Here is a 72,089-nt window from a genome sequence, read left to right as displayed (position 1 = left end):
AGTGAGAGCAGATGCCTTGGTATCCTATTCTGTTAGGTTCCTTTGTGAACACTTTAGAAAAGCCCTGTCAAGTAAGTGAAGTCCAGAAAACTTAAATATACCTGAGAGATAAATTTAGCATCCTTAAATCAATCCCTACCATTAATTCTATTGAAAGCTTGTCACGTGAGGATTATCTTCTATTCATTTTATTTGCTGCTTATTTACTATTTTTACCATTTCTTATTACCTCGACATTACACTATTTTCAACATTAAACATTTGTTATTGCCACTGCATTTCCATTCACTACACCATCATACCATCACTCCATATCCACCTTTATACACTTTTCATTTGCCGTGACATTTGTATATATTAAGACTAACTATACATAGATATATTAGTGCTTTGCTTTGGTTAGACTTTTGTAATTTCACTCAATCCCTGTGGAGACGATACTCACTCATCACTGTATTACTTGAGCGATTGTGTATACTTGCACATTATTTGCATAATTTTATAGTACTCACAACACGCAACAAGTTTTTGGCGCCGTTTTCGGGGATTGGCAGCCTGAAGTTATTTAGTTTTGCCAGAGCATTTTATTTTTGCATTTTTATTTATGTATAGTTTACTTTATATTTTTTGTTTTATTATTTTTCAGGTTTATTTAGTGTATGCCTAGAAGACATTCTGAAGAGCCTTTGGAACCGATAAAACCTGAGATTGAAAGACTCTTTAGACAAATAAGACGTGCTCAACGTGCTAGAGGAAATATGTATCAGATTGGAAACCAAGGCATTGGTCAGGATGACGGAAATCAGAATACTGTGGCATTAGATAATGCTAAACTTGTTGGTAGGCCACGTGTTATTCGTGATCACTTAAATCCGATGCTGGATGATCTGAATCATGGGATTGTGGAACCCAAAATTCAAGCTGCACATTTCGAGTTGAAACCAGTCATGTTCAACATGTTGAATTCTATTGGGCAGTTTGGGTGTATGCCAAATGAAGATGCCATGCAGCACATTCGAAATTTTCTGGAAGTTTGTGATTCTTTTTCGCCAAGAAGGAGTGCATGAGGATTTTTCTGAAATTAAAGTTGTTTCCATATTCATTACGTGACCGAGTAAAGGCTTGGTTGAGTGGTGTACCTTCCGGTTCAATGGAATCGTGGGCTGATCTTTGCAAGAGTTTCTTATTAAGGTATAACCCACCGAACATGAATACGCAGCTAAGGAATGACATATCATCTTTTCGCCAGGGCGACGATGAATCCATGTATGAGTGTTGGGACCGTTACAAGAGTTTGCTTCGAAAGTGTTCAAATCATGGTTTTCAAGACTGGACTCAAGTAGTCATGTTCTATAATAGAGTCAATGCACCCATAAGGATGTTACTGGATGCCTCGGTAAGTGGGACATTACTAGATAAATCACCTACTGAGGCGTTTGCTATCTTGGACAGAATTGCTAACAATGATTATCAATTTCCTTCCTCAAGACTTGGGTGTGGGAGGGGATCACCTGGAGCATTTGAGTTAGATACCAAAGATTTGGTGTCCGCTCAACTCTCATTTATCACCAATATGTTGAAAATTTTACAACGTTCTATTGAGGTGAAGGAAGTGAAAGCAACTAGCTTGGCATGTCTGTTATGCCAAGGCAATCATCACGAGAGCGAATGCCCGACCAACCATGAGTCCATCAACTTTGTAGGCAATTACAATCGAGGCAACAACAATCCTTACTCTAACACTTATAATACTGGATGGCATCAGCACCCCAATTTCTCATGGGGAAATCAAGGAGCCCACAATGCTAGTCATCTTACTCTGTAGCAGAATCACAATGAGCCTCAAGGTTACCAGAATGTTATGCCATGGCATAATACCAACAAAGGAGCTTCAACTTCAGCAAGCATGAGTTCCTTGGAAGCTACAATTCAAGAATTCATATCTACTGGAGCTTTACTTCATAGTCAAGGCGCCTTACTTCAAAGCCATAGCTCGTCTCTAAGAGCTTTGGAAGGTCAAGTTGGTCAGATTGCTACGGCATTGCAAGAGCGTCAGCAAGGACATTTGCCAAGTGATACTGAAGTCACTAAAGGGCATGAAAAAGAGCATTGCAATGTGTTAACTCTTAGGAGTTGAACACAAATCAATCAACAAGTAAAAGCTAGTGGGGCACAATATGATGACTCTATTCCCACTAATAACAATAGTGAAGCTGAATTGCATGATGATAGCATTACTGAGAAGGACAAGGAGGAGGATTCTGTTAAGGCACCAGATTCTGATGCCAAGGCAAAAGCAATTCCTACTACTGCAGTTAAGGAAGCTAGACCTCCACCACCCTTCCCACAAAGATTGAAGAAGCATAGTGATGAAGTTCAATTCAAGAAGTTCGCAGACATTCTTGATCAGATCCATATCAATGTACCTCTCTTGGAATCTATTGAACAGATGTCGGTGTATACCAAATTTCAGAAGGAAATTTGTACCAAGAAGATGAAAGTAGAGACTGTTGCCACGATAACAGAATTTTATTCTTCATTGAGTAAGTTGCCGCCAAAGCAAAATGATCCGGGCAGCTTCATAATTCCTTGTTCGATTGGAGCTAATTTCGTTGGAAATACAGTATGTGATCTTGGTTCAAGTGTCAACTTAATTCCGAAGTCGATATTATTGAAGCTTGGCATAGGAGATGCAAGACCCACTTCATTTATTTTACAACTTGCCCACAGATCCCATGTGAAACCTGAAGGGAGAGTCGAGGATGTTATAGTATGGGTGGATAAGTTTGTGTTTCTAGTCGACTTCTTAATTCTGGACTGCGAAGTTGATGCCAAGGCACCAATTATTTTGGGAAGACCTTTCCTAGCCACTGAACGTATACTGATAGACTATGAAAAAGGTGAACTCACCATGAGAGTGGTTGATCAATGTGTGACTGTCAATGTGTTTCGAACGCTCAAATATGTTGATGACACTGAAGAATACCAAGGCATTTCTGAATTGAACTCAGTGATTGAAGAAGAGACTGAACATCTTTGCTAGAACAATTTCATTCAGCTAGCAGAAAATGATTATTAGGTGGATGAAGAAAGCTTAATGGAGTCCGAAAACTTTTCAATTTTGGAGGAGCAATCTAGCTTACTACAAGTTAGATCATGTATGAATTTTGAACCTCTAAATTTTGATGAATTTATTCCTCCTAAGCCTTCATTATTGCATGCACATACTTTAGAGCTTAAGACTTTACCAGAGCATCTTAAATATGCTTACTTTGGTAGCGATGAGACTTTACCAGTGATTATTTCCGCTAACCTTACTGCTAATCAAGAGTAAAGTTTGTTAAGTGTTTTGATGCAACATAAGAAAGCAATTGGTTGGATGATGGCCGACTTGAAAGGCATTAGTCCCACGATCTGCATGCACAAGATTCTACTTAAAGATTGCCACAGTAATTCAAACGAACCACAAAGAAGACTCAACCATTATAAAGAAAGTGGTGATAAAAGAAATTTTGAAATGGATTAATTTTGGAGTGATTTACCCTATCTCGAATAGCTCATGGGTGAGCCCTGTCCAATGTGTTCCGAAGAAAGGAGGCACGACGGTGGTTACTAATGAGAAGAATGAGCTATTACCCACTCACACTGTTACCGGATGGAGGATATGCATGGACTATCGAATACTCAACAAAGCTACAAAGAAAGACCATTTTCCTCTACCTTTCATCGACCAAATGTTGGATCGATTGGCCGGCAAAACATTATATTGCTTTTTGGATGGGTATTCGGGGTACAATCAAGTTGCCATCGCACCTGAGGACCAACAAAATACTACATTTACTTGTCCCTATGACACATTTGCCTTTAGGAGGATGCCTTTTGGACTCTGTAATGCCTCGACAACATTTTAGCGATGTATGCAAGCTATATTTTCATACATGGTTGGGGATTTTCTGGAGATTTTCATGGATGACTTTTCTGTTTGTGGGGACAATTTTGAACGATGCCTCGGCAATTTAGCGAAAGTTCTCAAAAAATTCTAAGAGCCTAAGTTGGTCTTAAATTGGAAAAAATGTCACTTCATGGTGACTGAAGACATTTTATTAGGCCACAAAATTTCTCACAAGGGTATTGAGGTGGACAAGGCGAAAATTGAAATGATTGAAAAGTTGCCACCACCAACTTCGGTCAAGGGTATGAGAAGTTTTCTTGGACATGCCAGATTCTATAGAAGGTTTATCAAAGACTTCTCCAAGATTTCTAAGCCCTTGTGCACATTGCTTCAACAAAAGTAACCCTTTGTGTTTGACGAGTTATGCCTCGGCGCATTCACGGAGCTGAAACGATAACTGATCTCGGCGCCCATTGTAGTTCATCCCGATTGGACATCACCATTTGAGCTGATGTGTGATGCAAGCGATTATGCCGAATGAGCTATTTTGGGGCAACGTCGTGGTAAAATTTTTCATGTTATTTATTACTCTAGCCGCACTTTAAATGAAGCACAATTGAACTACACCACCACTGAGAAAAAGAATACTTGTCGTGGTATTTGCTTTTGAAAAATTTAGGCCTTACCTAATAGGCACTAAAGTCATTGTTCACACTGATCATTCGGCTATAAAATACTTAGTGAACAAAAAGGATGACAAGCCTATACTTATTAGGTGGATCTTACTTTTGCAAGAATTCGACTTAGAGGTGGTAGATAGAAAATGGACTAAAAATCAAGTTGTTGATCACTTATCTAGGCTAGAGAACAATTCTGAATGCCATGACACTGTAGATATTCAAGGGGAATTTCCTGATGAGAAAATTTTATATGCTGCGGTAATCCCGTGGTACGCTGACCTTGTTAATTTTCTTGTTAGTGGAATTTTGTCTTCTGATTTAGAAAGTCAGGCTAAAAAGAAATTAAAGCATGATGCAAGGCACTATTTTTGGGATGAGCCATATTTATTCAAGCATTGTGCCGATCAACTCATTAGACAATGTGTACTCGAAGAAGAACAGCGCGACTTTTTGTACCATTGTCATTCAGCCCCATATGGAGGCCATTTCGATGGAGCAAGGACTGCTGCTAAGGTCTTGCAATCAGGATTTTATTGGCTGACTCTGTTTCGAGATGCCCAAGCATTTTATAAAGCTTGTGATCGATGTCAGTGTACTGGAAACATCTCAAGACGTCAAGAAATACCACTGCAAAATTTTTTGGAGATTAAGTTGTTTGTGTGTGAGGCATCGATTTCATGGGACCATTCCTATCTTCTGGAGGAAATCTATATATCCTGCTTGTTGTGGATTATGTATCGAAGTAGGTAGAAGCAATAGCAACATCAAGGAATGACTCTAAGACCATGCTCAAGTTTCTGCACAAGTATATTTTCACTCGGTTTGGAGTACCTCGAGCTATCATAAGTGATGAGAGAACCCACTTTGATAACAAGTTGATTGCCAAGACATTGAAGAGATATGGAGTTCGATATAAGATTGCCACGGCATATCATCCGCAGACAAATGGCCAAGCTGAGATATCTAATCGCGAGATCAAGCAGATTTTAGAGAAAGTGGTGAACCCAAGGCGTAAGGATTGGTCGCCAAAGTTGGATGAAGCACTTTGGGCGTATAGGACAACATTCAAAACTCCTTTAGGAATGTCACCCTTCAAGCTAGTATATGGGAAAGCTTGTCACCTCCCGGTTGAACTTGAATATAAAGCTTATTGGGCCATCAAGCAATTGAATTTTGATGCTCAACTAGATGGGGAGCAGAGACTACTGGAACTTAATGAAATGGAAGAGTTTAGAGCATAAGCATATGAGAATGCTCGGATTTACAAGGAGAAAACCAAAGAAGTGGCATGACCAGAAATTGATGCCACGACATTTTCATGTGGGCCAACAAGTCTTTCTCTATAACTCCAGACTTAAACTTTTTTCATGGAAAGCTCAAAGCTCGAATGTCAGGGCAATTTGAGGTGCATTATGTCTATCCCCATAGAGCTGTGGACATTAAAAATACAGATGGGACGATCTTTAAAGTTAATGGTTAGTGTCTCAAAGCCTATACTGGAGTTCCACCACTGCACAACAAGGAAGTGTTGCGTCTGCACGATACTGAAGCGTGCCCAGAGGAGAACCAAAATTCGATGCCACTGCATTGAATTTGTGTCTGTGCATAAATAAAAATTTAAAATTTAATCTTTTCTTTTATTTAAATTTTTGTTCTTCTTTTATTTCGTAAATAATTTTTTATTTGATTTGTAGGGACCACAGTGGTGCAAACCGTGCAAGGAGCGGTTACCAAATGGAGGAAAGAACAATACATTAATTGGAGAAATATTCTTTTGATTTGTTTCTTTTTAATTTATTTTCTGACATTTCTTTTTCTCTTTCCTCAGGTTTGTCCTATCATCATCATTACCTTTTGGCAGTTTTTCCTTCCCCATACACACATAACCCCCAACCCACTAATTCCTTTTTTAACTGTCCTATCACATTTTTTCCCTATCAAATTTTTAACTTTTTCTTTCCTCTTTCATCCTTAATTTTTTTTCTCTTTAACTTTTATTTTCTCTCTCAATTCTTCATATTCTTCGCTCTTTCTCTCCATAGCCGAAACTCCCCAAAGCTTTCAAAAGCTAATTCCTTTTCCATTTTTCTTACTTCACAAACGTTGAAAATGATGCGCACAAGACCGGCTGCACCCGAAGGTTCCAATTTCCAACAGTTTGAGAGAACGAGGAAACCAAGGCTCGATTTCAAAACTTCAAAAACCGAAAACTCTTCTTTGAGTTGGGTTTCATTTTTACTAAGGAGATTGATGGTGGTTTTGGTCCCGACATGTTGGGCATCGTCACGCCACTCAAATGGGAGAAATTTGCACGCCATCCGGGTTCAGTGAATGCCTCGTTGGTTAAGGAGTTTTATGCAAATATTTTTAAGCCAAACCAATATTCCATTTTTGTGCGAGGTAAACAAATTCGATTTACACCCTCTGCGATTAATCGGTATTATTATTTGAAGGATGTGGAGGACCGATATGCCGCGTTTGAAATTAAGGCCGATAACACCACTTACGATGGGATTCTTGAGGACTTATGCTTTGAAAACACTGAGTTGAATGGCCGTCAAACCAGTGGATATTCAGTCAACCGGGAACGTCTTCAGCCGCTCGCCAAGTTATGGAACCACTTCCTTAAGCATAAACTCATGCCTACTTCCCACAATACGACGGTATCACTTTCTCGCTTACTGCTTTTACACTCGATAATAGTATCCCATACTATTGATGTTGGTCATATTATTGTTCATTAAGTTCATGACTTTTTGGGTAAAAAGGCAAGTGCTTTAGTGTTTCCTAACTTAATTACTGCTTTGTGTCGTAAGAAAAAGGTCAATGAAAATGCTTTTGATGAAATTTTACCTGGATTATCGGGCATTACTAGGGCTAGGTTACCACTGCTATTGGGAATTGAAAATCCCAAGTCTAAATACCCTGTTCATGAGCAATCTGCAGGTACTACACAATCAAATGTCGAGGCAAGATTGCTTGCTCTCGAGGAAGTTGTGATGTAGACTCAGACTCACCTGCATGCTTTACACGGTGACATCCGTAATTTCTTTGGATATGAGAAGCATAGAGATGTTGTGGTGGAATTGATGTTTCAAGAAATTATTCCCTACGGTCAACGGAATTTCCCTAGCGTACTACACAATCAAATGTCGAGCAGATGCTTGCTCTCGAGGAAGTTGTGATGTAGACTCAGACTCACCTGCATGCTTTACACGGTGACATCCGTAATTTCTTTGGATATGAGAAGCATAGAGATGTTGTGGTGGAATTGATGTTTCAAGAAATTATTCCCTACGGTCAACGGAATTTCCCTAGCTTTCCAGACAAAATTCTGTTGGCATTTAATGCCGATGCATCTCTAGATCCCAAGCAAGATGCCCCCGATCCTCCACTTGATGACCCGACTCCTGATCAGCATCGTTCTGAGACTCTTGATCTGCACCATTCTGAGACCCCTGAATATCTGCCTACTGTCCCTGTTGAAGAAACGCCAAGTCCCGTTCTTACACCACGTAGTGGTCGCCGCACCAAAACCACGGCTGGAAGTAAGAATATTGCGCATTATTACTTTATTTCTTCAGAGTCCAACCCAGCACCCCTACGCAAGTGCACCAGATGAGGAGTTGTCAGTAGCTCCAAGGCAACACCACCACGCAAATCCTGAAGTACCTCAGTTGCATTAATTTTCATTTAGTTTGCATTTCATTGTATGACATTTAGTTTTTATTTAGTTTAGTTTTCTTTAAGCATTGAGGACAATGTTTCCCTTAAGTTTGGGGGAGGTAGTGTTCTTGGTAGGTCATATGCATGATAGCATTAGCGTAGTATTATGCCATGGCATCAGTAAATGGTAGGACAATTAGATAGAATGTTTTGAGGATACCCGATGATGATGATTTTGTTAGGCTAGAATTGGAATGTAAATGACTGTTGAGAATGATAGAACTCACTCTAGGGCTTGATGCTTTGTGAAAAAAAATTTACATGATTTGTATGTTCTCTATACTTAGAAAATTTTGAAAAATTTTGAAAAATTTTATGAATGAACTCTAGTTAGTTTTGGCATTGAAATCTAGTATTGTGCTTAAATGAAAAATAAAAAACAACTCCCTTATATATGAAACTATGAATAAATGCTTAGGTATAAATGTAGAGGGACACTCCTCTTTGTCGTGGCATTGCCTGGAATTCTCTTTAATAAATGGCAGCCTTGTGCATATGATTGAATGAAAGAAGTCATGGGATGACTCTACTTAACTAGCTCGGGGGTAGAAGGTATGCTCCCTTTCACCTAGAGTGTGGAAGAGTATGTGTAATGAGCTGACTCCCTTCGTAACAGCAGATAAAAAATAGTTAAGTAAAAAGGGAGTAAAAATGTTCTTAATGAATAAGTAAATGCCTTGACAAAAACTAGGTGACTTGAGTAGAAATTGTCTAAATTTGCTAAGTATAGATTGCATACAATCACGCACACACATGACCATAAAGGATTTTGACCTAGGGAAAGGTACTTGATTTATTGATATGTCTAGCATGTTGAAGCCTATTTTTCTAAGGGTTAAAATTCAATTTTGTCCTACTGTTCTATTGTTGAAAATTGCCATGACATTCTACTTATGTAATTGCTATCAATTGCTTGAGGACAAGCAATAGCTTAAGTTTGGGGGTGTGTTGACTTCCTAAAAAGGTTATTTTTAAGGCCTTTTCCACTTAAGTTATTATTTGTTTAAAAGCCCATACTAGTCATTTTAGGATCATATAGTTACATTTGTGGTGGTAGTGTTGTTTTATTTCTTAATGGTGTTGTATAAGAGGAAGGTACAGTTGTTTGTGGTGTGCAGGGAATAGGAGACAAAAGGACACTTTGGGAAGTAATGTCGCGGCATCACACGTTGCTAAAGTAGATCGAAATGTCTTGGCATTTTCGACGCAGAAAACGACAAAAAGATACAGCTTTACGAGGACAGCTGGCGCTGTACGTGAAATGATTGTTATAACCGCATGCTAGAGGACCATTGCCACCTGGAGGATAAAGTTCACGCTTATGGTGTGATTCTACGGGTATGAGGGGTATTTTGCACTCAACAACCTAATCATTACCCCTAGATATTTTTATTTTTTATAACACCTCAAGGAAGAGAAGGGATAGGACGCAAGAGACATACGCTTAGAGCAGAAAAATCATATTTTTATTCTTTTTTTTCCCTTCTTCTTCCTTGGGTTTTCCTCTATTGATAAAGCTTCAAGGAGTGCTGAGCTAAGCGCCGAGCGAAGCTAGTGAGCTAAGGTGGTTCGTGGTGGCTGAGGAGAACTCCAGTGGCGCGCATCGAAGGCTTCTTCTCACTTTCCTTTGCTGCTATTTTTTTCTATTTATTTGTGGGTTGTTGGAACGAATATTTTCATGACTTTGTGTTTGGATATTTCGAACCCCACCATGAACTAACTTATTTGGTGGTGGCTAGTTTTATGATTGTTTAAACTTTATTTTAATGGTATATTTATGTTTATCTTGGTTATTTGCTTTTGAATACTTTACCATTTAAGCTTGTAAGAGCCATGAGAGTGTCCATTTCTTAGATGAAGGTCGAGAGAAACCTAAGCTAAAAATACTTGTAGTATTCCAGAGAAACGCAAGACAAGATCCTCATAAATAATAGGCTATAGTATTTTCAAGGGGCTTTGAGCCGGCCTAGGAATACTATAACCTAATCTCTTAGATCTTGAGAGAAACTAGGATAGGATTTCAACGACTAAAAAGGGTGTCTTTATCAATAGGGTAGGTTGGCCAACATCGTTGAGTGAGAGCAGATTCCTTGGCATCCTATTCTGTTAGGTTCCTTTGCAAACACTTTAGGAAAGCCCTGTCGAGTAAGTGAAGTCCAGAAAACTTAAATATACCTGAGAGATAAATTTAGCATCCTTAAATCAATCCCTACCATTTATTCCATGGAAGCTTGTCACGTGAGGATTATCTTCTATTTATTTTATTTGCTGCTTATTTACTATTTTTATCATTTCTTATTGCCTCGACATTACACCATTTTCTACATTAAACATTTGTTCTTGCCACTACATTTCCATTCACTACACCATCAGATCATCACTCCATATCCACCTTCATATACTTTTCATTTGCCGTGACATTTGTATATATTAAGACTAATTATACATAGATAGATTAGTGCTTTGCTTTGGTCAGACTTTTGTAATTTCACCCAATCCCTGTGAAGACGATACTCACTCATCACTGTATTACTTGAGCGATTGTGTATACTTGCACATTATTTGCGTATAATTTTATAGTACTCATTAACACGCAATAGTACCCTCCAGGTTTTACACCACGAGTAGATCGTCAAAAAGCTCAAGTAATTGAAGAACCTCTGTATCCCCCAGATCTTGCAACATCTTATATTAAGGCCCAGTCAAGAGTAATTACTCAGTCAGGAAGAGTAAACATAAACTTACCCAGTGCTTCAATAAGCCAACAACAAATTGAAAATGTTCTAAATTTTGATCAAGAAGAAAAGACAGAATCAAATAAACAATATGAACAACTAATAGAAGAAGTTAGGGTCATAAAAGAGGGCTCTAGCATATATGGAATTGAAGCAAAAGAATTGAGTTTGGTGCCTGATTTGGTATTACCATCTAAGTTCAAGATTCCAAAATTTGAAAAATTTGATGGTATGAAATTTCATTCTGCTCATATCACAATGTTTTGCCGGAAAATGACAGGTCATATAAGGAATGATCAACTACTGATTCATTGTTTCCAAGAAAGCTTAACAGGTTCAGCCATTCAATAGTACAACCAATTAAGTACAACTCATATTAAATATTGGAAAGATTTGGCTAAATCTTTTCTTGAAAATTATAAGCATGTGAATGATATAAGACCCAATCGAATGGTGCTACAAAACATAGAAAAGAAATTCAATAAAAGTTTCAGGCATTATGCCCAGAGATGGAGGGACATAACTATACAGGTACATCCATCCATGGAAGAACATGAGACAAATGTGCTCTTTATAAACACCTTAAAACCTCCTTTCTTTACTCACCTCATAGGTAGTTCCTTTAAGAGCTTCGCTGACATAGTCACATCAGGTGAAATGATTGAAATGGCAGTTAAAAGTGGGAAACTTGAGAGTAGTGAATCTAGCAAGAAACCATCAATGAAAAAGAAAGAAAACGAGGCAAATAATGTGAGAAAATATGAATCAAATAATATCACGGTGTCTCGACCTTAGGATATTGGATCCTCTACACAAAACTCTACCAAGCAAGGGGTAAGAGAACCGAGATAAGAGAGAAAAAAACTCCAGTTTGACCCAATTCCTATGACGTACAAATATTTATTCCATATATTATATGAAAAACATATAGTGTCACCCTATCATGTATCACCTGTACAACCTTCATATCCTAAGTTATACGATGATAGTTTGCAATGCGAATATCATATAGGGGCTCGTGGACATTCTATTGAAAACTGAATCGCATTCAAAAGAATCGTCCAAAGCCTTGGAACAAAGAATGTCATAAATTTTGGTGATAATGAGCAACTGTTGGTAAAAACCCATTGCCAAACTACGCAGGAATAGAAATCAATGTAGTTGTAGAGGAAAATTGAAAGCAGGTTATAATGCAGTCAATGAGGTGAAATCACATATGTTTTGTGGTACAAATGACCAAAGTTGGTCTATTGAGGCCTAATCCATTATCAGAACGATTAAATTGTGGAAATGTATGCCATTACCATTGCTGCGAATGACACATTATACAACAATGTCCAGATTGTTGGGTTTTGGTACAAAAAATGATGGATGAAAAGGAAATGCAATTTTTCAAGGAAGTACCAGAAGAGGAGGAAATAAATATTTGTGCCTCTGAATGATCATTTAGAGAGGTCTAAAACTCTAATTATCCTCTAATTATTACACCAAGGTCGTATATCATATAAAATAGCTCTAAAGGTGGTCATCACTTCACCTTCCCCGTTTCCCTATAAAGATGACAAGCAAGTTCCATAGAATTATGACTGGAAAATGAAGGAAACAATGGGAGAAAATGAAGAAATATATATGAGGTTGAACATTTTACTAGAAGTGGAAGGTGTTATTCTAAAGATCCTGAGAAGCAAGCTACAATTGATAAATGAAAGAATGTTGAATTACAAATGAGAGAAGATGAAATTGTTATCAATGAAACAGTAACTGAAAATAAAGCTGTGGAATTCTTGAAGTTTCTCAAACACAGTGAATACAATATTGTTGAACAGTTACATAAATTGCCAACTCGTATATCAGTCTTAGCACTTTTATTAAGCTCTGAAGCACATCGAAATGCCTTACTAAAAGTGTTAAATCAAACTTTTGTGCCAAACGAATTGCCTGTAATCAAATTGGATAGGTTGATTACAAACATACAGGCTGACAATTTCCTTTCTTTTTCTGAAGATGAACTCCCTTCTAAGATGAGTGGTAGCCCTGCACATCACGATTAAGTGCAAAGGACAAATTCTATCCCGAGAGTTAGTCGATAATGGTTCAGATTTAAATATAATGCCATTAGTAACTCTAAAGAAATTACCAGTCGACAGTACACTCATGAGAAATAGTAAGAGTATTGTCTGAGCTTTTGATGGAACCAAAAAAGAGGTATTGGGAAAATCGACATTCCTTTAACTATTGGTCCAACTACATATGAGGTGGAATTCCTTGTAATGGATATTATACCCACTTATAATTGCTTACTAGGGCCTTGGATTCACCAGGCAGGGGCAGTTCCATCCACACTACACCAGAAGTTAAAATTTGTAATAGATGGAAGACTGATATGTCTTAATGCTGAAGAAGATATCATTGCTTCAGTCTCTACCACTACTCTATATATTGAATTGGATGAAGAAGCTATTTAGTGCTCTTTTAGATCGTTGGAATTTGTTAACGCCACATTTTTGGACGAAGGCAAAAGAATGCCTGAACCCCAAATTCTGAATTATACAAAAATAGGGCTCAAATTGACCCTAGAAAAGGGAGCAAAAGCTGGAAAAAGTGTTAGGAAGTTATTTGCAAGGACCAGTTAATCCAGTTTTTCCTATCTCTAAGAAAGATCGATTTGGTTTGAGATATCAACTGATTGTAAGGGAGAAACATAGGGGCATTAGAAAGAATCAAGAACTGAAGAAGGCAAAGTTAGCTGGAGAATATCTCATATGAGAACCAATGACTTTTCCACCATTGATTAATAATTTTGTGTCTGGAGGACATATTGTCCAATAAGATCAGCAAAACAAAGGGTTGATTGTTGAGAATACTTTAAAAGAGATGAGTATCAATGTCATATCATATGAGGAATCTGTAGAAAAGAGATCTATGGGCATCTATCCCGCACCATCAGACTTTGAGTTAAATAATTGGACTCCGGAAGAATTACATGTAGTTTTCAAGTCTTTTTTAAAGTAATACACAAGAACTTTCTCTATTGCTTATACCCTGGGGAAATAGTTTGATTTTTTGTAAAGGGTTAAACTATGTGTTTTTTTTTCTCTTCAGTAATAGATGCATTAAATCTAAATGGAAAACATTTTTACGATTATATGTATATATTCTTGTTCATTTTCTTTTCAGGAATTCAAAAATCAATCAAATAAATGCTGATGATACTGACCCGGAAATTGACTTTGAGCAGCCCATGTGTCCTGAGGAAGTTGAGGGTTGTGATAATAGTGAGGAATGTGACTTACCTTCTGAGCTATTAAAAATGTTGGAAAAAGAGGACAAGCATATTCTTCCTCATGAGGAATATATTTAAATTTTAAATTTAGGGTCTAATGTGGATAAGAAAGAGGTGAAAATTGGCATTACTTTATCTGATAAAGGACGACAGAATTTGATTGAGTTGCTGCAAGAATACGGGGACGTATTTGCTTGGTCATATGAAGACATGCCAGGATTGGAGACAGAATTGGTAGTACACAAGTTACCTATAAAGCCAGAAAGTAAACCTGTACAACAAAAGTTGAGAAGAATGAAACCCGAAATGCTACTCAAAGTTAAGGAATAAGAACAAAAAGTAATTTGATGCTAGGTTTCTTAAAGTTGCCAAATACCCTGAATGGGTAAAAAATATTAGCCCTATATCAAAGAAAGATGGTTAGGTCTGTATGTGTGTTGATTATCGAGATCTCAATAGAGTCAGTCCGAAGGATAATTTTCCTTTGCCACACATAGATACATTGGTGGACAGCACTACTAAGAATTCTGTATTCTCATTTATGGATGGTTTCTCTGGCTATAATCAAATCAGAATGCACCCTGATGATATGGAAAAAAAACAAAGTTTGTCACTATATAGAGAACGTTTTGTTATAAAGTGATGCCATTTGGACTAAAGAATGCAGGGGTAACATATCAAAGGGCTATGGTAATATTATTTCACGACATGATGCATAAAGAAATAGAATTTTATGTTGATGACATGATTGTAAAAGCCAAGTCAGAAGATGAACATGTCGAGAATTTGAAAAAACTTTTCCAAAGATTAAGGAAATGTCAGTTAAAGTTTAACTCAAATAAGTGTACATTTGGGGTGACATTTGGCTCTTGGGATTTGTTGTAAGCCAAAAAGGAATTGAAATAGATACAGATAAAGTTAAAGTTATTCAATATTTATCACCCCCATAAACACAAAAAAGAGGTTCGAGGATTTTTGAGGAGACTGAATTATATAGCTCGATTTATATCGCAGCTAACTGAGAAATGTGATCCTATTTTTCACCTCTTTAGAAAGAGTAATTTTGGGGTATGAAACGAAGAATGTCAAGAATATTTTAAGATGATTAAGACGTATGTGTCAAGTACCTCAATCTTGGCACCACCCATCTCAGGCAAACCATTAATTCTTTATTTATCGATCTGGGAAAATTTAATGGGATGTGTATTAGGACAACATGATCAAACTGAGAAAAAAGAGAGAGTTGTTTACTATCATAGCAAGAAGTTCACTGAATGTGAAACTAGATACTCTCCAATCAAAAAATTATGTTGCGCTTTGGTATGGACTACAAAAAGGCTTAGGCAATACATGTTATATCACACCACATGGCTTATATCCATATTTGATCCCTTAAAATATCTAATGGGTGTACCCGTATTATCTGGAAGGTTAGCTCATTGGCAGATTTTGTTGTCAGAATTTGACATCCAATAAGTCAGTCAAAAAGCAGTAAAAATGAGTGCAATAGCTGAATTTATTGCAAGTAGGGCTTCTCAAGAATATGAGCCAATAAATTTTGATTTCCCATATGAGGATTTAATGGCAATTTCAATGGAAATTTCAATTGCATCCACCAATGAATATTGGAAGTTGATTTTTGATGGTGCTTCGAATGCCTTGGGGCAATCTTAGTCTTACCAAATGGGGAACATTATCCGTTTACCAGTCGACTTAATTGTGACTGCACAAATAATATGGGGATTCAGCTCTAGTAAAAATACTCAAGGTATATGGGGATTCAGCTCTAGTAATTTACCAAATTATAGGAGAATGGAAGACAAAAGATTCCAAGCTTGTAGAATACCATAAATTGGTTCTGGAACTCATCAAATAATTTGAAGAAGTAGCTTTCAATGATCTCCCCAGAGAAGAAAAGAAAATGGCAGATACCTTGGCAACTTTGGCAGCCACATTTAAGGTAGATGAGCATTCGATCATGATGCCTATTGAAATTTAGGCCTATGAATATCCAGCTCATTGTTTTAACATTGATGATGAAGAAGAGGTGAAGAAGAGGTGAGACCTTGGTACTATGATATATTACAATACATCATGTATCAGAGTTATCCTGAACAGGCAACCGAGAATGATAAAAGAACTATAAGAAGAATGGCATTAGGGTATGTACTCAAATGTGAAATCCCGTACAAAAGAGCCAGGATCAAATCCTATTGAGAAGTATGGACACCAAAGAAGACAAAACAATTCTCGAAGAAGTACATGAAGGAGTATGCGGAACTCATACTAATGGGCATACAATGGCTAGACAAATTATGAGATTTGAATATTATTGGTCAACTATGAAAATTGATTGTATTAATTATGCCTGAAAAATGTCACAAGTGTCAAATTTATGGAGACATTATGTACACTCCTCCTCATCCATTGCATGTAATGACAGCTCCTTAGACATTCTCTATGTGGGGCATAGATGTTATTGGACAAATTTTTCCCAAAGCTTCAAATGGTCATCGCTTCATTTTGGTAGCAATAGATTATTTTATCAAATGGGTAGAAAGAGCCTCTTATGCTAACATCACTCGGTCCACAGTTTGTAAGTTATTAAAAAAAGGAAATCATTTGTTGATATGGTCTGCCAGAAAGGATTATTACTGACAATGCTTTGACTTTAAACAACAAATTAATGAAATCAGTCTGTGAACAGTTCTAGATAAAGCATCATAATTCCACCACTTATCGCCCAAAGATGAATGGAGCGGTCGAGGAAGCTAATAAGAATATCAAGAGGCTTATAGAGAAAATGAATTAAACTTATAAGGATTGGCATGAGAAACTACCATTTGCTCTATAAGCTTATCGAACTTCAGTATGAACATCGACTGGGTAACTCTGTTTTGTTAACTTGTGGGATGAAAGCAGTCCTACCTATTGAGGTAGAAATTCCTTCATTAAGAGTTTTATCATAAGTAAAGCTAGATGAGATAGACTGGGTACAAGCTAGATATGACCAGTTGAATTTAATTGAAGAAAAGAGAATGAAAGTTATTTGTCATGGTCAGATGTACTAGAAGAGGATGATACGAGCACATGATAAGAAAGTTCATCTCCGAGAATTTTATGAAGGATATATCATACTCAGAAGGATTTTACCTTTTCAAAAGGACTTCCGAGGGAAATGGATGCCAAATTGGGAATGACCTTAAAGGTTTTTTTATGGAGGAGCTTTAGTTCTAGCTGAAATGGATGGACCTGAATTACCTTACCCAGTAAATTTTGACGTAGTTAAAAGGTATTTTGCATGAAAGAAATGGAGGATTCAAGATCTAAAAAGGATATCTTGGAACTAAAGAAGATTGCAAGGTGAAAATTCACAAAAGGAGGCTTGAGTATTATAATCCAGGATTCATGTTTCATTGACTTGGATTCATTGCATAAATTGAGAGATTCATGTATGTAATAACAACATCAAGTGTTGTTCATCGTTATGACTGAAGATGAGTTTCAGTACTGGAAATTTGGTGGTATAAAAAGGAACTCCACACTTTTATCACAATCTCGTGGTCCTTTTGACAAAGACTACACTAGAATCACTTTGCGGCGTGCCAGTTCAAAAGCATTTGTGCTATTGATGTTTGAAGATGCCTACTTTTTCTTTTACAAATTTTCAATAAAAGTTTGTCATGTAGTTACTTAAAAACTCTTTGTATAAATAAAAAGAGACATTTCCTTGTTAATTTTATTGTTAATTCTTCTTTTTACAAGCATCTTGCTTTGAAAATTTAAAACATGTAGTTTAATTTGAAGTACATGAAATCATGGTGTATTATTGTATAAAAAATTCTTAAAAATACAGGTATTTTGAGGCTAACAATGATTTTAACATATCATGACATGATACATGAAGCATGAAGCATTGAAGTACATGGAAAGTTTCAAACATTTGAAGACGATCCGAATTTTTTTCGCTGATTGAATGGTTTGTCATTTGTGCTGGTAAAATTCAAGTAGAATGGAAATTAAGATTGTGATTTACCAAAGAATATAAGATCAAGATGTTCAGATGGGATAAAACGGTCATGTTTTTGTACCCAAAATGAGATTGAGTCAAAAAATGGACAACAAAAGAGAGTCCTTATTCGAGAAAGAAAATACCCTAAAATTTTGTCATTGCACACATTTTAGGCATAAATAAGATCATGACATTCATAAATGCATCATACCTATAGGTTTCTCAAAAGGAAGCTGAAGGTTGAAGATATTGAAATTCCAAGATATGAGTAATAAACTCAAAATCCCTAAAAAGAGGGATATCCAAATATTTTATGAGTCTAGTATCCACGAAAGAGTAGTGGAACAAGTTCTTTCCAACATTGCAGATTTGGTCTCCACAAAAGAGTAGTAGAAACAAATCAACCTCGAATTTGATCTTCACGGAAGAGTAGTGAAACATATTCTTCTCAATTCAATTCAACCTTCACAAAAGAGTAGTGAAGCAATGCAACCCAACCTATACAACATAGTAGTAAAGTAATTCAAATCCAGCCTCCACGGAAGAGTAGTGGAAGCAAATCAACTCCGAATTTGATCTTCACGGAAGAGTAGTGAAACAGATTCTTCTCAAGCAAATCCAGCCTTCACGAAAGAGTAGTGAAGCAAAAACATATCAAAAATTTGATCTCTACGAAAGAGTAGTGGAACAGATTTTTATCAAAATATGAATCCAATTGGACGAAAACTTCTGGTCTTTTTATCTTTGCTCTTTTCTTGTTAAGACAAAAATAAACAAATAGGAGCAATTGTCGACAATCGTTTTCGTCCGAGTTTTATTTTGTTATAAGTATATTATTATTATATTAATATTATAATTTCTAATTATAATTTTGTTACATGCCCAACAATAGAATTTGGATCCCATTTACAAATTAAACCCGGAGCCCATGTTACAACCAAACCCGATCCAGACCCGACCGAAGGCCCAACAGACCCGACTCATCTAGGGTTTTCACACATCTCAGCTTCAGTCGCCGCAGATCACAACTGTTGCATCTAGAGAGATCCAACGGTCCAAATGAAGTTTTCAAAAACCCTATGGTTTTCATTACAACCCTAGGGCTATTCCGGCCGCCGCCATAGTGTGATGATGAACCCACCGTTGCGTCCAAATGCTCCAGTCAATAGTAGCCACGTAGCCACCACATCACCGCAGGATCCGAGAGATCAAGGTGCATTTAATGCATCCAGCCTACCAATAAATAGGGTCGATCTTGCAACAACAAAGAACACAGAGAGAGCAAGCAACAACCAAGCAAGAAACGAAGCAACAATTCCACAAAAATCAGTAAAATATAAAAAAGAGAGTGAGAGAAGTCTTACCATCGTCGAAGCTTCCAAGTGTCACCGGAGAAGTCGAAACATCGAAGGTAAAACTTCATATATGCTTTTATTTAGAGTTTTTTAGGGTAAGTGGTTTTCGATTTAGGCTTTAGGGGAAATAGAGGAGCATTTTGATGTATTTTGGTAATTTCTGGCCACCGTGAGTGGTGGCCGGTGGCGACTGTCAGTTATGGCACATGGTGGTCGGTCGGTGGACAGTTTTCCCTCTGGCGAGAGAAACCTAGAGAGAATGGAAAGCTTCTCCCTCTAGGAGAGAGAAGCAATTTGAGAAAAATGAGAGGTTTAGGCCCAAATGGCCGATTAGTGGGCTATTTATACCCCTCCTCGAACGATGTCGTTTTGGGGATGGGCCTTTGTGTAAATTCGGGCATGGTTAAATTATACCCGAGGTCCCTATAACTTTGTAATTGTTCAATTTAGTCATTGAAAGCATGTTTATGTAAATCCTAATTTGGTTTTCAAGTTTTATTTGTTTTTATTTTAATCATTAATCATATATATAAGTATTTAGGGTAAAATATCAGTTTTAATCCCTTAGGTTTTAATAGTTTTTTAATCCTAATTGGTAATTAAGGTTAAATAACATGATTAATACCTACATTTCGTGATATTTTTAGGGATGTTAATATGAATTTTTTTGTAATTTAATCCTTGATCTTTAATATTTTTAATACATGATTATTTACACCTATAATATTAATAAATAATATATTAAGTAATAATTTAGATTTTTTATTTGTACGATTTAAATGAAATTAAAATATAAATTTATAAATTCTATTGCAAAGACAATTAATTGATAAACATAGGTACTAATTTTGGGCGTTGTGGGGTTGTTAATCCTTCACCACACGTAATCGACTCCCGAACTCATTCTCTGGTAAGCAGACCCTTGTTGTGTTATTTTAATATTATTCTCAGGAATTTTATTAAAATAACAAACATTTTGGTGACCAATCACACCTCATTAAATGATTGGTGGTGACTCCTCAAATTTGTGTTTAATTTGATTCAAAGAAGAAAAACATTTACTTTCTCGAGACAGTTACACTTCTGTGTACACATTTGTTTTTTCGTCGCCGACAAATAAACGTCTAGACAGACATGCTTCTGCTGTTGAATTTAACTAATAATGTAGTGTCATGAGTTTGAAATTACATATGTGAAGATCATTTACACAATGCTGTGACTAACTAAAGCATGCCAATCACAAGTAGAGACACCATAATTTGACTCTAGCACTTGTTTCAATCAAGAAGATTCTTCAACAACCTTGTGTAGCTTTACTAATATTCTGACAACTGATGTTTGGTGTGATCATTTATGAAAATCCTAGCCGATGTCTTGGACAAGACTGTTAAAAAAAATAAAAAATTTAAAATGCTAGCTATATGATATGATGATAAAATGCAGAAATTGTTTTATATTAATTTGATCATGAAGGAATTTGAATACTCTTAAAGATTGATAATAAATTAGTACTTGGAACTGCCAAAAATTTAGGGAATAACAAGAACATGTTGAGAGTTTGAAACCTTAGTTAACTACATCTTACCAAGGCTTTAGTTTGTGCATATTATAACATTAAACTGTCACCACAAGATAAACAATATTGCAAGCCTCCATACTGAATTAGAATCGCAACGTTCCTAAGTTGAATTTTTCTTTTTGGTAGATGAAAAAGATCTCCTATATCATGAACAAGAATAAGATGATGACTAGCCTAACATTTAAGGTTAGTACAGCAAACATTATTTCAATAATTCATCAGATTCAAGTAGTAGAGATGAGACCAAGTTAAGCAAAAACAAGGCCTTTTGTGCATTCGGATATAGTTAAAAAAAACAGTTTACATATACTAGGCAGTAAAGGCATAGCCGCAATGACAAAAGCTGCAATAAGTAAAAGTAATTTTCAAGGGTTAAAAGATTAAACAACAGGCAAAACCATTTATCTGACCTTTGAATCATTTGCAACAATATAAAGTAAAAAGGTTTTATATCAGAACGCAGAAAAAATTATGATCATAAACAACAACAAAACTGAAGTAACCGCCAATATTAATTGCAAAATATATTCTTTGGAGAACGCAAGCTTGTACAGCAGGTAGGTGCCATTTCAATGAGACAATGACATCTAATTAAGGGCATAAACACAATTTCCAAAACAAGCTTCTGAGGTCACAGTCCATCATGAAAATAATACATTAATCTGAAAGCTTCAGGATACTAAAAGAGCCACGTTACCAGCAATGGTGCTACTAAATTTCAAGTAAAACCAGTGGAGTGAGCATCGAAAGAGGATGATACCAGATTACACCAATAGATGTGTTCACAATATACTTCATAGATCCTGAAGTGAGAAAACAACAAGTCCACATCTCATGAGGTGATTTCTCTTACCAGCCTTTCCATCATAGGGAATGCAAAGTACATTACCAAGAAAGAAGGGATGGCAAAGACAACCTTCACCAGCAAATAGAGTAATAGGATAACAGCACTCCCTGGTATTGCAAAGAAGACGACCAGGAGGAGAATGATGACCAAAGGGAACTTGGATGTAAAGTGAATGAAGAAATCCAATGATTTATGAAGTGAGAAATGATGCCTTTCCGCAATATTTCTGACTCAATTATCTAGAGACCTAATTTGTTCAGAACGATTCGCAGCTGACCCTGTCCTAACAACACCATGATTAGCTTGATTTCCAAACATTAAATTACATCTCGGAGAGCCCAGCAGCTGACTGTTCCCAGACAGATTTCTCCTGGCAATGCCATACCTATCCCCATTTAAGCTCTCAATCATCCACAAAATGAAGAAATTCTTGCGAGGGAGCTTGAGGTTCCCCTTATAAACCAGTCGTAGCGATAGCAAGTGGCACCATGGGCAAGAAATGAACACGGGAATCTTGATTTGCTGAGTGTGGAGTTTCATAAGAGCAGGTTGGAGACCCATGACACAATTTTGACAAAGGGTGTGACCACACCATAAGACGTAAGGCACATTCTCAACAATGTTGAAAGATTCCCAACAAATTGGACACTCTAATCCTTCATCACTACTACCATTTGAACACACCTCATCGTCTGAACACTCGGAACAAGCTTGACTCGCCTCTTTCGAACTCTTAAACCCAATGCTTCCAATGGTATTACAAGAAAAATTCCACATCTTGACAGAATAATAAAAATAATAATAATAACAATAATTAAAACTGCAATTAGCTCTTAAGTATTAACTACTTACACCATAAATCTAACAAACCTGAAAATCAATGTAAAAAGGAAAAAGATTTTAGAAGATTGAAGACAATTATTCAAAATTCAAATATATTTGAATCCCTTTTTCTTTCAGTTTCAGAATCGGCATAAACATGCAATAATTATACCCAAAAAATACGAACTAAATCTCAGTGAATGTGAAAAGAGAGAACTTGGAGAGACCCAACGAGAAAGAAACAAAAGTTATTTTAGATTTTTCTTTTCTTCCTCTCTTTCGTAGAAACTGTTTAAATGAAAACCAGAACTAGGCAACCTTGTCTGCCAGAAAACGTCGTCGCTTTGCACTCCCCCTTCACTCCAACTGAATAACTGATTTTTTTTGGGTAAACTACAAATTATTTATCACTCAGCATTTACCAACATGTGTTTTGGTCATTAAATTTTAAGTTCTTTTAATTTGATCACTCAATTTTAGAAATTTAATTTTTTTTTGCCATCCCATCGTGATATCTCTAACTTTGTGTTATCATGATTTTTTTATTAATTTTATGAACCGCATAAGTTCCAACTAATATTTTATTAAATATTATTTTACATTCTTCGTCAATCATTTCATCTTTCCGTTTGACTTTAATCTTCTCAAACTCAAGGGTAACATTTTAATGCAATACTATTCTACTACCATACTTTCCAAAGCTCATTCTTCTTGTTTGACATCCTATTTTTTTCCATCAATCTCCTCTTTACCCACTTTTTTATTATTTTTTATAAATTCGGAGTGAATACAATGTAGTATATATTCAAAGACTTTCAATTCTTTGGCAATGATCGCTTATACCCTTGTATATGCGGTGCTTAAACCTAAAACCTCAAAAGATAACAATAAATCCCTTAATTATTGAGGTCGCTTGGTTCGTACTAACCTTGAATAATTATAGATTATCATTAATTTTTTATTTAAAATTCCATAAATAGATCTGTTTACATTTTTTGTGTTTGTGTATTGAATGGATGTTTTCATTTTTGTTCTCCTTAGGTTTAGAAATCATATCACAGGTCCTTCCTACCACCTAGAACATGGGTACAACTAATAAAAATAATACATGTCATTAAAATAGTTCATTTTTTTATTTAGAGAATTATAGTCAATAATTTATGACGGTTTTGTAAACAATCAATATAGGTCGGTTAAAAATACTAAATATAAAAAGATGAATATCAAACTAGAAGACAAAGATCATCTTTTCATTTTAATCTTAGTTTAGCTCAGTTGGTAGAGCACAAGGCTCTTATCTTTGGGTCGTGGGATCGAGTCCCACGGAGAGCATTTCATAATTCGGAGGTCTCCTACAAAAGTTGCTCCCAATGGGAGCAGCCTACTATCCTACCTCCCCCTTATCCCATTATATATGGGAATAAGGGTCGGCTAATTTTTATTTGATGTGAATATTAATTCTAGGTTCATGATGGCTACTTGTGAACTGACAGACTGGATGAATATAATTATTCGACAATAGATTTAGTATTGACTTATCACATGAGTCTGTCAACTTGTGAACTGACAGACTGGATGAATATAATTATTCGACAATAGATTTAGTATTGACTTATCACATGAGTCTGTCATTAATCATATCAAGAACATATAATTAGATGAATGATGTAGGATGTCACATAGTTAATTCGGGGTAATATGAAAACTGAGATAATCTTCATAAATTATGAAATAAGTTCGAATGAGATATAATAAGAATATACATATTATTTTTCCTATCAATATAGTGTGATTACAATAATAATATATATTTTAAAGATTTTCAATCATTTTACAATAAAAGTTCCAACACAATTGCAGTCTTTGGTGTTTGAACTAGAAATCTTTAAAAGATAACAACCATCTCTTTAATCATTGAGGTAATTTAGTTCGTGTAAGAATATACATATCATAAATTATGGTAATTTCTTCAACTCTGATAACAACGCCGATCACACAGATTGGGATTATTGTAGTAAGTAGTAATTTATTAATACTGCATATTACACATATATATGCGTAAGACAACACTCAGGGACATCCAACAAAGTCTAATAAGTTGTATACATAATTTTATTTGCCTAAGAAACCTTGAGCCATCTTCATGTAATCCGCACCTCCAACACCACATGCTGCAGCACTTCCAGCAGACTCTTTTCCTTTTTCACCTTCATGTGACTCCGGCTTGGCGGCCGGGGCGGATTGATTGGAAGTCTGGTACTGGTGCAGGTAAGTCTCAGCCTTGTCCACGTATTGGCCAACACCCGTGTTCTTATCCAGCTTCCCGTAGTCTTGGGCAGCGCCCAAGAGATCAGCAGCAGAGCCGGCAACCTTGCCCTTGTCGAACTTGTCGGTTTCGTTGTTGAGCGAGAATTTCGCAGCGTCGGCCACCGTCTTAGCGCTAGAGAAGAGGTCGGAGTTGGTTGGTTTGTGGTCTTTCTCCATTGTTGGTTGATCTGCTAATCTCTTGCTTGTGAGTTGATGAGGATAATATGAATATATAGATAGATTATATGATGTGGATATTTATGGGGTATGGACCACTCTCTTAACTTCTTCATTGTGTCGTCAACACGTACTGTTTCTATGGATAGTTGAGCACCTCAATTTGTGGATATTTATGGGGTATGGACCACCCTCTTAACTTCTTCATTGTGTCGTCAACACGTACTGTTTCTTTGGATAGTTGAGCTCCTCAATTTGCCACACATTTATGTTTTGATTGGCCTGGCTCTTGATATTTTTAGGGTTCAGAATTTTTTCGGATAGACATGTTTATCACATCTAACTAAATTTTACTTAGATTTTATATTATTAAATTAATATTTTATTCAATTGTTTTTATATTTAATATATATATATATTAGAATTATGTTAAATCAAATTATATTTAAGCACGAATTAAACGATCTCAGTGATTAAGAGATTTTAAACTAAGTGATATTTTTATCATGTTGATCTATAATATTATCTTTGTTAATAGATATTTGAAGACTGATTTTTTTTAAAAAAAAATTAAATAATTAGACATGATGAATTTATTTAAAACTTGACATACATGATCTCTAAGATCTATTTGAATGGAGCATGAAATATGCCATGAAATTATTAAAATATTAATCGTGCAAAAGTTTATGAAAGTGTATAAAAACACTCTAGTTTACTCGACTCAATTTGATCATATGAGAAGTACCAGCTCAGGTAATTCTTTCCTGTTTCCTGCAAAGCACAACTTTCCCTGCAAATTGCTTGTACACAATGCCAGGATCTATTAGATAACTCCGTTGTTACCTGATCATTCCACATAAAATTGGTAACTTGATGCTGTGAATAACATCCTTGGAAGTTATGGAGCTGTCAATCATCAAATTATTGGTTTTCTAAATAATAAACATGTTCTTGAGACAAATTTTGGAAATTTTCCAAGAAAGTAATAGGTTCTTCAGTTTGAAAAACAGAAGTAAATCCAACTCCAAATCTATAAATTCTCTTATCAAGCTCAATTAAGCTATAACCAGGAACCTTCCTAAGACCTATGCCTTTCATTACAGATCGCACCTTCTCAAATTCCTTCCAGTTCCCTTCCTCGGCATAGATATTCGATAACAAGGTGTAGTATCCAGTGTCATCTGTATGAATGTTTAGAAGGTCTTCTTTGATGGTTTCAATCATGTCCATCCTGTGGTGGATTCGACAACCATTGAGTAGCGCACTCCAGATGCTTGCATCTGCGGGAAATGGCATCGATTTGATGATTTTGTAAGCTTCATTGACGGAACCACCACGACTTAGAAGATCAACCATACACGCATAATGTTCTGAGTTAGGCTCAACACCAAAATCCCTCATCGATTTAAAATATGATTTTCCATCTTCCATGGATCCTGCATGACTGCAAGCCGAAAGAATGTTCATGAAGGTAACTTGATTAGGTCTTACACCTGAATCCACCATCTGATTGAACAGCGAGATGGCGTCAGTCACCCTACCGTGTGCTCCATATCCAGCAATCATGACCGTCCATGACACCACACTTTTTTCTGGCATGCTATTGAAAACCCTTTGGGCTGTTAGAAGGTCTCCGCACTTGGCATACATATCAGTTAAAGCTGTACCGATATAGAGATCCGTCCTTACACCGTAGGTGAGGAGCTTGTGGTGAAGCCATTTTCCCTTCTCCAGGTAACCCATATTGGAGCATGCTTGAAGCACACTTAAGAAGGTCACATCGTTCATCTCAAGACCGTTCAAGTACATTTGATCAAAGAGGCTAATTGCCTCCACAGAATTTCCATTTTGATGGAATCCACAAATCATAGAATTCCACATTACAAGACTCTTCTCTTTGATCTCATCAAATATCATGTATGCTAATTCTGTTAAACCACATTTCGAGTACATATCAATTAGTGCATTCTGGACAAACTCATGCGAAAGGCCTCTTTTGATGATATGACCATGTATCTGATCTCCAACTAGCAATAAACCTCCATCAGCACAAGCTGAGAGAGAACTTGCAAGGCTAAATGAGTCAGGCATTAATCCCCTAGTCAGCATTTGCACAAAGTGTGTCAATGCCTCTGTTATCAACCCTTTCTCAATACAAATTGATATGATCATATTCCATGCCACAATATTTCTTCCTTCGACGATGCGAAGAATATTTTCACAATAATTTAACTTTCCACATTTCATATACAGTTCTATGAAAACTGGCCCTAAAACATCATAGTCAATATCCATTTCTCTCCTAATTATGTAACAATGAACCAACTTCCCTTCTCTAAGCCAGCCTAATCCTGCAAAAGAACCTAAAACACTCATCATGGTCACTGAATTGGGTTCGACATGAGAGTCTAACATAGAAACAAAGGATTGTAACGCTTCTACAAACCTACCATTCCTATGGTAGCTACAAATAATCGATGTCCACAATGCAGTACTACGTTTCGTTACATTTACAAAGATTCTCTCTGCACTACCCAAGTCACCACATTTGCTATACATTGCAACAAGAGAACTGGCCAATGATCCATCACTTTCAATCTTCCTCCTCACTATATAACCATGGATAGACCTTGCTAATTTTAAGAACCCCAAGTCACCACAAGCCTCTGCTACACTAAGCATTGTTACAGAGTCCGGTCTAATACCTTCCAAAACCATTAAACGAAGCATCTCCAATCCTTCATTAACCTTCTCATTCTCCACGTAACTCAAAATAATCGAACTCCAGGAAACCAAGTCTCTCACAGTCATTTCATCAAACATTTTCTTAGCATTACTTAAGCATCCCATTTCGCTGTACAACGAGAGAAGTGAAGATTGAATAACAGAATCTTTTCCAAATCCATTTTTCATAATGGTCCCATGGACCATTTCACCAATAACCAGATCACCAAAACCAGAACAAGCCCTGAGAACCGAAGGAAATATGAAGTTACTGATATGGACTCGGCCATTCTTTATCATAGTGAGGTAGAGAAAAATGGCTTCTTGAAATAAGTTACTCCAAACAGAGCATTTTATTAGAACACCCCACATGAAAGAATCTGGGTTGGGGAAGGATTTGAAAACAAGTTTGGAAGATTGAAAGGAACCCATTTGGGCATAGGATTCAATGAGCTTGGTGGAAGGGAGTGGATCATGGAGAAGCCCAGTAACGAAAAGGTGGCCGTGGAGTTGTGCTAGTGATCTGAGATTGGTGCATGATCTGAATAATGGCATGTAAAGGGTGGTCATCGCAGAAGCAAAAGAGTGACAGTGGAAAGACAGAAGTTGCGAAGATAACGAAGAACGAACTGACCAATGTAAACATAGTTAGCACTGTAAATGAGACGTATAAATAGCAAGTAATTTGAGAATGATTTGGCCAAAGCTCAAAGCTCTCTCAATATTTGATTTTAATAGATTTAATTTAAATTTAATTCGAATTTTTTATAATTTGAAAAGAATTACACGATATTTAATTAAATAAACTCGTGAGTAATTTGAACTTTTTTTTAGCAATAATAGATATGATAATTGAGATTGTCAATACTCAAAATTCAAATATAAAAAACAACAGTTACTCTAAAATTTTATTCCTGATTATTTTTTTAATATTGAACTAAAATATCAAATGCCTGGAATTTAAAGGAAGGGAAGTGATATATTTTCATCTTTTTTCGAGTTCGATTTGAATTTGAATTTTTTATTTTAAGTTTAAATCAAACTTAATAATTTTGGACTCGTAAAGTTTCGACTTGAACTCTATTTCGAACTTTTTAAATTTAAATCAAACTCAAAATTATGACTATTATCATTTACACTCCTAACCACAATAACCGAAATACAAAGGTGCCGTTGTATGATATTCATTTAATTTTTTTTATTACTTAAACCATTTCCATAAATATTTTTAAATAAAAATAAACAACAATTCTTACATGGCTTTTAAAGTTATCTTCATAAATTTAAATACAAAATATTTATTTTTATATTATACAAATAAAAAGATAAATATAAATTAAATATAAAAAAGTCGAATTGAATGGACAGACTAAACCTATGAACCTTAAACCATCAGAACACAACCATTTGATTCGGCTTTAGAAGCTGATTAAAATTTTAATTTACTAAAAGTACATTTGTGGTCAGATTTATATGATAGAATAAATTTATAAAACAAGTCTTAAGAGATAATAAAATCTTGAAATCTAATAAATACAATTCACTCTATTTAATCAGATGTTTGATCCGTTGTTGAATGTTTTCCTGTTCAAGATATACCAGCTGAACTTGCTTAATCTTACAATGCTAGATTTCATTGCTACTGTCATTGGAACCAATCGCACCCTAAACCCAATTTTCTGCACTAAAACCAAAGTTAGGCTTTGATAAAGAAACCAAAGTAAGCTACTAGCTCAGTCATGAAGATTGGTTAAGCAGAATAGCAGAGAGTTGATATCTTCAGAAAGCAGAGAGGGGATTACATTCATGCACACAATCTTCCCTACCTCCAACTTCGAAGGCTCGAAGCCCTCCCCCTTCACTCTGAATCTGCTAAATATTTCAACTTCAAGATTTGACGATAAATGATCATGGCAATAATGTTAAAAGCTTATCTCAATTGGAGCATTCTCAAACTTAGAAGCTTCATTAGTGGATTGCTTCCATAGTCCTAGATGCTTGCATGCTTTTCAAGCATGATTCCATTGTACACACAGCCAAAATTCCCCAAGTAAATGAATCAATTCTCATATTTTCAACATATTTCTTACACAAATCATATACTATGCTCTCATATCCAATTCAAGCAACATATCAACAAACTCAAGAACATTCAACATTTATCGATGATTACATATATTAAGGCTTTTTTAAACATTGTTTCACACATCTTTCTTTTCTAATGTACAAGTAAACAGACACTAAACGAGTAAAAGATATCCTATTTTCTTCAACCATTAACAACAGATACAACATGAGGAACTTTCTCATCATCAAAAGGCAAGCTTACATACTCTCTTGCAAACTCTTCAGCAATCTCCCAAGCAAGCTCTCCATGTATAGCCTTGGAATACATGTAAAAAACTGTACTTGCAGCCAAATAAGAAAGCATGAGCGACATGAACAAAGCAGATGTGAGCACAATGTGCAGAATAAATGCCCAATTTTTCCATTTATCAGAAGCAACATTACCCCATCCAGCAGCTGAGACCCACGTTAAAATCCCACTGAAGAACCCAAAAAACAGAAGAATAGAAAAAGCAACCCTTTTCAGTCCCCTAACTAAATTTTTACTTCGTTTTAATGGTTCAAGTCCCCAGCTTGATTCAACTACAACAACAACATAAGCAAATGCCCACTTAACTTGTAAATAGAGGACAATAAACATGAAAGTAATAAGGAAAAATAAACAGAGGGAAAGAAAATATGTTGAAGAGTAATTAACTTGGAAGCCTAAAACTTGGGTTAATTTGAGTAATCCCAAAAAGATTAAACCGAGAATTACAAGGATCCCAGAGAGGATAAGCTCCGTCACAAGACAAGTTGAGAGCAAAGGGAAGAAGGTAGTGAAAGATGATTTGATAGCAGATACAAACTTTACGGGCCGGCCGTAAAAGCCGTGGAAAACGCTGCAAGTGATGGAACCGGTGGCGAGGAGAGAGAAGATGAAGACGAACAGGCTGTAAAGGAGAGTGAAGATGTATTTAATGGGAAAGATTGGGGGCTTTTGTAGTTGAAAAGGGTTGTAGAGAAAACTGAAGTGGGATTCGATGGAGGGTGGGGAGGATTGGGAAAATAGTTTATCGATGAAAGGGTAGGCGGAGAAGGAGAAGGAGAGAGGGAGGAGGAAGAGGACGGAGAGAGCGAGGAAGTGGCGGGAATGGGCATTGATTATGCGTTTAGACTCGGAGAGGATGGGCCAGAGGTCGATATGGACTGCCGTCGGCGGAGGTGTTAGCGTTGCCATGGCTGAAGGGGGAGACGATAAAGATCGGAGCTTTTGACCCAGAAGAGGTAATGCCCTAAAGGATATGACAACTCGATGCTGCAATTGCACATTATTCATAAATAATAATATTTGTTTACCATGAAAAAAAAATTAACTATTTGTTTACAAATTACTAAATTAATGCATTATTTAAAAGGCTTTATGTGTCTGTATTATATATTTTTGTTTCGGCTTAACGCAACAAAAAATTGTTTAAATTGTATTTTTTTAGCTAGGTCTCTAAATATTTTTTTGTCAATTTAAGTATTTAATATTATAAACGTTATCATTTTAAGTATCTTTATTACAATTATCGTTAAAAATCATGTTAAATTACACGTGTTGAGTTTATATTTCTTAAAAATATTTTTTAAAAAAATATTTTTAAGGAATTGCTTTCACCTTAAGCACAACTTCTTTATTACTAATTCGTCGGCAGACTATTACTACTTAAACGACTTACCAAAAGGGTTTAAGGAAATTTTAGGGATTTGAATATTTGATTAGGGGATTGGGACAATAACAAGATGAATTGTTGAACCATGTTTTATAATATTTTGATATAACAAATTAAGGTAAAATGTTTTTAGACTTGATTGAATTTGTTCAAAGTTTTCAAAAATAATTTAAAGTCCATTAAACTAGAATTTGAGCACAAAAATGTTTTATGGGTACGTAGTAACGATACTGTTCTTACAGTATCGATACTACATGAACAATATCGATATTGTTCATGTGATATCGATACAAAAGGTAAGAGAAGTATCGATACTCTCTCGGTAGTATCGATACTACCAGTTGTTTTTTAAATTGCTCAAATTTCATAATACAAAATAGGTATCAATACTCAATGGAGACCGATACTACTTTACACAGTGGTATCGATACCATGAAGCATAGTATCAATACTGGTCAAGCTCAACGGTCTTTAACGGCTAGTTTATTTAAATTTTACAAAGGAAGTACCTATACTCATTAAAGGAGTATCGATACTCCTTGTCCTGGGCAGTTTTATTTTGCATAAAATTAATTTCCAACGGCTCCAAAACATCCCCAACGGCTATAAACGGACACAAATGCATTCCAACATATAAAAACAAGTTGATGACACTTGAAGAAGGTTAATGAACACCTATCCAAGCAATCAAACACAAAAGAAGAGTTTTTCATTCTTATTTTCCTTTCTCTTGTAAATATTAGTGTTTTAGTAAGCTTAATTTTTGTAAACACATTCCTTTAAGAGGTTTTCTTATTTACATCTTTTATTCCTTGTGAAGAGGGGATTGATCATAGCTTAGCGTTTCAAAAGCTAGGGAGTTGTAAATGTTATCTCTTTATCTTAGAAAAAAGAGAACAAATTAGTGAATTTGTTAGAAAATCATGAGGAGCTTAGGTAGTGGATATAGACTTGATTGAGAAGTCGAACCACTATAAATTATTGTGCAAATTGTTTCATCTTTATACTCCTTACTCCTTAAACTCAAAAAGCAAATTCACCCCCTCTTGGTAAATTAATCAGTTTTTCGATCAAGCTTCATCTTTAATCCCAATAGGAATGGTCCACCCTGGGGACTCGTCGACGAGTGGGTAGGCAGTCGGTGAAGAAATTTTGAGGTTTTTTTTTAATTTTAGAGAAATTAGGGTTTTTAAAAAAAATATATATACATAATAATATTTTTATTTTTTTAAAAATAAACTTTTTAAAATTAATAGAATATGACATGTGTCATTTAAAGAACATTTTTAACGGTTGTTATAACCGAGATACTTAAAATTATAAAGTTTGTTACGTTAGGAACCTGAATTGACCGGAAAAAGTTCAGGCACCTAAATAATAAAAAGTATAGTTTAAACACTTTTTATATATTAAATCTTTTGATTTAGGTGTTTAAATTTTGTTTTATTAAAGTAGGTGCCAATGTTATTTATGTAATCATTTTGAGATCCTTTGTAAAACAATATATTTAAAATGTGATTAAATTTTAAACACACATACTTAATATATAAATTATAACTATCCAAAATTTTGAGACAATATTCAAGCATTGTCCCGAGATTAGGATGAACAAAGTAATTATAGTATCAAAGTTTAATGGGTCAAATTTAAGTTTAATTGGATGAGAATTTAGCCTAAATAAAAGTAAAAATAATGTTTTTTTAGCTTCAATTGAAAGAGGAGAGACGTAAAGTGTTATTTGCCCATTAAATAAAATCATGGTTGAAATTAAGGGATTTGGGAATGGTCATTTGTGACACAGATTATTTCTTTTCCCTATACACCCTTTTTCACATCTCTCATAATATATATTCTTCTTATTTTCTCTTCTTTTAAGCAAGAGAACTTTAAGAAAAGCTTCACCTTCATCTCTTTCTTCTTAATCGAAAATTTTGAGATAATGTTAATAATTTATTGATCATGAGCTTCACTAAAATTTCACCATCTCCTCCAATGGTGATATTAAGATTAAAGGGTATTTTGAGAGAATTTGGATTTCAAATAACTTCTTTTAAATAATTTCATTTGATTTTTATGTAGGTAGAAAACCTTGAAGTTGAGGTCTAGGTTTCTAGTCTATTGGGCTCGATGTTCTTGTAGATAAAGTCTACCACCACTGTATGATAAAGGTTTAGGGTTAGAATTTTTTAGTCGATCCAATAGAGCTATCGTTTCGAGAGTTTGATCTATTTCTTTTACATGAATTGGTTATCCAAATGCGACATGACGTAGAGCGAGACAACTCAAGTTTTAAGGATCCAATGATGCTATAGTTGTAGTGACTAGTGAGGAGAGTATTTGTTCCACTTGAGTGATTTCCGCTATAAAATGTTCGTTCGAAATTCAAAATTTATTAAAGACACGTATAATTGGATGTGCTTTTTTTTTTACCATTGTGTTACATGTCTAAAAGCATGTCCAATCATTCGGCTTTTTTTTAAAAAAAAAATTAAGTATCCCGTATATAAATAAAAGTTCAATCATACACCGACACAATTATGTTTAAATTTAATATATTATGAATTTAAATGCCCCGGTTGTGTTTAAAATACTATAATATCTTTATTAATAATTAATTAAAAATTAGTTATTTTAATATTTAATTTTTATAGGGATATACGGCTAATTTAGCCGAGAGCCGGAATAGGGAAACACTAGTACAAGATTATTGCCTTCTATAACTTCAATAAAATAATACTATAATATAATGCCAGTCTTGGGCCTCTTGTCGCTTGCTAAAGCTGAGGCCCCTCCATGGCTGTAAGCCTGCTGTAACCTTCCAAGTTTCAAATCCAAATCATGTCGACTGAAATTTCTTTATCTAGAAAAATCATAAATGCCCATTATAAGCTGCTTCTCACCGACGATCGTCGGCGTCAATGCATGCCTCCCCGAAAATGGTACCCAATTTCGTTACTCATTAGCCATATAGTAATCCCTTCTCTTTTCTTATTATTTGACATCGAATACTCGAGAATCTCCGTCTCATCTCCCAATCTAATCTTCTTGCTTTTGGTTCTAATTCGCTATTTGAGTGTGTTCACACACTGTGGTTTTCTAGGACTTCTCCGAAGTTACAGAGGCGTGTCTTAGCTCTTTCAGGTCTGATTTACACCTTTTTTTCAGCTTCCCGGATGGATTGATAGTTTCTGGGTATTGGCTATAATGGAAATCTCTAGCGTTACTTCTCCACGAATGAGATCTGATCATTTAGAAAAGGAAGGACTAAAGGAAACCCATGGTGCAAATTTTGAGCTAGAATCATCACATGATGCTACTGATCCTAACCACCGATTCCATTCCATGAATGCTTTGGAGATCTTAAGAGAAACCGTTAGGATCTTACGGTACAACTGTTCTGGTTTTATGATCATTTTAGCTTTGTTTATTTGCCCTTTATCTGCAATGCTTATGTCTTCTAATTTGATAGTTGGTCAATCCATTGTGAAAAGTCTAACAGTTAGGCTTATGTTAGCTGCCGAAACCAGTGGAGTTCCATTGAGACCTTTTATCAAACAGTCGTGCCAACATTTTGCTGAGACCGCTGTTTCCTCAGTAATGTGCTTCCCTTTGTTGCTTCCATTTGCCTTGTTATCAAAGGCTGCAGTGGTTTATTGTGTGGATTGTACTTATTTGAAGGAATCACCTGATGCTTCGAAGTTTTTTGTGATAATTAGGAAGCTTTGGAAGCCACTTGTTTCTACCTATTTGTGGATGTCTATGGTTATCGTTGGTTGTGTAACAACTTTCTTCGTTTTTCTTGTTGTGGCGTGTAATTTGCTTTCTGCTATTGGGTTTTCGCCTGATATAATTGTCTATGCGATGATAATGATGGGGCTGGTATTCTCCATCGTTTTCGCAAATGCTATCGTTGTCTGCAATGTTGGGATTGTAATCTGTGTGTTAGAGGAAGTTTCGGGAATACAGGCATTGGTTCGGGCCTTTGTTCTAATCAAGGCTCAGGCTCAGGTTGGTATGTTGATATTTCTTGGATCTACAATTGGCTTGACATTTGTGACTGGGTTGTTTGATCATAGGGTAAAGACGTTGAGTTATGGAGATGGGTCTTCCAGGATCTGGGAAGGGCCTTTGTTGGTGGTAATGTTTTCGTTCGTGATGCTTATCGATTCCATTATGAGTACGGTTTTCTATTTCAGTTGCAGATCGCACGCTGCAGAAACTTCAGCTGGTGAACGTTAGTCAATGGTCTGATGAATTGTTGGGTGTTCAATGGCATCATCATGTGCATTGTTATGCTCTTGGCTAATATTTTATTGAGTTCATATCATGAAATGATACCACATTGAGTAGATTCAGATACAGTTTACAGTTCCATTCTCGGATTACCGATGCGGAGCAATTGCTGTTGTTTCCGCAGAAGTCCAACAAGCAGGAGGGTTTGCTGCTCGTGATTTGCTAAATATGATGCTCGTAACTCTTCAAAAGGTGCATAATTTCTTGTAAGGCTAGACATAAACCAATTTGATTTGATATAAATGCATATAAATGTTCATCAGTTATGTAAGGTAGAATTTCTGATTTAATCGGTTCAAGTTGCTGGATCATTTCATGTTCTTCCTTTTTTTCAATGTACTTCCTTTTGTACTTTATAAGCGCTCTATACAAAAGTAAAAAATAGAGTTTGGACTATATTGGTTGATCTTGAGAATGCATTGGTGTGGAATATTATGTTTGTTGGAAAGCGTTAAATTACCTTCCTGTCCTTCCTGTCCTTCTAGTTCTTTTTGTTGCAGAAGGATCATATGAATCCAGAATCATACTTATTTATCCGTTTTTCATTGAAAAAATCCATTGTTGATTGCTCCTGTCCTTTCATTGAATATATACAGAACCATACTTATTAATCCGTTAAATTACTGTCCTGTCCTTTTAATCCTTTTAGACTCTGCTCTCAACATCAGCAGCGCCTTCCATTTGTTTTTTGCTACAAACTTCTTTGAACCAAACTGGAATTGTGAGAGTTTTCATTAAATTTCAAGGGAACTAGTTAGTGGCCTGATAAAATAACTGATAAAAGAGAATGTTGTTTTTTCTAGAGAACTCGGATTCGAGCAGCTGGGTCTATAAGGTATGTGCGCGTTGTCGATAGATGAAGAATTTTTTTTAATAAATACTATATTGTAATCACTTCAGACTATTCAAATAAATAAATAAATAAATAAATAAAGGAAATGCTTAATGACATAAGCATATTTGCTCCCTACACGTTTTGGGGAAACAAGTAGGAGGACCAGTTGATATGTTTGATTCAAGAGAAGGACCAGGTTTTGCATCAACCTCATGCTTGAAAACTCTATTGTTTCTCAGCTGGGGTGCCTATTAAGTCTGCTTTTGTAAATTTATACTATTGAGTTGAGTCCATTGATTGTTTCGCAAACTTTTAGTTAGATTTTGCTAAAAAATTTACCCTAAATGGAGAAAGTTGAACGAATATGCTGCAAACAAAGGCAATTAAAAATATCTGCTCCTCTTGTATCTACTGCTCAACCTTGAACACTGTCAATAAAATAAGAGAAAATATCGTTGTTGTTCTGTTTCCTCCTTTGTTACTCAATGCTCGAACTTTATATTAAGTTTTTCTATACATTTAGAAGATTATACAAGAGTTCGAATAACATAACAAATGTTAAACTCATAGGAGTCGGAGTACATGAGCAACTTCTGATTGTATCACGTGTACTGAAACATATTCTAAATCTTAATTTCTGTTGCAGAAGATCAAGCAGCTGTTGGTTCAGATTGGTCAAATGAATTATCAACGTGTAAAAGATATAAATCTAAAATATTTTACACATGAAAAAAAATAATAAGAACTTCACACAAAAAACAAATAAATTATTCCCTATATTAAATTACCATAATGAATTACGTAAAACACAGTTACGACGTAAAGATCATAAAAAACTAAACATATAAAAAAAAATTATATGGCCATCGTAATAAAATACTAGAAATACAATATGCACCTCATGGTGTATGCAATTAAGAGAATATTGACGTACGAATCAATCAACATCAGTGGTTAAAGAGATTATTATTATTTTTAGAGATTTAGTGTTTAAGTACGACATTTGTAGAGGTATTTGAACGTTGATTGTCAGATAATTAAGAGTATTTTAGACATATACCACCTTATGTTCATTCAAACTAATAAAAAATATTAAAGAGAAAAAAAGTTGATAAATATTAATAGTAAGAAAAAAAAGGATTGGAAATACAATATCTACGGAATAACGAAAAGGTGGGGGATGGGTAGAAGAATCTTTTCTGTTGAAAAAGTAAAACGGTTTTATAAGGGATGATGAAACAAATGATTTTATTTTTTATTTTTATTCAATTGCACAAACCAGAAACGTTTCCCAAGAGATCGACAGATATTTGACGACGATGAGCTCATCCGGCGGATCGAGCGGGAACTCGGGCTCGGCGGGCAAGCTAAAGGAGAAGGCCAGACTCAGCAGGACTTCGCAGATCTTATGGCATGCTCATCAGAATGATGCCTCCGCTGTACGCAAGCTTCTCGAGGAGGACGGGTCTTTGGTCAATGCTAGGGACTACGATAACCGTACGCCTCTCCACGTTGCTTCTCTCCTTGGCTGGATCGAGGTAGCCAAGTGCCTCCTCGAGTTTGGCGCCGATGTCAACTCCCAAGATCGATGGAGGAATACGGTGCCTCTTCTTTCGTCCTCGCTTTCACAATTTCCATATTTTTTCCTTTTTTTTGGATTTAATTAACCGTAAGTTTGTTGTTGTTGTTGTTTTGGTAATTGCAGCCTTTAGCTGACGCAGAAGGAGCTAAGAAACATAGAATGATGGAGCTATTAAAATCATATGGTGGATTATCTTACGTAAGTTTAGCTTTCAACTTGGCGTTTTTCATTGCTCGAGTATTTTTTGAACCATCTTCTTGCAATAGTCAGTCTAAAATGATCAGAATTCCTAAAATGCCTGTTCTTTAAAATGCTCTTCTTCATTGTAATTAGCTTTAATATCCAGCTTGAACAATACGATGGATAATTGGTAGTGGGAAATGGAACTTTGATTATGACCTTTTTGTGATCATATTTGGCCAGACTTTCATGGACTAATCTAACGTAGCAAGTAATAATGTTGTCCAAGGCATATCATATTAGAGATGGCTGCTTGATCCGATTGTTGTGTGTTTCCATATCCATGCTCATTGATGTAACTATGCTTCTTCTTCTTCTTCTTCTTCTTCTTCTTCTTTTTACAGTAATTCCTGAACAATTTCCTTAAAATATGAATTGTTCACTGATTTTGGGCTCTTATTCCTTATTCATTATCTCCTGTGATCTGATTAATGCTGGAGCTAGATAAACGAGTTTAATTGATGAAAACCATTTTAGACTTGTGAGGTCGCATTTTAACTACTTTTATGGGACAGAAGTTACAAAGTTTTCATTGCCGCAGGGCCAAAACGGAAGCCATTTTGAGCCAAGGCCAGTTCCACCCCCTCAACCAAACAAGTGTGACTGGGAAATTGACCCTTCAGAGCTGGACTTCTCGCATTCAAATATCATAGGGAAGGTGTGATCTCTATTTATTAACATTGCTAACTTACAATCTATCAGTTTTGAACTTGTATTCATTATGAGCGGTTTAAGTTTTGGTCATGAGAAATTTAGCATGCAAGTACCTTCTCTAATTTTCCTTATACAATGTGTGCTTTCATTGATTTTTGTCTCACATTTCCAGGGGTCATTTGGTGAGATTTTAAAGGCCACTTGGCGAGGAACACCTGTAGCTGTCAAACGCATTCTTCCATCACTTTCAGATGACAGATTGGTGATGTAAGGGAACTATATTTTGAATATATCTCTACAGTTTGCTCCGGAGTTCTTTCCACGAAAGTTTGCATTCTTTGATACAGTGCATGTCATAAGTTGAAAATAACGTTCTTATTGACAAATGACAATGAATACTGACCTACGAAAAAGACAAAACTGACATGAATTCACCCAAAAAGTCGTGAAAATATTTCTTTATTGATTAGCTTTAATTTTGAAAGCCGCTTCCACATTTATCATGGTTTATATGATGCTACGAGCTGTGATCAGTTCCCTCCCTCTCTCTTTTTTTTTTTGGTATTAAGATCGTTACTTTTTGTATGTTTCTGCTGCGCTTGGTTCAGTCAGGATTTCCGGCATGAAGTGAATTTGCTCGTAAAGCCCCGTCATCCTAATATAGTTCAATTTCTCGGAGCTGTGACTGAGAAGAAGCCTCTTATGTTAATTACTGAGTATTTAAGAGGGGTACGGGATGCATATATATATGATTCTCATTCTTAATAGTTTAGTTCTCGCTCTAAAATATTCTAAATAGGAATTTAAGTTTATCTTATCATACACATATATGCTACTACAGGGTGATCTTCATCAGTATCTCAAGGAAAAGAATGGACTAAATTCATCAGCAGCCGTCAACTTCGCGATGGACATTGCTAGGTATATAAGAAAGCTTCTCTTTGAAGCTACCTAACCAGAGCCGCTCTATGTGTAATGCTCTTGACATGTATGTAAAACTTGGAGGAAAAGAATGAGATAATATGTTATAGCGTGACATAAATCATGTTTATTTTCTTAATTAGGATGAAATCGTTATTTGTCTTTGGTTTTGAGCTTCCCTTCCGTTTGATAGGTAGTGATCTACAAAAATATGTATTTGCCATGTGAGTGCATTTGTTTTCTCTCATATGTATACATGCCTATTTTTGCTAATCTGCATTTTATAAATTTTGTTCTCAGGGGTATGGCTTATCTTCACAATGAGCCAAATGTCATAATTCATCGAGACCTAAAACCAAGGTGAGTCGGTTTCTGTTTCAGTTTTGCTGAGGAACAATCCTGTTTTTGTTCTACAATCTATTGGTTAAGGCTCTATGATTTGAATGCTTAATGGACTTATTCCCCCCCCCCTCCCCTCAAAGCACAACATTTTTCCCAATTCTCTAGTTTCTTTCTTTCTTTTTCGCTTCCACGAGTAAACTTTGAATTGCATTGACATTTTCATATCAAAATTTATTTCTTTCTTTCAGGAATGTGCTTCTGGTAAACTCCAGCGCAGACCATTTGAAAGTTGGAGACTTTGGACTGAGCAAGCTCATTAAAGTTCAAAATTCTCACGATGTCTACAAAATGACTGGCGAGACAGGGAGTTGTGAGTCTCACAAAGATTACATTTTACTGAAATATGATTCTCAGATACTTACTTTCTTTACTTGGAACTGGAATAGATCGTTATATGGCTCCTGAAGTTTTCAAGCACCGGAAATACGATAAAAAGGTTGATGTTTTCTCTTTTGCGATGGTTTTTTACGAGGTAATTTCTTCTTCCTCTCTACATGGTGTCGATCATGATAATATTTGAGTCCACTTCTTATAGATGATATACTTACATGGAGCAGATGATTGAAGGAGAACCACCATTCGCAAATCATGAGCCTTATGAAGCAGCCAAGTTTGTTGCAGACGGACACCGGCCTAATTTCCGCTCAAAGTCATTTGTCTCTGAACTAAGAGAGTAAGCCATCTCTAAAACTTTCTATTTTGCTATAAAGTTTCATGGTTTGTGCGTTACAACATTAACAAATTCCAACCACAACTTGAGCTTCAGAACGACAAGTTGGTTACATGAATTACCATGTACGTCTGCATGAAGATTTGCATATTGTTAGTATTAATGCCAATAAATTCTTTTCAAAGATGTTTAGTAATCAATGTTAATAAAGTTTCTTAAGTACTGAATTTATCTTCATTCCAAAACAAACAATTGGAGTGGTGCACTTGGACAAATGGGGCTGCTAATTGTTATTCTTGTTGAATATTTGCTTAGCTTAACAGGCAAGTGTTGGGCTCCTGACATGAACCACAGACCAACGTTCTTGGATATTCTCAAGACGCTTGAGAAGACGAAGGAAAATGGACACAGCGATCATTCTTGGCATATATTCAATCCATGACATTAAAGATTTGATGAATTCGATCAACTCCAGCTCTCCCATTTGTGCAGATAAATAGTGGTATAAGTAGATTCTTCCACATGACTGGATTTCCTTTCTTCTTTCCAAATTCATTCATGAAAGTGGTTTTCTTTCTTTACTTTTTTTAACACGAATGAGAAAATCTCCAGAACTGACAATACATAAAATTCTTCCTCATCTTGACAGGGTTAATTTTTTACTTTTACAATTGTATCCCTTGCAGTCTACAGATTATGCAAATTTCTTCGATCTTTTGCTTCATTTGTTTGTTAATTTTGCAAGGCATAACCTTAGAATCATTGCCACTTCTTTGATAGCTTTCAGCTGTCAAAATGAGCTTCCAAATGATATATATCTCTGAGACCTAGAAATTACTTTGCCAAAATATTTTGAGAATGCAAAAAAATAAAAGTTGCCTAACAAACTAAAATGAGCTTGCTTTTTTGGAAGAAGGTTTTCAAGTACCAGTATTGTATTCCTGCAACTGACAAGCCAAGAAAAAGCGAGAGGAAGGACAAGAAGACCATTTTGGTGGTAGTCTCTTGGTTCAGCTCCTCCTCCATTTCTTCTTCTGTGCAGAGAAAACACAAATAATCGTATAAGGAATCGATGTCTCTAAATATATGAATACATATATATACATAATCAACAACTCACACCAGAATCCGACTAGTTTTAACTGTTTAAGAGAGAGATGTTAGCCTACCTTTCCCGGAAATAAAACATTTCCTCATGATTGGAGTTAACAGTTTGATGCAACTTCCTCAGCTCCAGTTCCATCTCCTGTATTTACAAAACAAGTTTAAGCAAAATAAGTATACAATTTTTTTTCTCTTATCCTTAATACATTGAACTAAATTTAATAAATTATTCAAAAGAATAGGATTGCATACACCTAGAGAAGTTAGGGCAAATATCAAGGCAACTTCATTTTTAAAAGTAATATAATTATATGTAATAGCTTATTTAAAAATATTTTTAAAAAAATGCAAAAAATATATATATATATATGAAATTTTTTACTCTGTGTACACACTCGGCGTGCTGGTCTGAACTTTGTCACAACTATTTAATTATAGTTTAGGAGAATTTAAAAAATATTTTTTTTTATCATTTAGATCACTTGGTAGATGAGAAATTATAAATGTTCAAAATACAATTTTATAAATAAATGGAGATCGTGAAGACTTAACATCCACTTGGCCTTTTCTGGCTATATTAACCCATTCTTTAAACTGAACACTTGTCCTCCACTCAAATTCAATGGTCATTGTTAACGATGGAGAATGATCGGGAGCGGTAAAACAAGTCATGTAATCTCCCTGCTCCGCCGCCGTAAATACAAACTCCCCTCCTCCCACTCTCTCCGCCGACTGAATAATATACCCATGCGTTGACGTCACCTTCGTTAAATTACCCAAAAAACACACACACACACAAAACTTCTTGTTATCACACCTCAAATTCACTGTAAAAATGTGAAATTAAAAGTGGATTTAGTTTCTTTCTAGATTAATACCTTGACGTTAAGAGGTTGAAAATAGTCCAAAGCTGATCCTCCTTAAGGTGCATTTGGTTTATGGAATGTAGCATTACATCCGGGAATGAGATTACCGGAATGTAACATTACTTGATATATTACTATCAAGGGAATGTTACATTATTGTGTTTGCTATGTTTGGCAGGAATGTATGATTACAGTGTTTGGTTGAACGAATATGAGATTACTGAAACGTATATTTTACCAAATTATCCATGTTCTATATGTGTTAACAAGTGAAATTCTAAATATTTATATAAAAAATCATCGAAAATATATTAATTTATTATTTTAAATTTATATACTTTTTAATAAAATTTATATATAAATTTTTTATAAAATTTAAAAGATAAATGGGTAGAATAAAAGAGTAAATATATCATGTATTATTTTAATTATATAAAAATAATATTATTTTTTACATTACTTATTTAAAAATATATTAAAATTTTACATCAACATTTAACCAAATAAGCATATGAAAATTTTAATAGATGAACCATTTTACTCCTACCAAAATGTAGGATGATGCTTACTTATTTTACTGAATTCTCTGTAAATGAAAGTGTGTGTATATGTTATATTTAAATTATGCAATTCTACCTTGTAATTATTTGAATTAGTCAAGTAAACTTTATTTATCATATTTGTATTAGAAAAATAAACTTGTTGATTCTTATAATTTTTTATGCTTTATTAAATGTTAGCACATTTTTCGTTTTTATAATTTAAACATTTTTTTTTTGTAAATGAGAACAAAACAACATACAAAAGAGATTCATTTTATTTCAACAGCAACCTATTGATTTTGCAAGACCCTTTTTATTTCAACACAGCAGATTCATTTTATTTTGCACATAGTAATAAACAGAATATAAAATATGTGGTATTCTTGATACCCATTACGATGCAACATAACAACTCTTAATGAGTCAATGCTCCTTTAGTATGGCCCTTCATAACAACTGGCACTAACAATTCATGCACCAATCCCAGACAGTCAGCAGTAGGCGTGGCCACATCCATTACATAAGAAAGATACATGTAAAAAATGTACAGATGCCAGACCTAAAAACATTGACCAAAACAGTAACCTTCTAAAATATGAATGCCAACATGACAAAAATATAAAAGAAAAGGAAAAATTCAATTACCTTAGCTTGGTGTAGACATTGGAAACTCCATAATACAAGGCAAACTCTGTTAACAACCATTTCCATGATCCATATAATTATAAATTTCTTTGTTGGAATCATTGAACCTTCATTGCAACTTCCAAGACAAGGTCATAAGCAACTGTTTCTGCAACATAACCACACTAAAAAAGAATGCAATTAATATCACAAAACTATTGCAGAATTAATTCATATTTTTAGATTAAACAACTAAATGTTTGACAATGGTACCAAATTGAAAGCAAACAAATGGACCAAACCTTCTTTCTTCAAACTATGAGCTACAGACATCAATGCAGTTAATTAAGAAACTACGATTTGAAAGTTTAAGTTAATCAAGACTAGTTCACCTTGAGATGACTATTATCATCTGAAGTTGAGTAGCATATATACAGCTGAAGCTTGCCTACAGGTTCATGTTCTGGCTCACGGTAAATAGACTACTAGCGCAACTCGTCAGTCTACATTCAACTTTCATATGAACATTATTAAATAAAATAAAATTACAAATTAAGTAGAACTAATTGTCAGTATTTTGGAACAATACCAAATCTTCAGCAGCAGCAGCCACTTGTACAAAGACACGACCCAAATGCTTCCCCTTGGAGTCTTGAACTTCAACAATTAGTTCATCTCCTAAACTATCTAGGAAGCTGCAAGAGGTATCGGTTCCTATCTTGTCAGTAACAATCTTAGAGAAATTTAGAGAAAGCAAGAGAGTTAAGGAATAGTTGCATACAAGAGATGTGTTTCACCAGATCCTGGCTGCATTCTTATGTTGTTTTCTTCAGTTGAACTTTTCAGCCTCAGCATGCAAGCATATGTTTCCAATGACATGTATGGACAGAGAGGAAAGGATGTTGGAAAATTAAAGAAAAAAATAACAAGTTGGCTAATCCATAACTAAAAAGGAAGATAAACTGGAAGAAACAAATATCCAATCAATACTACAGATAAGTACAATCAAAATGTTTTAGTTACAAACAATTAAATGCAGATGCCCTTAAAGCACCTTCATCTTGCCAACAATTTTCTTAGGTTTTGGGGCAGCTGCCTCATTGGTAAGCTTGGAAGAACGTTTTTTCATTAGTTCCTCTTCTGCTTGCAACAGAACTTGTTTTAATCTACGCAGCACATGAAAATTTTAAGGAAAGCAAGAGAACAATTAGTGGGAGTAGAACAATAGAGCATACCTTTTTACAAATCTAAACAATTACAAATATTCCAAAATCAGTTAAAGAACCAAATTCAAATTCTTTAGATTGTTTATGTAGAAAAACAAGGTTATTTGCAGAGGACTCTAAATTATTTTTATGCCAATGTTTCGAAAAGTTTGAAATATTTTGTAATGTTTTATAAATTTTGAAGGGAAATGCAAAGGAAAAGATAAAACGAAGCAAACTAACCAGGCAAAGCAACTTCCTAGAGGCGTGAGCACAGCAGTGCCAACGGTTTACAGGTTGAGGAGAAGATAAGGAGTAGACTCGACGCTGAAAATATAATAAAAAAAAACAAGAAATTTATAGTTTTTAATCGATTAAAATCATGCGATTGATTTCTCTATTATTGTTATTTAATAGATGATTGATCTAAAAATATTCAACAATTTCCAAAATTAAGATCATATCACAGATTATTGTAAATTTATTTCTGAATATTTTTCATTGAATTACAGCTTTGGGTTTCTATGTTCACGGCTAAAATTTGAATATAATGATTTTGATTAAAAGAACAAATTGGAAAAAAAGATACCTTTGTGGATGAGCTTCGATTTCTTACATAGCTTTTTTGTCAGCGAGTGACTTTGTAAAGGGAGCGAGAGCTAAATTCTTCTTCCTGTCCTCCTTTCGCTGTGATGAGTCGGCAACCGTTGACGAATGCGAACCGAGAGCACACAGTTGGAGGCTACAACGGTGGAGCGTGAGGAAGGAACGAGTGGCTTTGCAAAGGGATTTCAATTTTGGGAATTCCAATTTTGAGAACACAAACCCATAACTAAGTCGAACAAGAAGATTTCAGCAAGAACGAAATGGAGAGAAGGTTATTTTAGACAACGAAGACGGAAATACTGAAATATCCAAGGGAGATGGGATAGATATTCTCGGGAAACAGTAAAAAAATCACTGTTGGTCTTAATTTTTTTACTGTCACTTGCTAATGTAACCCATTGAAACGTAGGTATATTTCATTTCTCCGAGAAAAAAATATTTCTCCAAGAAATGAATTATATCGTGAATCAAACGGGTCTTAGGGTTGATAACATGATATGCTTTCATCGTCATTGAATTTCTTTTGATATCTTCGGAGATGCATTTAATCTCTCCTGATTGTATATCGAATCGTAATGATTGTGATAAAAGAGGCAATGCCCACACAATCAAAACGACGATTATGACAGATCCAGTAATCATAATCGAAGCCTCAATTTCAACTACGATTCCTGCACAAATATATATTTGAGTTTTGTTTTTATGAGATGTTAGATCCAAATAAGTTATAATAGATAACTATTAATTATTTATCAGATAAATTTTAGTTTTTTTTAAAAAAAGTTTTTATTTTATCTGGATTTTAACTTTTAAAAGAGTTTCTCAATGTTAAAAACTAGTCTTATTTGATAATGATTTGGATAACATAAAATTATATTATCATCATTTAAAATTTACAAAAAGAAAATTAAAAAAAATCTATTACAATCTTAAATTTTCTTAAAACCATTTATGTTTTTTGTTACATTATCATTAATTTAAATTATCATCATTTAGAATTAATGGAAGAGCGGATGGAATATATGATCCAAAGCTGTTGGTATCATTAATTTCATGGAATATCTCTGCAATTAACACCTACTTTTCACTACTTTTACCCACTTGAAACATGCATATAAAGCAATGTTTGCAGTAAAAGCATATGAATATTTGAAGCAAGATCGAACCAGATTCGATGCAATAGGGTTTTGGTTCTCAGTTATTCCTATATATATGTCCAATGAGATTCCGGAATGAGAGGTATACATCTTATCATGAGCCTATTATATGATAATATGTTATAAATGTATGTATTTCTTTCACATTAAAGGAGAAGTGGTTTTGTGAATCAGCTAATGCTTTCATGTTGTTGACGTGAAACTAATCTGTGGCGATGTGAGATAGTATTTAGCATCTTCCATTAGTGTAAAGGTTTGATTTTATTCTTTTTTTGGCTCACAGCTGATCGATGCTTTTGAGGACATAGTTGGGGTTTGTATAAATAGCCGGTGAGATGGATTTTTGATGGGATTCAAAGGGTCGGTAAATGTTAAATTTGACAAAAATTATTGATTAGATTTATTCGAAGGGTTAAAAAAAATTAACTTCCATTTTCCCTTTAATTCCTTGATCTTTCTTGGTAACCAAACAGGCCTTTCTATCATGTTTTAAAATCCAAGAAACGGGAAAAATATAAAAGTGTAACTTTTAACGGTTTTCTTTTTCCTCCTCCGCCAAAAAAAAATGTTTTCCCAGTTATTATATGTTTGGTTGGTGAGATTCATTTTTTTTTATTTCTTCTCAAATTAATTTGATATTTGTTTGCTTTAGCCATTTAGACTCGTGATCTTTCTAGGGTTTTTTTTAGAAAGAAAGGGAAATCGCGTATTTCTTGAATTGATAGATATTTGTTCAAATGAAGAAGCGGCAATGAGAAGCGAGGAAGAGAAATGGAGGTTAGATCTGAGAATAATATACAACAAGTGAGGTCCGACAAACTTCCTAGTCAAGCGCTTCATCGGACTCGCCTTCGGGTTTGGTTTTTTAGAGTTTGTTCCAGCATTTTGCTTTGGACTTGTTTGGTACACATCGTCGCCGTCGCCGAGCTATGGCACCCTCGTTTGCTCACCGGTTTTACCAGCGGCGTTTCCTGGATCACGCGTCCCCCTCCTGATTTTAAACACTCCCTCCATGCCCCTCCCGCTCTTGCTCCTCCCAGTGAGTTTACCTCCACATCCCTCATTTCCTTCTTTTCCCTTCGATTCTCTCATAATTTCGATGTGGTCTGGGAAATTTCTTGAATTTAAGAAATAATTGGTATGAGGAAATTTGTAGTTTCATTAGGGTTTTAAGAAGCAACCTCAGTTTACATTTCACTATAGCATGCTTCGTAATTGATTGTTGGAATGCCATCACTGATACTAAGTTTCTGGGTTATTGCTTTGTGGGGAAATTGTTGTTGCTGTGTAATGCTCTAGTCTAGAACCTCCATAACTTGTTCTTATTCGGCAGTCGAGGATTTGTTCACTGATATTGAATACCTTGTATATGAGTCCATGGATTTTATTGAAGGAAAACTGTTTTTTCTTTTTCATTCGATCTTAGAAAAGTAATAAATTCATTCTTGTATATTTGCAGGAAACTATAGAAGTAACGGTTTTCTTAAAGTTTCTTGCAATGGGGGCTTGAATCAAATGCGTGCGGCGGTCTGCATCTTTTCTCTAGCTCTGGTTTACTTTGTTTGTTCCTTTCGGCATTATGTATATTATTAACCCAGTTTGGCATTTTTAGATCTGTGACATGGTAACTGTTGCCAGACTCTTAAATCTCACTTTGGTTGTTCCGGAGCTTGATAAGAAATCATTCTGGGCAGATCCTAGGTGTGTTTATCATTCTGAAAAGATTACATTATTGTTCCCTTCTTTCACAGCGTCTTTGACTTGTGATCTGTTTTTGCAGTGATTTTGATGATATTTTCGATGTCAGACATTTTATTGATTCTTTAAGGGATGAAGTTCATATTATCAGAAGGCTGCCAAAGAGATTTAGTAGGAAATATGGGTTTGAAGCTTTTGAGATGCCTCCTGTTAGCTGGTCAAATGAAAAATACTACTTAGAACAGGTTTGTTGCTCGTTATTGATAATATAATTTACATTTCCAACAAATTAAATTAATAACTCTCAATGGATGGATAAGATTGTGTTGTGTGTTTATTCTTTCTTTTCCTTCTTTTTGGTTACGAAGTAGAATCAATTGCCTTTGACATTATTTTACAGATTCTACCCCTGTTCAGTAAGCATAAGGTAGTACACTTCAATAGAACTGACGCACGACTTGCAAATAATGGGATCCCAATCGATCTTCAGAAACTAAGATGCCGTGTTAATTTCCAAGGACTGAAATTTACTCCTCAGATTGAGACATTGGGGCACAAATTGGTTCACATTCTTCAAGGAAAGGGACCCTTTGTGGCATTGCATCTAAGATATGAGATGGACATGTTGGCTTTCTCAGGTTGTACACATGGCTGCACTGTGGAAGAAGCCGAGGAGCTAAAACGAATGAGGTTTGTCATGTTTGAAGCTGATAGATTCCTTTCAAAACACTCAAATTATCTTAGCAAGGATTGATGTTCCCAGTACTTAGCAGACATGCACTAGTTACCCCTAGCATGCCACATGCAAACAAGATAGGAAAGCCATGTGCTGCTTCTAATATGGACATTTTTCTGAAGTTCAATGTAAAGCTAAGATGCTTCCAACCATTGGAAGTTATCAATAACCAAATTTAGCTTTTGAGAAATATGATCATGGTGTATCCCTGCCTTGGTTAGCTTACATAAAATATTATAATTAGTGATGACAAGAAGTAAGTCTTAACTTTGTTATATTAAGTGCCTCATCATCTCAACGTTATCAATAACAAGTATCTGAGAATGACAACAAAATGTAATTAGATAGCTACCCATTCCTTTCAGGTATGCATACCCTTGGTGGAGAGAGAAAGAGATAGTATCTGAAGAGAGGAGACAACAAGGCTTGTGCCCTCTGACACCGGAGGAAACAACATTAATTTTGCAAGCATTGGGTTTTGATAAGGAAACTCAGATTTATATTGCTTCTGGTGAGATTTTCGGCAGTGAACGGAGATTAGCACCACTAAGAGCTGCATTTCCACGGATTGTAAGTTTATGACCCCTCAAATATGTAGCTTTCGGAATTAATATGTTTTCTTGAATGCTCATAAAAGCACTGGATTCTATGTTTAGCAACTTTTTTTGGATATTGAAACTCCAAGCTTTTGATAGAATTTTGCAACGAATTTGTTGTGGGAACCCAAATCTTGTCATTGAAGTCATTTTTTATTCCTATGGTGATGAGACACTAACCCATATCAGAGAGTTCATTTATCATGAGTCATTTTCACTATGCTTAATTGAGCCACTGAATGGGCATGTTTAACAATTAAGTAGTCGGGTTATCTCTAGTTTTGGCTTTTAAGTCGGGCATCCTTTTTTATTGTTGTTGTTATGTTGCATATGCTTCTTGTAGATCTCAAAGACATTATTACAATTTTAGGTTAAGAAAGAAACACTGTTAGATCCAGCGGAGCTGCAGCAATTTCAGAACCATTCATCTCAGATGGCGGCATTGGACTTTATGGTATCAGTTGCCAGCAATACTTTCATTCCAACATATGATGGGAACATGGCCAAAGTTGTAGAAGGTCATCGCAGGTAATGTATTTTTCCGAATTATGTACTGAGGCAGTGGGGGATTTATATTCATAGTCTTGACAAGCTTTTCTTCAGGTATCATGGGTTCAAAAAGAGTATCCTGCCAGATCGAAAGAAACTTGTTGAATTGCTGGATTTGCATCAGAATGGGACACTTCCATGGAATGACTTTGCATTAACCGTAAGGCAAGCGCATGAAAAACGGATGGGACAGCCCTTCCGTCGTCGAGTTATTCCAGACAAACCAAAGGAGGAAGATTATTTCTATGCAAATCCTCAAGAGTGCCTTTGTGAGGGAACAAATTGTGAAGCCCCTGATGTATCAATTAAAGCTACACTGTCTGTGAGTGAGCAGCTCTGAAACGACTCGAAATGGTTTCACACAACTCCTTTTAAACTTTGTCACGATATTCATTCAGGTTCGGGACAAATGCCCTAAACGACCATGTATAAATGTACTTGGAAGAGTTCTGTAAGAAACGGCAGCAGAAAATCCTCCAGCTCCCATCTGGGCACAAAAAGGAAAAGGAAACATATTTTTCCACTTTTGCTTATAAATTTATTTGTTTTTTTATCACCCTCTTACCTGTTGATTTGTATTCAGTACTGTCACAAAATTCAACTATTGAATTAACCAATATTGTACAGTTTCCTTCTCTCTATTCCCTCAAATGCCTCAATGTGAAGAATTGATTTCACACCTTCTAAACCTAGAACAAATTATCACACAATAGGGATGCATAACCAGGAAATCATTAACAATTATAAGCCGATTGGGTCACCAGATATGGTCTATGCGATTCAATATTAATTTCTTCAGAAATATATAGCTCACGCAGATGGCTGATAAAAGGAGTATCCACCAGGCAACAGAAATCATCTACCAAGCAAAATTCCCTACAGCACAGCACTAGACATGATTGAAGGGTATTGTCTAAAATGGTGTGGCAACAAAGTTTGGATAGAATTGCCATGGACCTCGACATACAGCAAGTCTTTGACATGTCCTAGCTGGTCTCCCAGAAGATGAGTTCACCTTGCTCTCCAACAAGACCAAGATCTTTGAGCCTTCTTTCTTGGTAATATTCCAACAAATCCAATTCTGATTCCCTTCCCTTAAAGATCTCATCAATTTGCTGCAGCACCTTCTTTTCTCCTGCTCTTACTCCTACAGCAATTTTCTGCCTCGGATCAAGGTTTCCCTCTTCCATCAGTTTCTCATCCTGCAATTAACAAGTATTCAGTGTTGACACGCCCCTCGAGACAGTGGAATTTGCAGATTTAATAAAGATACATTGTTACCTCTTCAATGGTGGTATGATAGCCAGACAGCGCAGATTTGCAGGCGTCGCGGACAACCCGACATATGAGCTCTTCATTGGCACGACTTACAGGTAAATACAGGTGACCCCAAATTGTATTTCTAAAAATAGATTCCAAAAGGAAAGCATCTGTTCCCCCAAGTGCCACCAGTCGTAGATATGGAATCAGTGCCGGTGGAAGAGGACGACCCAAAACAATGTCAAAATAGGCACTCTCTCCCAAACCGTTTGTCTCTGCAATGTCGAGCTTGTCTCCGAAAAATGGGTCGGACTCCGATATCTCCAACGTGAAGGTGTAAGCATTGCGCTCAGATTTCAATTCTATGAATCCATAATCAAGTGCTAACTCAGCATTACTCTTGTCTAGATCATATTGAATCAAAACCTGTTGAATTGTCTTCTCAATCAGTCCATACAATTGAACGTATTTCATAATTCTTTGTATAATTGGCAATATGCATGTTCAAGTTAGTCAAAAGCAAAAAAGGGATAGGTGGATGATGAAAGCAAAAGGAAGAACCTTCTCAGATAAAATTGGAAATGCTCACCTGCTGTCCAGCCTTGACAGAAACAGGAGAACGCAAAGAAAACAGGAGATCCCTAGAGAAAAGCCCAGCTCCTTTAATCTCCCATGCATAATCTTCTGTGGTTATGCTAGGGCTGTGGTTGATCTGATTAATTAATAAACAAGACTTGAAGAAAAGTTAAATCATGAAACTAAAGGCAGCTAAAGACAATATAAATAAGTTAAGAGTGTGCAAATATCATGTTAGTTACTGGGAATAAGTTCCAGGACTGATCTCCCATAGTAAAAGTAAACATAGCCCCATGCTTGCATGTAACTTGGTTTATTTCTGACTACTTACTAGTGTCTGTAAAATGTTTTATACGAGAACTCGATCGTGTTTCCACATTTATTCTGTGTTTTTTCATCTGCAACCTAATTTGGAGAATGATAAGAGGCTTACCAAGTCTGCAAGTGGTATCAAAACAAGATTCTGACCACGAAGACGGGAAAATGCCCTTGATCTGAGAATACCAAATGCCCAGAAGAAGTCATCCAATGTTATAAGGGCAGGAAATAGCTGCTTGTTTGGGAGTATTATTTCTTCCTTTACTTTTAAGAATTCATTCCGGACATATTCTTTCACCCCCAATGTTGTGCTCAACAGTTGAGTACCTGTGCCATTGAACCCAACACTGCTCATTGGAATATAGTATGAACTATGAAAACTGAAACAAGAACATCTGAGACCATGAAAATCTTATTCAAATCAGCGAAAAACTCTATTTCTCTAATTCCAATTTTGCTTATTAAACATGAAACATAAGTTTCTTGACAGTAACATGTGTGACTATGAAAAGCTAACCTTGAAGCTCAGCTAGCTCCTCTTCTGACCTGCACTGGAACCATTAAAGCAACACTTCATCAACCCCGAAGATCTAAATCCAACTAAAACATAGAATTATAACCAAAGCTGCAGATTTAGAAGAAAAAAGAAGAAGAAACCAAGCCACACCCACCAAAACACAGTGGAATCTGTTGACTCTGGAAGTATATCTAGATAAAGTCTCCATTCAGAATCTTTACTCAACTTCTCCCTGATCAAGAACAAAGCAACAGCCACCCAAGGCTTCAATCCACTACACACACTTCCAATCTCAGAAGCTGCAACTGCATCCTGGTTTATCCAAAACCGATTAGGAATCTCCAAGACAACCTCGTTCCTGGAAATGTCCTTTTTCGCAATGAGTCCAAGTCCTTCAGGGACCATTCCAGGTCTTACAGGAGACTTGGCAGAGATTACACGCTGGTCCTGGAACCATTGCCAGAAGGTCTGGACCTCCGGTGGAGGGTCACAAGTTGGTGGTGGTGAGTGAAAAGAAGTGGCTGAAACAGAGATGGGTTTCTTTGTAAAGTGGATGGGAAGTTTTGGTTTAGTGGAGAAAGAAGAAAAGGGTTTGAGAGTTGTTGAAGAATGGAGGAAAGTAGAAGGCGAAGAAGGTGATGAGAGATTGAAAAGTGTTGTTGCCATTTGTGTGTTGTGGATGAGATAAGATGTGGTGGGGGAGCTTTATAGCTTGTTGTTTCGGATGAGAGGAGAGGAGAAGAGATTGTTTCGAGTCAATAACAAATTGGATGCATTTGGATTCTAATGCACCTTCAGTGCGTTGGAATATATTTATGGGTAAAGTATAATAATGGTCACTGAATTTTTCTGAAGTTTAGGTCTTCCAACTTTTAAAATTTGTAATACAGCCCTCTAACATTTAGTCTTTTTGTAATATGGTCCCCAACGTAACCGGCCATTTTATGCCATTACACTGCGTTAGAAGAAGATGACACGGCAGTCCTCCAACATTTAGTCCATTTGCAATATGATCACTGTATTTTTCAGGCGCTTGTATTTAGGTCCTCCAACTTATAAAACTTACAATACAATCCTTAATTTTATTCTAAACCCCAAATTCTAAAATAATTCAATTATATTTTAAACCCTAAATTCTAAAATACTTTAATTTAGGGTTCAGAATATAATTAAAGTATTTTAGAATTTGGGGTTTAAAATATAATTGAAGTGTTTGGAATTTTGAACATGAATTTGCTATTTGACAGTATTTACTTTAATATAAATTTGAGGTTTGTTGCATACACATTCAACGGCTGCCACACTTTGAACATGAAAAGTGCACCTATTACGTTTATTGCATAAATCGTTGAAGTAAAAGTAACAAGGCCAATTTGTCTTGTTCGTAGCTGCTGGACTTAGGTATGACAATCCAATATGTTTGGATGGAACTTGAGTATGCACATCCAACGGCTGCGAAGTAGTAAAGAGTTTTAGTTCATATGACTACAACATACGGCCAAGCAATAACGAAAATAAACCAAGAATATCAATTAATAACTCATTCAAAAGGAGGACTTAATAAATAAAGGGAAAGAGGTTCGGTCATAGTCACTCCAAAAGCTAAGGCGTCAAATGGGTTGTTTAAGATAGACATTAGATGAAAAATACAACATTACCAGTTGCAAATGCATTGATGGCCTACCCTTTTAACATATATTTGCTTCTAATTCTCCATGTTTAATGTTCCTCAATAGCCAAGCATGATGAGAATCTAAAGAAGATAACGGAACTAAAATCATATGACCCCATAATTATTGTAAATTCATGGCATGTCAGCAATAAAAGACATTGTAAAACATAGAGGACAGTGCAACAAACATATATATGCCAGAAATGAAGGTCCAAATGTGCAATGATCGGGCAACATATCAAGTAGCTTCTCCAAATATACTACCATGTCATGATATGCCTTTCGAGTTGTGTGCATGTAAAATTGTCTTCTAAAGATATAATTCAATACAGATTCAACTGTAAAATTTCCAAAACATGTAAAAAAATCCAATTCGTTCATGATATATCGGTCCCATAATCAACATGAACTTATTAAAAAGAATACGAGCTCACAGGACGTCGAAAACCACAGGTCGAATTAATACAATTCCAGTAAACTAGTACCAACAGTCTCTCGGATTGAGTCTGGCGATTTCACTGTGTCGATACTCACAACCAATTCCCTGATTTAAAGAAAAACCAAACAAGAAGATAAAAAAAATTTAGCCTAGGACCCTCTTTCACTTCTATTCTGATGGACTGAATATCTTTCATAAGGAGTTCTAAAAGTTTTGATTAAGAAGAAAGAAAGAAAATTAGATGGTTTTGGTTCAAAACTAACACTGAATATATAGATTCTTGACATGCAGTTCAAAAAACATAAAAATTTCAACAAAAAACACACAATGCGAGCTGAAAATGGGAAAGTGCGAAAGAGGAAAAGCTTACTTCCGGATAGCCCAATAGAGAAAATAAATACCTTCTTGCAAGTGAGGGGAGAGACTAAGAAATAAACGCAATCGGTGTTGCGTTTCAGCAATTCTTCCTCCATTTTTTATTTGTAAATAAAAAGCTTAAAGACAGAGCACTGCTTAGATTTACAATTTTACATGGCGAAAAACTGAAGAACAAAAACCAAACGAGAGTGCATGTGAGCGAAAGAGGCTGAGAGGTGAAGGAATTGTTTGGGATTTCATTATATTTGATCATCTGTTGGAAATCTTAAACCACAAGGATTAAACGAAGAAATTATTATGTCATTTATAAAAAATAATTCCAGCTTTGTTGGTGACTTTCAACAATGATACTTGGTTCATCTTAGTAGTATTTGTCAACTCTGCATTTCTAACCCCATTTTTTTTCTCACAAGCATTTCATCGAACTTCTATGATTCACCTGAGATGACATGTATCTAACATTATACCTTGAATCTTTGATGGTCCCGGTAGTCCCTTGGTTGGGTCTTCTCTTAATGGACCCTTATTCAAGTCAACACCTCCACAGAATTCAAAGTTAGATTAGAATTTCCCATGCATCCCCAACTGAAAAGTTATGCTAGAAATGAGAAGAGAGAAGCGAAAAAGAAAATTTGAGATCGAAAAGGAATTTGGGGTTTATAATGAAATTGAGGATTTTGTTGCAAGTTTTAAAAGTTGATGGACCTAAATGCAAGCGCTTGAAAAGTTCAATGACCATATTGCAAACGTATTAACGGCAATGTAACGGCCGATTACGTCAGGGACCATATTACAAATGAACTAAATGTTGGAGGATTGTATTACAAGTTTTAAAAGTTGGGGGACTTAAATGCAAGTGTTAGAAAAGTTTAGTGACCATTATTATATTTTACCCTATATTTGTTTTCCCCTTTGTTAAAAATAATAATAATAAATGCACTAAAATGCAGTCGTCTTTTAAATTGAATCGAGTTATTTGAGTTTACATATAAATTTAATTGTAATTATTTATAGACAATCTGATTTCAATTTTTCAAATTTCTCAAATAATATAAGATAGGTTAAACTACGTATTTAATACTTAAACTATCAGTTTTGATTTGTTTTAGTACATAAATTTTGGACCTAAACTTTAATTTTTTTAAATCATACATAATATTTAGTTTTTGTTTCATTTTAATAAACTCTCGTTAAAAACTTAACGGATAAGCTCACTGATTGTTGTGCCTATAGTCGTTAACTGTGGCAATTGTCGGCCGATGAAGCCTAAACTTTTCAGTCCACACCTTTACGACCCCCTGAACGCGATTTCGACCTCCGTTTCACCGGAAAACGACTCAATCTTCCCAAATCGACGATTGACTCTTTGATTTTTTTTCATCCTCTGATCTCTATGGTTCACCGTCCCATAGGAAACTAGACTATATTGGTCAACTCGTTATTCTCTCGTGGTCCACTGTTCGGATTGGTCGTCCGTCCACTGAAGCTATGCCACATCAGCCTATCCCTTAAATTTTTAACGACTGGTACTAAAATGAAACAAAAACTAAACGTTATGTGTGATTTTGAAAGAATTTTTTTTTAAGTAGAAACATGTAGTTTACTCTAGAAGATATCCCTGGCTGAAATATTAAAACAGAAAACAAATAAACAAAACCCGACTCTCTATCCTCTCGAATCCAGAACCAACCTATGGATCATTTTTTTTAGAATTTATTAAAGTTTATGAGTTTTGAGAAAGTCTTTTATGACTATTCTTATCAACTAGCTGATTTAGGTTGGCTAAGTAGATATGCTTTGGTTTGATGGATCCCTATTTATCTTCAACTTGATTTTGATTTAAAATAATTTGATATATTAAAATCCTTCATATTTAAATTTTTTATCAATTTAATCATTATTCTTCTCTCAAATTATTTATTCTTCGTTGTACATTATCATCTCTCAACACTTGATTGAATGTCCAACCCTATATAAAAATGTTTAATCCTAAGAAAATACATAACTCCAAAAAATATTATGAAATCAATATAAATCATTAATAGAACATGTATAATCTTAAAACATAAATAATAAAATCGAATTTTCATTTCATTCTCTCTCGCTCCAACGTTAACAAAATATCTCTCTATTTAGTACTATGCCTCCTTTGCAACACTTTGTATCTAATAGGTCAATCTTTTATTTAATTTGTAAAAGTAATACACTAAATATTTTTTCAATGATAGGTTTGAGAAAAGAGAAAAGAATAAAATAAAGATAGAACCACCGCATTGTATCTCAGAGTTTCAATGATTCGTCTATAAAATTATTATTGATGTGTAACAGATAGAGTGGTAATTCAAAGTGATTTAGATGATGGTTATTGATCTAGGTTTTGTGGTTCATCGTTTCTATATGAGTAAAGAGTCGGGAACCGTGAAAGATCCTAAGAAGAACATGCAACTATCTTAAAATTAATTCATAGGTTGGATTAGATCGAAGACTAATACTTAAAGTTTGACATATTATGTTTATTTTTTATGTCATCAATAAGGGGCGAGACCTTATGAGTTGAATGGACCTTTATCTATGATGTGATGCATGGTTTGGGATTTGACGTTTCGTTTATCAATCTTATTATGAAATGCATCTCTATTGAACTATGTTTTGATATAACAATTTAAGGTAAAATGATTTTTGGACTTGAATTGAATTTACAAAATGTTTTTGGACTTAATTGAATTTATTCAAAGTTTTAAAAAGTTTCAAAAATAATTCAAAGTCCATTAATTCGGATTTGAGCCAAAATGCTAAAGGGTGTCAAAGTGCATCCATGCACCCCTGCAGTGCATCCATGCACCTGCACTAGTGCATCGATGCACCATGCAATGCATCCATGCACTCAAACACCGAATGCAATTAGTGCATCGATGCATCCTACTGTGCATCGATGCATCAAGGCTGTGCATCGATGCATCCTGCTGTGCATCCATGCACGAAGGCTGCAACAGCTAGTTTATTTGAATTTAATGAAGGGGTATCGATGCACCATGATAGTGCACCGATGCACCATGTTATGGGTAGCCTTTTTGAGTAGAAAAATCATCCTCAAACGGCTCCAAAACATCATCAATGACTATATACAACATCAAACACATTCCAAGCTATAAATACAAGCTAAGGATACTTGAAGAAGCAAGAGAACAACTATCCAAGCAATCAAACACAAGAGAAGAGTTTTTTATTCTTATTTCATCTTTCTCTTGTAAATATTTTGTTCTTGTGAGCTCAATCTTGTAAACACCTACCTTTGAGAGGTTTATTTGTTTACTTCTTTTATCGTTTTGTAAAGGGGAAAGGTTCTAGCTAATCCCGTATAAAAGCTAGGGAAAAGTTCTAGTTTAACCCGGAAAAACTAAGGAGTTTGTAAGGTTACTCTTTGTCTTCAAAAGAAAGAACAAATTAGTGAATTTGTTGGAAAATCCTTGGTGAGGAGCTAAGGTAGTGGACGTAGACTTTGGTTGAGAAAGTCGAACCACTATAAATCGCTGTGCAATTCTCTATCTTTCAATCTCCTTACTCCCTAAACACAAAACTATTTCGACCCCTTTTTACAAACCGTTCCGGTTGTCGATTCGAGCTTCCCAAAATCCCAACAATTGGCATCGGAGCCTAACTCGTTAAGAAAGTTTAACCACCTTGAGACGATCCTCAAAGAAGCTCTACCAATTTCCGACGCAACCGACAAAGAAATGACTTTTTCCTCCAGTTCTTATTATCTTGAAGAATATCCTATTATGGATTCACAACCGGTCAACAAGCCACCCTTCTTCAATGGAGCAAATTATGCACATTGGAAGAATAAGATGATTTACTTTATTCAATCCTACAATCTAGGAGCTTAGAACTCAATCATGGACGGTTACTCCTCTCCACCCGACAAGTACAACGATTGGAGTAGAGAAGAGTAGAAAAATTTCCAGCTTAACTCTAAGGCTATACATATTCTATTATGTGCTTTAGGCCCAAATGAATATGGAAGAATCTCATCTTGTTCCAGTGCCAAAAAGATTTGGGATAAGCTTCAAGTCACTCATGAAGGAACCGACGAAGTGAGGGAATCAAAGAAAAGTCTTCTCAACCATAGCTACAAGAACTTCATGATGAAACCCGATGAAGATATCAAAGCTATGACGGATAGATTTTCTGTGATTGTCAACGGTCTCAAGGGATATGGAGAAGTATTCCCTAATGAGAAGCTTGTGAGGAAGATGATCTACTCTCTTCCAAAGGAGTGGCAATCGAAGAAGACGACCATTATCGAAGCAAGAAACTTAAAGTCTCTCACTCTCGAAGAGCTAATTGGTTCCCTTCTCACTCATGAGATGATGGTGAAGGAAGATGAAGAAAGAGAATAGAAGAAAAACAAGAAGAATGAGGAGGTAGGAATTGCCTTCAAATCCACCAATGAAAGCTATCAAGATTCAAGTGATGAGGTGGATAAAGACGATGATGAACAAGAAGAAGATATGGTCAAGCTCTTGAAGGAACTCAAGAGATTCATGATTTCCAAGGAAGTGAAACATGAATCAACCAAGAAGAAGAGTCCCCTGATATGCTTCAATTGTCAAAGAAAGGGGCATGTCAAGTATGAATGTCCTCTTCTAAAGAAAAAGGGGAAGAAGGCATTTGTTGCATCATGGAGCGATGAATATAATTCTAATGATGAAGATGAAGTAGTCAACCTATGCCTCATGGCCACTCAAGAAGAATTCGAGGTATCTTCTAACTCAAATGAATTTAATTTATTTACTTTTGATGAGTTACAAGATGCTTATAATAGGTTGTATTTGGGATTTGAGACCATGAATTCCAAATATACAAAATTAATTTCAAAACTCAAAATTGAAAATAAATCGATTTTGAAAGCTAGAGTTGATTTTGAAAATCAAAATGAAATTTTGAAAAATGATTTAGAGCTTTCAAAAAATCAAAATAAATGATTTAGAAAAGATAAATTTTGAGTTAGGAGTTAAGCTTAATAAAAGAAAAAGAATTAATTTCTAAAAACAACCTATTATGTTTAGAAATGACAAAATGCTCACATTGTCATTTTCATGGTCATAAGGAACATACTTGTCCTTTGAATAAAGGAAAACGTTTTAAATTAGGCAAGTATGGGTTCCGAAAGGAATAAGGGGCATAGAAACTAATGTTCAAGGATCCAAAGCAATTTGGATACCAAAATTTACTTAAATGTCTCTTGTAGGTGTGTGGGAGCAATGGTGATAAAAGTGATGATATTCAAGATGCTCTAGCCACACATGAAAAAGAAATGGGTAACCTCTAAACTTAATGCTTTTGATTTTGGTTATTTGGTTGCTCATTTGGATTTATGCATGCATGAGTTTTGATTTTGAATGATTATGCATTGTTTTAATCTCATGTATGTTGAAAAGATGTTTTATGATGAACATTTTAAAGTTTTAAATGATTTTTCAGAATTTTTAGTTCATCATAATAAAATTTTGGTCAAAATTAGTTTTAAATGCAAACGATATCTCTCTAACAATTGATATCAACTTTTCAAATACTTTGATTTTATAAATTTTAAATTTTGACCTAAATTTAAATGTTTATGCATGTGATTTAAAATGCAAAAGATATCTCTCTAACAATTGATATCAAAATTTTCAAATGCATAACATTTTTGGAAAACTTTATGCATATGAACTTAATTTCAATAATTGATATTGCATAAAATATTTTAGGCTTGGATGTATTGAATTTCATGTGCTACTAACATGTTTGTTATTCTTTGTTGAAATTCAATTTTGTTTAAGTGTCATGATCTTAAAAGCTAAATTTTGTTTGGAATTCTATTATTGAGGGGGAGCGTTGATTTTTCAAATGATTTTTAAATGTCAAATTTACCACTTACTCTCCAAAGTTATTTTGAACTTTAAAGATTGAATTATGTTTGATATAACAAAAAGGGGGAGAAGTTTGGTTTGAAAAATTCAATTTCTTAATGAAAAATGGGAGCTTAACATTTTCATATATTTTCCAACAATTGTTAAAAATTGATATATTTTTCATTAAACAATTTATTAAGGGGGAGTTTTGCCAAAAACAATTTTTCAAATGTTTTGTTATATCAAAAAGGGGGAGATTGTTGAACTATGTTTTGATATAATAATTTAAGGCAAAATGGTTTTTGGACTTGAATTAAATTTAGAAAATGTTTTTGGACTTAATTGAATTTATTCAAAGTTTTAAAAGGTTTCAAAAATAATTCAAAGTCCATTAAATTCAGATTTGAGCCAAAATGCTAAAGGGTGTCAAAGTGCATCCATGCACCCCTACAGTGCATCCATGCATCCCTGCAGTGCATCCATGCACCTGCACTAGTGCATCGATGCACCATGCAGTGTATCCATCCACTCAAACACCGAATGCAATTAGTGCATCGATGCATCCTTCTGTGCATCGATGCATCAAGGTTGTGCATCGATGCATCCTGCTGTGCATCCATGCTCGAAGGCTGCAACGACTAGTAACGACTAGTTTATTTGAATTTAGTGAAGGGGTATCGATGCACCATGATAGTGCACCGATGCACCATGTTATGGGCAGCATTTTTGAGTAGAAAAATCATCCCCAAACGGCTCCAAAACATCCTCAACGGCTATATACAACATCAAACACATTCCAAACTATAAACACAAGCTAAGGACACTTGAAGAAGCAAGAGAACAACTATCCAAGCAATCAAACACAAGAGAAGAGTTTTTTATTCTTATTTCATCTTTCTCTTGTAAATATTTTGTTCTTGTGAGCTCAATCTTGTAAACACCTACCTTTGAGAGGTTTATTTGTTTACTTCTTTTATCATTTTGTAAAGGGGAAAGGTTCTAGCTAACCCAGTGCAAAAGCTAGGGAAATGTTCTAGTTTAACCCGAAAAAACTAGGGAGTTTGTAAGGTTACTCTTTGTCCTCAAAAGAAAGAACAAATTAGTGAATTTGTTGGAAAATCCTTGGTGAGGAGCTAAGGTAGTGGACGTAGACTTTGGTTGAGAAAGTTGAACTACTATAAATCGATGTGCAATTCTCTATCTTTCAATCTCCTTACTCCCTAAACACCAAACCGTTCCGACCCCTCTTTGCAAATAGTTCCGGTTGTCGATTCGAGCTTCCGAAAATCCCAACAATATACAATGTATGTTATGGCGATTTCCCCTAAAAATTATAATTTCGTTAATTATTTATCTGTCAGACATCCTTTTAGATATATTTCTCGATCTAATACCTTTGCCGATGCACCGTATCTTATGTTGTGTAAAGAACGAGTGTTATTTTCGTTAATTTTTTTAAAATGGTGTCTAATATATAATTAATTTCTGTTAGGGTGATTTTGTGTAAAAATGTCAAAATTTTTATTTATTTTTTGTGTGTTCAAAAAACTTTATGTATTAAAATCTTTAAATATTCTTTTGTAAATTATTTTATAACTCGAAAAATTTTGAGCTTTGCATGAAATTACACAATACGTATAATATAGTATAGGAAAACTTTGAGGGTAAGTAATTTAAAATATGAATAATTTTATAAAAGTTTTATAACTAGTATTTCTTTTACAAAATGATGATGATGATGATGATGATAAGAAATAGTTTATAATTTAAAAAATTATAAATTTAATATATTTTTGAAAAAATTATTGACTTTTAAAATTAATTATTTAAAAATATAAAAAAATATTAAAATAAACTTTTAATTACAGTTGATGGATCAAATGAATTATTAGTCATTAATTATTATTTTTTAAAATATTTAATAATGTTTATTCATTTTTAATAAAATTATAATTTAATATTTATTTTATATTTTTTAAAATTAATATTAGAAAGAATATTTTAAATATATAGTTGAGATTTTTTAGCTTTATATTCTTTTTTATTGAATTTTGTTACAAGTTTAGAGAGTAACACAAAAGAAATGAAAATCTTTAGATTTTCATGTATGTATTTATATTTTTCTTTTAGAAACATTTTACCATAATTTTTTTTAATTAATTTGAATAATAACATAAGAAATGTTTAATTTGAATTATAACTCATAAATTTAAAATTCAATAAAAATACAATAAAAAGAATGAAAAGTGAATAAAATTCAATAAAAAAGAAGAAGGTAAAGCTAAAAATATCACATATATATTAAAATATTATTTCTAATATTAATTTAAAAAATATTAAATTCTAATTTTATTAAAAATGCATAAACATTATTAACTGTTGTTAAAAAATAATAATTAATGTCTAATAATTCTGTTGAAAACATTTTGATTTTTCGATATAACAAATAAAGTATTATTGAATTTTAAGATTTTATATTCAATTTTAAATTATATATTCGATTCAATTATTCAAATATCAAAAATATTTCTTCAAGTTTTCAAATGTCAATTTTAATCCTTACTTAAGTGTAAAATTGTGTTTTAATATTAAAATATTTTTGAAACAATTTTTACAAAATATTCGAACCTTAATCGAGCCAAAAATAAATTTTATACAGGGAGGTACCGATACACTCCTCGGATGTACCGATACACCCAAATTTTGAATGAAATAAGTGTACTGATACATAGTCGAATGTACTGATACACTCCATGTCAAAATTGGCTATGAGAAACATCGAATGACAAGAGTGTACCGATACCCCTGGGAGGTACCGATACACTTGGTCAAATAACGGTCGAAATATTTGAATTTTACACTGGGTGCATCGATACCCTTTGCAGATGTATTGATAACCCTACGCTCCCAACATAATTTTTAAATGGAAAACATACAACAAAGGCTTTATTGACTTCACCAATGATCCCCAACGTTCAGAAGTGATCCAAGGTGTATTTAAACAAGTTCTGAAGCCTATGATCAATAAGAATTAAGAAGAATTGACAAAGAATCAAGAGAGAAAGCTTCAAACATCAAGTTTGTACATTCCAAGCCAAATTCCTTTCAATATTCATTTTGCTTTCAAGAACACACTTTGTGCTCAATTTTATTCATCTTTGAGTGTTCTTTTCTTGTTCTAGAATTGTGCAAACAATCTACATTGTGAGGTTTTTGTAACAACCTTAACTCATATCCGACCCGAATACAAGTCTTAGGTGTCACATTGACTTTTCAAACTTTGACTCTTAAAGAAAATCCCGGGAATTTTTAAAACTTTCATTAAAACGAAATACTTTAATTTACATAAGACCATAAAATACAAAATCGATCAGAGTATTTGTAATTAACACTTATTACAGCCAACACTCTATACATAACTAAGTACATACTTTGTCAATTACTTCTGATCTGATCTCTTAGTAGTATTGATGTCTGTGTTACTTCTATTTCTACTTTTCCTGATTCTTGGTACCTACGTGTAAATCACTTACACGCTAAGTCATAGACTTAGTGAGGCAATAAATGAATATGCAACAATAAACTTATGAATGTTCATACTTACAATTGGATCATGACATTTCGATATGCATGTATCTATCGCACGATAACATATAATGCACATACGAAACTTACCTTCTTGTATCACTTTCACTGTAAATCGGTATTTCAATTGTATAGCCCATGTATATTATTGAGAATAGAGGTATGTGAGTGCATTGAGGTTGTGCACTAATGCTGTCACCACAGCTCGTATCAATTCCCTCATGGGGCACCGAACCTTAGTTCAGTATTCGTCCCGTAGGACTATTATCTATGTCCCGTAGGACCCCTACATCCCGAAGGACTATGTCCCGAAGGACTTCTCCTTAAGAACCACATACATAATACAATGGCTCCAATTAGTGTACCGAAGTACCACATATAGGTTCCACATAATTATATATATGTCCCGAAGGACCACGTAGAACCCTCGACTCTTGGCATGCCAATTACACCTATAGTTCTCGTATTGTATACTATGGGCATTATTCTTATATTTTATATGTTCATGTACTCATGTCATTTATCTTGTGATCATGTAGCTCATGTCACTTCATATCATGTTCTCATATCACATGTCATATCACATATCATATCACATGAACATATATATGTCTGATGCATGTATCACAACAATTATCATGTATGCATGTTCATAACTATTATATTATGAAAATCAACATATGGATTAGACTTATCACAAGTCTTATTCCATTATGATATACATATAGTATGCACTTACCTTATGCTTTGATTCAATTCTAATCCTTTGATCGTTCCGGAATAAGCTTACTTTTAGTATCTACATAATCGCACATGGATCTATATCAGTATTATAACTAATATACTCTAATGATTCACTCTTTAGACTAAGACAAAAGTCAATTTTATCTTTTAATGAAGGTATGCATCGATGCACTACTGATGCATCGGTGCATAAAAGGTATTCGATGTAGTATTATTGCTGGGATGCATCGATGCACTCCTTATGCATTGATACACCAATTGCATTCGATGTTTCATTATTAATGGGATGCATCGATGCACTACTTATGCATCGATGCATGAATTGCATTCGATGTTTTTATTTTAAAAGAGTGCATCGATGCATTACCAATGCATCGATGCACATTCAAACAATTTCTGGGTTTTAACCTTGATGCATCGATGCACCATGAATGTGCATCGGTGCACTCTGCCCAGAATCCTCTTTTTGAACCCGAAAGTTTATTCATTTTGGATTAAATCCTTCATGTTTAATCCTCTTTTTCATTCTTAACTCTAGTACACATCTTTAAACCAATTTATACTCATTTATTTCATCTTAAACCTTTAAATCCTATCCTTCATATGTAATTTAAGAATTACATTAATAAATCAACATGTTTGAATTCCGTTTTTAACACTTCGTATATCTTAACTAGATTGATGAAAAGTCAAATATAACTTTCAATTCTAGTTATGAACTCTATTCCAAGATTCATTTAAGAACTTCAAATCTTAAATCTCTCCTAACTCCATCATCCTTTGATGTTAAGATAACTTAAGCTTTCCTTAAGCTTAGTTATCATCTAATAATCAAAACCCAATATTAAATTTAACAAGAAACTCAATAATCAGAAATCTTACCTTTGCTTTGGTTCACACGTACAAGGAAGAAAGAAGAAGAAGATAACTATGGAAGGCTTTTGTGTTCTCTTCTTTTCATCCCACTTGTACTCATATATATCCTTATCCCTTCTTTAATTAATTTTCCTTACAAATGAATCTTTTGCCCTTCCATTCATTCTTCCTTTCAATTCAATCCTACATAATCATTTACATATAAATCTTTATACTATTCATTCATTCTAATTTAATCACCAAAATCTGAAACTTTCCAATTTAATCACTAACCCGGTGTTGAGGATGTTACAACTCTCCCCCCTTAAGAAAATTCGTCCTCGAATTTTCATTATGCAAAGAGGTAGGGGTACTTAATCCTCATTTCCTCTTCACATTCCCATGTTGTTTCCTCTACTTTGTGATTCCTCCACAAGACCTTAACCAATGGAATAGTCTTGTTACTTAGTTGTTTAACTTCGTGAGCTAATATTTGAACATGTTCTTCCTCATAAGTTAAATCTGGTCGAACTTCAATTTATTCAGGAGTCACAATGTGAGATGGATCAGATCTATATTTCCTAAGCATTGAGACATGAAAAACATTGTGTATCTTTTCCATTTCAGGTGGCAAAACTAACTGATATGCTACTGATCCTACCCTATTAGTAATCTCATAAGGTCCAATGAACCGAGGACTCAACTTTCCTTTACGTCCAAACCTCAATATTTTCTTCCACGAAGACACTTTCAAGAACACTTTATCTCCGAGTTGAAATTCAATTTCTTTCCTTTTTAAATCAGCATACGATTTCTGTCTATCAGCTGCAGCTTTCAGATTATTCTGAATTACTTAAACTTTCTCTTCTGTATTCTGAATCAACTCAGGACCAATAATTTCTCGATCCTTAAGTTCATACCAGTTTAAGGGCGTACGAAATCTTCTTCTGTATAGAGCTTCATAGGGAGCCATTTTGATGCTTGACTGATAACTATTGTTGTACGCAAATTCAGCAAGTGGTAAATACCTTTCCCACGATCCTTTGAATTCAATGACACAAGCTTTTAGCATATCCTCCAGAATTTGAATAGTTCGCTCGGATTGACCATCGGTTTGAGGATGAAACGCTGTACTAAAGTTTAACCGAGTTCCCAATGCTTTATGTAATGACTTCCAAAACCGTGATGTGAATCTAGGATCCCGATCAGAAACTATGGAAATAGGTACACCATGCAACTGTATAATCTCTCTAATATACAACTCAGTATACCTATCCATGGAGAAATCAGTTCGTACTGGAATAAAATGGGCTGACTTAGTCAATCTATCCACGATTACCCAGATTGAATTCTTTTTGTTCAGAGTTAAAGGCAAACCCGTCACAAAATCCATCGTTATGTTTTCCCATTTCCATTGAGGAATTGAAATCGGTTGTAACAATCCTGACGGAACTTGATGTTCAGCTTTGACTTGTTGACAAGTCAAACACTTTGATACAAATTCCGAAATGTCTTTCTTCATTCCCGGCCACCAATATCGACTCTTGAGATCCATATACATTTTGTTCCCTCCCGGATGCATTGTCAATAGACTACAATGAGCTTCCGTTAACAAATCATTCTTTAATTCATCATCATCCGAAATTACTAATCTTTCTTGATAATACAAGTTCTCATCAGACTTAATCTCATAATCCGTACCCTCTCCATTCTTTATCTGTTGTATCATCTTTAAACACTTTTCATCTTTAACTTGCAATTCTTTAATTCGATTTAGCCATACGGGCTTGACTGTCAGTTCTGTACAAATTGCACCATCTTCTCTTAACGATAATCTAGCATCAAGAGTTCGCAAAGCTGCAAACGTCTTTCGACTCAAGGCATCAGCTACCACATTTGCCTTTCCAGGATGGAAATCAATCACCACATCATAATCCTTGAGAAATTCCACCCATCTTCTTTGTCTCAAATTCAACTCTTTCTGAGTCATCAAGTATTTTAAGCTCTTATGATCCATATACAAGTAGCACTTTTCACCATACAAGTAGTGACACCAGATCTTTAAAGCAAACACTACTGCAGCCATCTCTAGGTCATGTGTTGGATAATTTTTCTTGTGCGGTTTTAGTTGTCTCGAAGCATAGGCTACCACTTTGCCTTCTTGCATTAATACGCATCCCAAACCACTATGAGACTCATCACTATACACTATAAAGTTCTTTCCAGACTCGGGTTGAACTAACACTGGAGCTTCTGTAAGAATCTTCTTTAACTTTTCAAAACTCTCTTGACATTCTTGAGTCCAAACAAATTTTACTTCCTTTTTCAACAGTTTAGTCATGGGTAATGCTATAATCGAAAAGTTTTTAACAAACCTTTGATAATAACCAGCTAATCCCAGAAAACTTCTAACTTCCGATACATTCTTTGGAACTTCCCACTCCAGAATAGCTTTAATCTTTTAGGGATCCACTCGAACTCCTTCTGCAGAAATTACATGTCCAAGGAATGCCACTTCATTCAACCAGAATTCACATTTAGAGAATTTAGCATAAAGCTTCTTGTCTTGTAAAATTTGTAAAACAATCTGTAAGTGTGAACTATGCTCTTCTTCTGACTTTGAATATATTAAAATATCATCAATAAACACCACAGCAAAATGATCCAAATACGGTTGGAAAATTCTGTTCATTAAATCCATAAAAGTAGCTGGTGCATTCGTAACTCCAAACGGCATCACGATAAATTCATAATGACCATATCTTGTTCTAAACGCCATTTTCGAAATGTCTTTTTCTTGAATCTTTAATTGATGGTAACCCGAACGTAGATCAATTTTTGAGAACACTGAAGCTTCCTTTAATTGATCAAATAAATCGTCGATTCGGGGAAGTGGATACTTGTTCTTGATGGTCACTTTATTGAGTTGTCTGTAATTGATACAAAGACGCATTGATCCATCTTTCTTCTTAACAAATAGAACTGGAGCTCCCCAAGGTGATACACTTGGTCTAATAAACCCTTTGTCCAATAACTCCTTTAATTGAATCTTTAATTCTTGTAATTCTTTTGGAGCCATTCTATATGGTTCCATTGCAATGGGTGCTGTTCCTGGTATTATCCTAATCTGGAATTCTACCTCTCGGTCAGGAGGTAAACCTGGCAACTCTGCAGGAAATACATCGAGAAACCCTCTAACTATAGGAATCTCTTCAATCCCTTTCTCCTTGGTTCTAACATCCAGTACATTAACAATAAACCCTTGACATCCCTGTAGCAGTAACTTCTTTACAGTCATCACTGAAATCACACTTACTAATGGATTCCATCTTTCACTAAATACAATAACTTCTATTCCTTTGGAACTTCTCAATGTCACTCATTTCAATCTACAGTCGACATCAGCGTAATAACGATATAACCAATCCATCCCCAGTATCACTTCGAATTCGTCAAAAGGTAATTCCATCAGATTAGTAGGAAATTCAATTCCCTGAATCAGTATGGGACACCCTTGGCTCACCATATTTACCTGAGCACTGTGCCCTAGTGGATTCGTCACTATTACTTCATTGCTAGTCGTTTCTAAAGGAATGTTCAATTCTCTTACTAACGTACTAGTAATATATGAATATGTAGACCCCGGATCAATCAATACAATAACACCTTTGTCAAATAATAGAAAGGTACCTATTATAATATCTGGGTCCTCACAATCCTCATTGGTCTTGAGGTTGTACACTCGAGCAGTGGAGTGTATCTCCTGTTGAGCAGAGGACTCTGACTGACTTCTTCTTCTACCTCTACCTCTTTCCCTCTGGGCTACAGAAACAGACCTCTCTGGTTGTACAGATTCACTGGTTAACATTGGACAATCCCGAACAAAATGCCCAATGTTCCCACATCTAAAGCTGACTCCAGAAATCATCCGACATATCCCTGAATGATTCTTTCCACAACGTGGGCATTGTCTGGCTTGACTCTGATTAGATCTCCCAGCTCCATATCCCACTGACTGAGTTTGTCTACCCCTCATTTGATTTGATCTTTTAGCGGAGGATGCCATTGATTCTGATTTAACCTGGGGTCGAAAACTAGCATCTTTGCCCCTTTTCGATGGTGCGGAACTCGAAGAAGTACCCGATCTTTTGACTGTATGAGCTCTCGAATTTTCAAATCTCTCATTCTGAGCTCTTTCCAGAGCCTTGGCACGGTTAACTACTTCTTGAAATGATGATAAATTCAAGACAATCAACATTTCCTTTAACCGAGGACGTAAACCCTCTACGAACCACTCGCAAGCATCCTTTTCAGTAGGAACTAGCTCGGCAACAAAGCGGCTCAACTTATTGAATTCACACTCGTACTCATATACAGTGTGATTCCATTGCTTCAGATTCATGAACTCTTGCTTCATTTGACGAACAAATTGATCTTCGATGTACTTATACTTGAATTCTTCTAAAAACAAAGACCAATTTACTTGGGAGTTAGACATTCTCAATGTAACATTGGTCCACCAGATCCTTTCTTGTCCTCTCAACAAGGAAATTATCCCATCCAGCTTCTCAGCATCGGAACAATGAAGTCCTCTAAGCATGACTTTCATATCATTAAGCCAAAGATCTGCAATAACATGACCTTCATTGGCTTCCCCTTTAA

General features: G+C 35.1%; 7 protein-coding genes, 1 long non-coding RNA gene and 1 pseudogene across 8 annotated transcripts; 3 read left to right on the top strand and 6 right to left on the bottom strand.

Annotated features, from left to right (window-relative positions):
• Positions 1-22,079: 22,079 nt before the first annotated feature.
• Positions 22,080-22,949, bottom strand: LOC120169376 (annotated as a pseudogene).
• A 2,071-nt stretch (positions 22,950-25,020) lies between these two features.
• On the bottom strand, positions 25,021-25,448 carry LOC120166801 (nodulin-related protein 1-like). Its single transcript, XM_039176004.1, has one exon. The coding sequence runs from the start codon at positions 25,413-25,415 to the stop codon at positions 25,044-25,046; it is 372 nt and encodes a 123-aa protein (XP_039031935.1). The 5' UTR covers positions 25,416-25,448; the 3' UTR covers positions 25,021-25,043.
• A 777-nt stretch (positions 25,449-26,225) lies between these two features.
• LOC120169349 (putative pentatricopeptide repeat-containing protein At1g69350, mitochondrial) lies at positions 26,226-28,789 on the bottom strand. The gene has a single exon (XM_039177512.1). It carries the CDS (start codon positions 28,710-28,712, stop codon positions 26,340-26,342), a length of 2,373 nt encoding a protein of 790 aa, XP_039033443.1. The 5' UTR covers positions 28,713-28,789; the 3' UTR covers positions 26,226-26,339.
• A 1,622-nt stretch (positions 28,790-30,411) lies between these two features.
• LOC120168061 lies at positions 30,412-31,527 on the bottom strand. Its single transcript, XM_039176906.1, has one exon. The coding sequence runs from the start codon at positions 31,525-31,527 to the stop codon at positions 30,412-30,414; it is 1,116 nt and encodes a 371-aa protein (XP_039032837.1).
• A 3,290-nt stretch (positions 31,528-34,817) lies between these two features.
• LOC120169367 lies at positions 34,818-36,519 on the top strand. Its single transcript, XM_039177522.1, has one exon. It carries the CDS (start codon positions 35,111-35,113, stop codon positions 36,143-36,145), a length of 1,035 nt encoding a protein of 344 aa, XP_039033453.1. The 5' UTR covers positions 34,818-35,110; the 3' UTR covers positions 36,146-36,519.
• A 1,807-nt stretch (positions 36,520-38,326) lies between these two features.
• On the top strand, positions 38,327-42,015 carry LOC120169359 (integrin-linked protein kinase 1-like). Its single transcript, XM_039177517.1, has 11 exons — positions 38,327-38,635; positions 38,740-38,814; positions 39,398-39,514; positions 39,683-39,777; positions 40,119-40,239; positions 40,352-40,431; positions 40,732-40,791; positions 41,022-41,143; positions 41,220-41,305; positions 41,391-41,506; positions 41,819-42,015. Exons 1-11 carry the CDS (start codon positions 38,354-38,356, stop codon positions 41,943-41,945), a joined length of 1,281 nt encoding a protein of 426 aa, XP_039033448.1. The 5' UTR covers positions 38,327-38,353; the 3' UTR covers positions 41,946-42,015.
• A 2,331-nt stretch (positions 42,016-44,346) lies between these two features.
• Positions 44,347-46,725, bottom strand: LOC120167366. The gene is made up of 7 exons (XR_005520034.1): positions 46,434-46,725; positions 46,088-46,171; positions 45,421-45,805; positions 45,229-45,334; positions 45,032-45,142; positions 44,661-44,824; positions 44,347-44,574 (listed from the first exon to the last, which is right to left on the bottom strand). It is a non-coding gene; the product is annotated as an uncharacterized LOC120167366 (long non-coding RNA).
• A 1,360-nt stretch (positions 46,726-48,085) lies between these two features.
• On the top strand, positions 48,086-51,745 carry LOC120169328 (rhamnogalacturonan I rhamnosyltransferase 1-like). Its single transcript, XM_039177502.1, has 9 exons — positions 48,086-48,208; positions 48,322-48,646; positions 49,067-49,134; positions 49,220-49,308; positions 49,388-49,550; positions 49,706-49,995; positions 50,407-50,611; positions 51,008-51,165; positions 51,241-51,745. The coding sequence occupies exons 2-9, from the start codon at positions 48,379-48,381 to the stop codon at positions 51,524-51,526; spliced, it is 1,527 nt and encodes a 508-aa protein (XP_039033433.1). The 5' UTR covers positions 48,086-48,208; positions 48,322-48,378; the 3' UTR covers positions 51,527-51,745.
• On the bottom strand, positions 51,510-54,564 carry LOC120169338 (fructose-bisphosphate aldolase-lysine N-methyltransferase, chloroplastic-like). Its single transcript, XM_039177506.1, has 6 exons — positions 54,012-54,564; positions 53,858-53,886; positions 53,456-53,667; positions 53,036-53,158; positions 52,468-52,872; positions 51,510-52,388 (listed from the first exon to the last, which is right to left on the bottom strand). The coding sequence occupies exons 1-6, from the start codon at positions 54,521-54,523 to the stop codon at positions 52,173-52,175; spliced, it is 1,497 nt and encodes a 498-aa protein (XP_039033437.1). The 5' UTR covers positions 54,524-54,564; the 3' UTR covers positions 51,510-52,172.
• Positions 54,565-72,089: the final 17,525 nt, after the last annotated feature.

Source organism: Hibiscus syriacus, unplaced genomic scaffold (genome assembly GCF_006381635.1).
Source record: "Hibiscus syriacus cultivar Baekdansim isolate YM2019G1 unplaced genomic scaffold, ASM638163v2 tig00003041_pilon, whole genome shotgun sequence".
NCBI classification, from domain to species: Eukaryota; Viridiplantae; Streptophyta; class Magnoliopsida; order Malvales; family Malvaceae; genus Hibiscus; species Hibiscus syriacus.
The sequence above is the reverse complement of the archived record's forward strand: the minus strand, read 5'-3'. Positions and strand labels throughout refer to the sequence as shown.

Excerpts from the sequence above, each read along its gene's own strand:
- LOC120169367 (XM_039177522.1), top strand. The coding sequence starts at position 35,111 with ATGGAAATCTCTAGCGTTACTTCTCCACGAATGAGATCTGATCATTTA.
- LOC120169359 (XM_039177517.1), top strand. The coding sequence starts at position 38,354 with ATGAGCTCATCCGGCGGATCGAGCGGGAACTCGGGCTCGGCGGGCAAG. Across the intron at positions 38,815-39,397 it reads CATATGGTGGATTATCTTAC|GGCCAAAACGGAAGCCATTT; the intron begins GTAAGTTTAGCT and ends TCATTGCCGCAG. Across the intron at positions 39,515-39,682 it reads ATTCAAATATCATAGGGAAG|GGGTCATTTGGTGAGATTTT; the intron begins GTGTGATCTCTA and ends TCACATTTCCAG.
- LOC120169328 (XM_039177502.1), top strand. The coding sequence starts at position 48,379 with ATGGAGGTTAGATCTGAGAATAATATACAACAAGTGAGGTCCGACAAA. Across the intron at positions 49,309-49,387 it reads TCATTCTGGGCAGATCCTAG|TGATTTTGATGATATTTTCG; the intron begins GTGTGTTTATCA and ends CTGTTTTTGCAG. Across the intron at positions 49,996-50,406 it reads GAGGAGCTAAAACGAATGAG|GTATGCATACCCTTGGTGGA; the intron begins GTTTGTCATGTT and ends CATTCCTTTCAG.
- LOC120166801 (XM_039176004.1), bottom strand. The coding sequence starts at position 25,415 with ATGGAGAAAGACCACAAACCAACCAACTCCGACCTCTTCTCTAGCGCT.
- LOC120169338 (XM_039177506.1), bottom strand. The coding sequence starts at position 54,523 with ATGGCAACAACACTTTTCAATCTCTCATCACCTTCTTCGCCTTCTACT. Across the intron at positions 53,887-54,011 it reads ACAGATTCCACTGTGTTTTG|GTCAGAAGAGGAGCTAGCTG; the intron begins GTGGGTGTGGCT and ends GTTCCAGTGCAG. Across the intron at positions 52,389-52,467 it reads ATCATACCACCATTGAAGAG|GATGAGAAACTGATGGAAGA; the intron begins GTAACAATGTAT and ends TGTTAATTGCAG.
- LOC120168061 (XM_039176906.1), bottom strand. The coding sequence starts at position 31,527 with ATGAATAATGTGCAATTGCAGCATCGAGTTGTCATATCCTTTAGGGCA.
- LOC120169349 (XM_039177512.1), bottom strand. The coding sequence starts at position 28,712 with ATGACCACCCTTTACATGCCATTATTCAGATCATGCACCAATCTCAGA.